Source organism: Falco rusticolus, chromosome 1 (assembly GCF_015220075.1).
Source record: "Falco rusticolus isolate bFalRus1 chromosome 1, bFalRus1.pri, whole genome shotgun sequence".
NCBI classification, from domain to species: domain Eukaryota; kingdom Metazoa; phylum Chordata; class Aves; order Falconiformes; family Falconidae; genus Falco; species Falco rusticolus.
In genome coordinates, this window is record NC_051187.1 from 107887561 (window position 1) to 107943623 (window position 56063).

General features: G+C 39.9%; 2 long non-coding RNA genes across 2 annotated transcripts; both read left to right on the plus strand.

Moving 5' to 3' along the window:
* Nucleotides 1–12075: 12075 nt before the first annotated feature.
* Nucleotides 12076–16029, plus strand: LOC119151251. Its single transcript, XR_005105351.1, has 2 exons — nt 12076–12238; nt 15801–16029. It is a non-coding gene; the product is annotated as an uncharacterized LOC119151251 (long non-coding RNA).
* A 6846-nt stretch (nt 16030–22875) lies between these two features.
* Nucleotides 22876–31851, plus strand: LOC119151248. The gene is made up of 3 exons (XR_005105348.1): nt 22876–23013; nt 29957–30185; nt 31712–31851. It is a non-coding gene; the product is annotated as an uncharacterized LOC119151248 (long non-coding RNA).
* Nucleotides 31852–56063: the final 24212 nt, after the last annotated feature.

The window sequence follows — 56063 nt, forward strand, 5'->3', positions numbered from 1 at the left end:
AAAAAAATATATCTCTAAATAAAGACTAAGTACCCAGAGAAGTGTTAGTCAAATTAATGTACCTGGTAAATCTTCCAGACAGGGCATTGTACAAGCTTTTGCTGTGGTGTTCTGCAGTTAGGCTGGTAAGGCAGTAGGTAAACGAATGTAAAACAAAGTAGGTTTTTGGTTGTTCTTTGTTTTTAGACTGCAAACATTTCTAATGAAGTATATGATTTTTTCCTTAAGCATAGTAAGAAAGTATCCATTTGATATGACGTTGCTTTTCTTAACTTTTGAGCTCAGGTTTATTTAGAAAAGAATTAATTTTTCAGGCCAGTGGACAAAACAAAGCATTGAAAAAACATAATAATATTATTGATTAAATTATTTTTTTTTTCATTTATCATTACTAAATGCAAATTTATTTGTACAAAGACTAAGTAAAAAGAAATTGGAATGTTTCATTTCATAAATGAATTATTGTATTTTAAAATTTTGTCCATTTTACCCTATTTCTTTGGTTTGAAGCAATTGGATGGATTTGACCCTCCTACTCCTTAAAAAAAAAAAAAAATAAAAAAAAGAGCATTTGGCTGTGTACTTTCTAGTATGGGAAAGAGCTGACATTTTGAAAATGCCATCCAAATCTTGTTTCGAATCTGGTTTGGCAAATTTCCATTATTACTTGAATGTTTATTTTTCTGGTTGTATCTGCAAGTCTTGGGTGAGCACATCTGGCATATATATAAGCCCTCTAAGGGGTAACGAGAAACCCTGGATTTTCTGTCACAACATGGCTGTTATAAATGCCAAAAATTTCAGAATGCCGTGCTGTGAAGCAGCTACCCATCGATGGGGGCAGGCTTCTTGCCTGCTGGTTATCTCACAGCCTTCTTGAGAAGAGCTCTCAGCTGAGGCATGGGAGATGAAGATTGTGATGCTATTGAGAACTGACTTCTAGAAAAAGAAAAAACCCCACACACCTGGGTGATGTATGTGGGAAGTCAGATTTTCAGCGTGTCCTTCAGGTCTCAGCTTTGCCTATATTGTTTTTATTTGGTAAGAAGGGTTCTTAAGCAGTTGTGGTGTCTGATATCACACTACTCCTTCACTCTATATTGCATGCAGGTGTAAGAATACAAGCCTAGATAACCACATTAAATAACCTATGAATCTTATATGCTTTTCTGTATCATCACTTTGTCTCCTGGCACCAGCACCCACACCTCAGACCATTTTTTGTGTTATCAGAAATGTTCTTTATACCAGAAAGGCTAAGTTGCTTTTCTCCTACTGTATGAGTTTACAGAGAAAGTGAATGGCATAGCAAAAATCTTTCTGTGAGAGCATTAAATAAGTATCTGCTGAAATAATTATTTGTTAAAGATAGAATGGGAGGTCGGCACACCTCTTTGACATCAGGGAAGGAGTTACAAGAAACTGAAGGATGTGCTTGTGCTATGCAGTACACGTAGAAAGGCTGACCCTTCTAGTGTAATTTTAAACCGTAGGAAAGATTAAAATTTATGGTTCAAGGGAAGATTGATGAAAGTGCTTACACAAGAAAAATTACGGATGAGAAAAAGAATGGGGATAGACTGGGAGAGCTAAATATACTTTGGCAATCAAAGTATACAAACATACAGTAAGGCAAGCAAGAGGAGAAAATTAATTACTGCTGACTTTTGGACTTTCAACTATTCCATAAGCGTGAGAAAAAGCAATACTTAAAGAAAAAGGCCTGATTCTGTCCATCAGCATTATAAGGTAATGTATAAAAATATATAATACAAAGAGAAAATGAAAGACTAGTGGTACAAATTATACTTTGCTGATGGATGTTCAAGGTTCAAGGAAGCAGGATAAGGAATGCCGCTGTTTGTGGTGATGCCAGCACTTTTTTTGAAATATACAGAAGCCAGCTTGAGCTGTCCCAGCTATATTTCAGCCAGGGCAACATTTACATTCTCTTCATATAGCTTTTACTTGCAGTTTCCTTTAAAGAATATTCCTTTCTTGTCTGAAAAACAGCCTTGAGGTGTTGCAAGAACGAAATGGGTGTCGTGGCCTCTCGACCCAGAGGGTCAGAGCATTTCAGACATGTCTGGGATGATCCGTATGCATTAAACACAAAATTTCAGCTGGAGCGAAGTCGGAGGTAAAGCCTTATGGCTATAAAAGTAGCTGAGATGGAGTTGAACAGCTTGGGGTTCGCTGCAAGGAGGGGAATGTTTGGGCCCTGTTCAAGTTCACTGCTCCTGGTGGCGAGGCCCTCAGGGTACCGCCGTGCCCGCTCTGTGCTGTGCTGCCAGGGCGGCAGCAGCGGGGCTGGTGAAAGCCCTGCCACATCCCCAGAGAGGGCTGCCAGCCTGTTCCTGCAAGCGGCCCTGCGCCAGGCCTGTGTGAGCTGTGTGGGTGCCACGGGCTGCCCCGCAGGCTGCAGGCACCCTGCCTGGGCCCAGCAGCACGTCAGTGCTCTTCCAGAGCAAATGAGCTGTGCTGAACAGCAAGGCTGATTAGCCTGGGTTAGGCATGGTCCTGATGGAACGGAGTTCTTGCTCTTTTGGTTTTGTTTTGGTGCTTCTTTAGAGTTTGGGCGCTTATTCGTGGCGCTGAATTGCACCATACGGGCAGGCCTGCAAAGCAGAACCGTTGGCGGGTACCAAGGAGGTCACCTGCGCTTGGTAAGCATCTCTTGTCATTCCTCAGTGGTTTTATCGGTTGTCTTTCTCAGCACATGAACTTTTCATTGTTACTTACTCAGATGAGCTTCTGTCTTTCATCTGACCTTGTCTGTTCTGGCTGAGGACATTGGGTTGGGAACGTTCGTTTAGCTGAACGAGCACTTGTTAGCTCTTGCAGCACATTTCGGTGCCAGAAACCTTTTGTAGAATTTGGAGAGTCATGAATTAAATTTTTTCCTGGGTAATGTAGCATATGTCCGCAGATAGACTTTTTTTAATATCTTCTGTTCTTTTTAGCCTAACTTGCCTTGAGAAATTAATAAATTTATATTGATGGCTAAGGACTTGACTATAGAGGTACTATCTCTGTTTAATCAGGATAGATTAATAGTACTCTGAAATAAGCTTTAAAAGCCTATGCTAGAGTAAACACTTCATTAGGTACAGTATTACTTTTATCTAAAGGGCATTAGCTCAAAGTCTCCACATTTCCCCAAGATATTTTATATATCTGACCCAAGACAGCCATCTTCTCTGACAGCCTGACTTCAGAGATTTTCCTTTGTTAAAAACTTCTCTGAGGTTTAACACATCATTAAAAGCAATGGTGCATATGTCAAGACTACCTCATCTTCCAAAATATGAAGAAACATTAAATAAAGAGAAACAGAGTCCTTGGACTTGAGAGTAGGACCTGGTCTTGAGCAGTTAGGAGGGAATGGCTGATCCTGGGGTCTCACCCTGACACAGGCCGAACCTGGGCTGTGCTTCCAGAATGTGGGAGCTTGGGAGTGCTTGTGGATCCCTTGGCTCCGACATAATGTTTACTTTACAGGATTATCCTTTACCTTTTGTTATGCCTAAGGAAGTCTATGCATTGAAGAGAAACAAACAAAAAAATCTGAGACTTGTCATAATTTCATGAGAGAGAGCAGCACTGAAATCAGGCTTAGAACATAAGACTGTGAAACATAAATGTTTTTTGAGGGCTTTTCAGTGAATCCATTTCACTGTGCATGCTTAAAGATAATTAATAATAAAATTCAGAAATACGACTTTTATAGTGTTAGAAGGAAATCCTAAAGATTTATTTGGTTACAAGACTATGTGAGTTCTCAGGTGATTATTTTTTAAACTTCACTGAAACAGTGGCTTAGTCTGGATATCACACAGATGTTCTCATTCTGTATTCTTAAAAAATTACATCGTGAATAGTGTTTTTGGCACTGCTGTAATGTCTTGTTTAAAACTATTTTCCTTTGATGCCTTGGAAATAACCAGCTTGGTAAAAAGACCTGAAGCATAAATTATTGGTCTTTGGACTATTTAAATCTAGGGATCTTTCTCAAATACATTATACGTTAATACCAGACTAAGTTTTAAATGTCTACCAATTTTGCATAGCTTATTTACACCTGTTTGCTTTTTGAGAGTTTTTCAAAGGCTTTCTGAAGCTTTTGGGGATCCTTATTACTTTTCACAGCAAATGATTGTAAATATTTGAGTAAATGTAGCAACACCCATGTGACATACGAGGGAAGTTGCAACTTCCAGTTATGCTCCATCTTATAGCTGTCTAGTTTTCTCAGTGGAAGTACTTCCCCCCACCTTTATTTTTTTTTTTTTAATCAAATGTCCCCTAAACCCATCTCTGTCACATTTATTCCACCCCCCACCCCCATCTTCCCCAGAAGCAAACCAGTTCTGTCTACATATTTCAGCTTCGGAAATTACAATTTTAAACAATATTGTGTTTCTTGTCAAAAAGTCCCCATCTTTTCTTAGTCCTCCAAAGAAAGTTTTATTTTTTTAAGAAAGCTCCACCACTGTAGTGCTAAAAAAGAAAATCCTTTTGAGTAGCTTCTCTCCCACAAGAATTGCAGAGGCAATCACATGAACATTGGAAAAAAAGATTGGCATCTCTCTCTCCTGATTTCCCCTCCTTCTCCGCAAATCCTGTGGCTTGCAGCATACCTGACATCCTGGTGACATTTGTACAGGCACACAGGGTCCGGCAGTGTAAGCACTGAGTTACCTTCCCTTCTCTTGCGTCAATATGATAATAAGAGATGCGAATGATAATACAGAAACTATTGGATGCCAGTACTGGAAAAGAAATGAAAGGATTTGCAACAAAGATGGACGGTGTCTAGCAGATAAAGCTGACACAAAGCCAGGATCAAGAGAAACCTTAAGCTTGAGTTTTGAAATTCTTGTTTCATCTGACTATTTTTAAGCCTTGTGTGGTCTAAAAACCAGCTTTAGTTGACTTTCCTGGAATAAAGCTTCTTGGTTTGATCCCTAGCTGGCCCAGAGTGCTGCTTGCTGGATATTAGGGAGGAAAGCAAAGGTAACATTTTTCTGTGAAGATCAAAGCCTGTTCAGTGTATAATCCAATGCTGACAAAAGCTGGTGGAATGCATTACTTTCTAGCCAGGACTACTTCTGTCCCTGCATCACAGAGAAAAATAATGGAACATTTTATGGTACTACCTCTTTTCCCTACATGAGAATTGTCTGAAACCTCCCCCATTGAGAAGCATCATGCTGTTTTCTGTTATAAGGACAGTGCATGAAGGTTTTAACAATGACACATTTAGCCCTCTAGGTCCTTTCTGGAATGAGTGCTCTAAAATTCATAAAGTGCTGGGGAAGACTTTGTCTTAGTGCTAATTTGAGCCATCAGTAGATGAAATATTCAAAACATGTGTAACACTTAAGACTATAAGTGTTGACTTGAATGATTAAAAAACCTAAAGCAACTGTAATTAAAGTTTAATAATTCATAGGCTGCACTATGAAATGGCAAGTTGTTTCATTTTGTAATTTTCCATTAAATTAACTGTGGTAAGAAATGGAAGTACCCCAAAATTTAAGTACGTATAATCTCAGCCAGCACTGATATATGCACTTGTAATTCGCCTCAAGTAATTAAGAATATTTATGCAAGAGTAGGACAGTGACGAATCAATTTAAGTAAAGCACTCTGTTGAATAACTTTGTGCTTAAGGTTAAAGCGGGAGTCTAAATGTTTGCTGTATCCATACCAAAGGACATAAGGAGATATTTGGTGATGATCTTCAGTGTAGAATCTAAGTAACCTTTGCTGGTTAGGAAGAAAAAGAGGGGTGATTTCTGCACACCCCCTCCCCTTCCCCAGCAGCTGGATTTTATTCAGTGCAAGTCACTTGGCAGTGTCGGCTGTTCCCTGCAGTTTCTGTGGAATTGTGATGCTCATCCTCTGTAGCCTGGTTAAAAAGTGGCAAGGCTACCCAAAGTTTAAATCAGGTCAGAATCTGCTCAGTGAGTTATACTGAAAGAGTAGAAGACAAAGGAGAAGAGAAAGGGTTGAGAAGAGGAAGAGACAAATATAAAGAGTGAAGAGAAGAGAGAAAGATGGGGGATGGGTTGAGTTTTGTAAATGGTTATTTGGGAAGTAGAAAGATTAATTCCTAAAAGATTCCAAGAGAAAATAGTATTTCTTTAAAACTGTTTTGGCATTGTTTTTTCAAGATAAAGCTAGCTACAGCTTGTGGTCAGTGCTGGAATGGACATAATCAATGAGAGATTTTTTTAGAGGTGGATAACAGTTATTACTGCTACAGTTGTTTATCCTGTTTTCTGGGGAATTAGAAATGAGCATGACTAAGAATTAAAACTTCTAATATATATAATTGCACATTTGTCACCACAAAGAGGAAATTTTATTCTGTGTTCAAAGGAATATTTTTATGCAGTAAGATACAGATAATGCAAAAAAAAAGAGATTAAAAGCCTTTAATCCTGGTGAAGGAAAAAGCAAGGTTATGTCTTACAAGGCGAAGGATGACGACAGAGTACATCTGCTGTATTTGCTGAGTGAATGGAGATGCTTCAGTCCCTTGTAGCACTGTGCTTTGTTTTCCCTTTGTTTTTGCATTAAATACTATAAAGGCAAATAATTCTTACAAGAAAAATGGGAGGAGCTGCATTTTAGTATCTTACACTGGGTGAATGCTCAGTAAACAGAGCTTTAATTACTGACTGAGACCTCAGTGTCAAGTGCAGTGAAAGTCAACATCTTAATGATGGGAAAAGCAGCTGATTATTCCCTTGTATTTCCCTTTTGGAATGCAGGGCTGGGTTGTCCTAGAGAGGCTGAAGGAAAAAGTAATTTGCAGAATGATTCATTGAAGAGTCATTTAGATGTTTCAAGTAAATGTCATATTCCGATCTGTTCAGAGGTTTGCAAAGTAAATAAACCCCCGACAAACAGGGGACTGTAAAGCCTTGGATGGTGCCGGTGGAGTCAATCAAATTCTTAAGACTAACCTCCCATTTTGAATTGGAAATATCGACTAGAAGATGGATCTTTTCAATAGCTCAGTTTCTTCAGTGGCAAATTATGGAGAGCAGCAGACGCGTATGTGTAAGAGCTGTGTGAGTGTGTGAAACAGTCTGTTTTCTCACACATAATTAGCACAGGTCCTAATTGCCACATGTTTCCCAAAGCAAACAGACAAGGTGGTTTAGTTCATTGTGTATCCATCTGTAAAATGTTGTTAGGCAGTCAATTTTGTCATTAGAACTCAACTTTCCATTTTATTACACATTTTTACAGTTTTTTGCCTTTCAAGTGCTGACGGAGGAGATATTGTACATTGTGGGTATCTCCAAATAACTCTAAATAACTCCAAATTCTGAATATTCTTATGGAGGTAGTTTTAAAGTATGCACCATTTACTTATTTACTGTGATTTTAAAAAATGCTATTTTTTTAAGTATTAATTGACTTTCAAAAATAAGCAAATCCTTATTGCTTCCTAAGTATCTATGTATGCAACATGTTTTCAAGCATGCCTACATAGAGATATGTAAAGAAATACATGTATTCATTTATATTTATGTATATGTTTATGTAATCTTATGTAATTTTATCTAGGATATTTACATATAATTAACTACATGGAGTGTTCAGTTTCTGCTTTCAAGCAGATAGAAAGAGGATCAATTTAGGTACAAGTGGCCCAGTGGGAACAAGGAGATGAGGTGCACTGACTCTCCCAGGCAATATCACAGAGAACAGAATTAACATAGGCAGCCAAACATGATTTTTTAATTGTTTCATTGATACAACAGGTAAAAAGTAATACATGGCTGTGGTTTTCTAATTTAGGTCTGGATTGTTACAAAGGTATGGCTTGTATAAAGAAGATAAATCAGGTGACCCTAGTCTCTTTTTTATTCTAGAAAATAATAGAAGAGCAATTCAGTAAAAAAAGTGACAGTTTAAAACAAATAACTACACAAGTTAATTACACTTTAGAACTCGTTGCTTCAACTAAGCTAGAAAGAAGTTAATATAAAGCAAATCTATGAATTTTGACTGCCTCAGCAGTCACATATGCTTAGGAGACAGGTATTTTACATGGGATGTCTCCATTTGATAACACTGTCTGGAGCAAGGAGCAGGATCTGGGTTTTTTGCTGAAGGAAACAGAAACCCGATAGTGAACATTTATTCCTATTCAAAGTGACTTGGTTGGCTTGTGCCCTGAAAAGTGATGATTTTTATCAGATAATAATTGGTTTTAACAGGTCATTCTTTTTTTTTTTAATATCTTGTCAGACAAAAACATCTGATATAGCCAAGTCTGACAGCAGACCTTAAAACAACATGTGGCCATGTGACATTTTATGCTTTGAAAATCTCATTTATGGGATACAAGGAAAAGATTTATTTTTCTCTTAAATGAAAGTGTGTAACAGACACTTAATTGCTTATAGCTCTTGACATATAAAAATTGGCCCAACCATCAGAAATGTAAGTCATGGACAGGTTTGGTGTTTCACTGTACTATTGTACCATAGGTTACAGCATTCAACTTTTATTTTCAGATGCTGTTATGAAACAGCTATATATTTTAAAAAATTGCTGACATTGAACATATTTTGATCTCGGTTCGCTAGCAAGAATGCAGGAGAGAGAATGACAGCTGTCAGATGTTATGTTCACATCAATGCAGAATGTCTTTTATACTCTTATACTTTATACTTTTATAGCTCCAGACGTCGAGCTGAAATTGTAGTGGTCTCCTCCCCTTCCCATTCCATCCTCCATTTTCCTCTCTTCCTCATCCCCCCAGACAGAAAAATGAGGCAGAAACCTTGGTTTGGGCCATTTCAGTCAGAATGGTTATATCATACCACCACACATCTTACCACCAGAATTAGACGTCAAACCTACAGCAAACGGAATGATTTTCTTTGTTAACTTTTTTTTTTTTCTTGGAATAGGCTCCCTGGTTGGTATTTATCCACACTTCTCTCTTCTGTTCATGTTTGAAGCAGCTCTAACTCTTACCCACACCATTTGCTGGTGCAGGCATGCATGTGTACCTCTGCGGTTCCTTTCCATAGCCTCATCAGCTACGGGAAAACTATGGGTCCCTTACCATTTAACCATTATTATGTTCTAAAAATCCCTATCCAGGTGCTTTAATGTGCTTGATGGAGTCCTTTTTTAGTAGAAACCAAAATATACCATCTGGTTGAGCTGTGGAGGAGGTTGTCCAGGATGCTTCAGCAGTTTGACATCTGCAGATGTTATTTTTTTCTAGTCATCTGCAGGGTATGGACTTTAACAGTGCTCACAATCTCAGCACTCACAGTCAGAAAGCTGGAGTTGGCCATCATCGTTTCAACTGTGATTAATGTATTGTTTTAGAATTAGAAGGTAAAATACAACTGAAAGTTTATTTAGACTACTTTAAATAGTTTTTAATGGAAAACATCCTGAAAGTAGCTTTCATTCAGAAGTGAACAAATTAAACAAAGGAGCTGTATTAGAGTGGCCAAGAGCTTAAACTGATGATACATTTGCTACATCTGAATGGTGCAAAGCTGCCTTAGAAGTAAACCTAAGAGAGCTTGACCTAAAAAGGCAGTTAATGCTGAAAAAAACTTTAATTTTTTTATAGGCACCCAGACCAAGTTCTTACATGTTTTTATCAACGAAAATGCAGTATTATTTCTGATATGCTGTTGAGCTTTCATTAAGTTTAAAATACTTGCACAGTATGCAACTTCTGCAGTCCTTCTTTCCAAAATAACAAGCACTACATACAAGATGAAATATTAAGTGATTTTTTTTTTCCTTTTGCACATTTTTAGCAATGCAAGTCACTCTTGAGGAAAAAACTTAACTATAATGGCACATCATCCAGAGACTGTGAATGAGCAGAATATAATGAATGGTTAAATGTGAGGGCTCACTGCTAGGAGAAAAATTCAGCAAACCAAATGTTAAAAATGCTCCTCTTACTTCTGCAGATTTCTAATTAATAAATGAAAGGTGTAAGTCAAATATTTCTCCAGCACAAAGAGCCCTTTGCAGTTCTTGGTAGGCAGAAGAAAAACAGAAGTCATGGTTTCAAATTTATTTGAAGTCTGCACACCTTCAGGCTGATAGTGTGTGATAACGGTGTTTGTACCCCCATCTATCTTGAAGTTGATGCCTCTGCTGACAACCTGAGAAACATGAAAGCCTGTATCACCAAAGGTGTTCCAAATCCATACAGACTTCTTGTAGCAGGGAGTCACGCACAGAAGAAACACTTGAGTACACCTGCGGTTTCAAAGGACAGCACGGCTTACAGTGCTGCTTAAGAAAACTGCCCAGTGATATCACTGCAGGGCTGCGTGTAGGGAGATGTTATGGGAAGGTTTTAAGGCCAAACAGTTCATGGACCTCACAGGTGAGGACACCCAGAATGGAGCTCCGGGAGTTGCACCCCTCCCCTCCCCTGTACATTGCTAACAACTAGTCTGCTTTATTCAGAATCAATATTTTTTATTAGAAATGGATATATAATGACTTCCAACGCTACTGTGTGATTTTTCTGCATTAGTTCAATTGCACAAAGATATGATAATATTCCGTCATTCGAATATATTCTCTTTACTATTGTACTAAGGGTGACCAAGGATTTTAATTACAATGACTCTGTTGCTTTTTGTTTTCTTTGAATTTCATTTATTATGGTTGGATATCTTCTACTCAGTGTCAGATATTTCTGTGTATAGACTCTGATAAGACATTTTAGATTGTTTTCTGAAGACAGTTTTTGGCATTTTTTACATTGCAACATCTAGTTTGACGCTTCAGACCTCATTCATAATCAGCAACACTGTCTCTGCAGTCGCCCGAATATTTTATACTTCAAAGTACCCAGATTTTTTTCTCTTGGCCATCTGTCTACAACTGCTTACTCAAATCAGTGTAACCAAGGTCATCTTACATTTCTTGTCTAAGACTGTCAAATTTATTTTCAGCCTTGTCAAGTTCAGCCTTTGCTTTTTCTCTTGTGCTAAGGGGACATTTAGTCTAAGTATGCTGCTGTTGGCATTTCTTTTTCTTTCCCCCTTTTGACATCTTGCTTTTTGTGCCATTTATTGCTCTGTGACCATTCTTGGTTTATTTTAAAACACAGACTATTTTCTTTTTCTTCACTGTGTCTCTTACAACCTCTAATACAACCTTATAACCCCTTACAGCAAAGCAGATAGTCATGGTATTTGGTTTGCTGTTCTTGTTTCATATGAACTTAACTCAGAAATCTGATCGGAGTGTCTTGAAAAGAAAATTACGTAATTCCAGCTCAGAAGGTGGCGAAAAGTTCTGTGAGATCTCTGCATGCTTGTTTAATGTCTGATTATTCTTATATTTTGAACAACAACAAAAAACCACTAAGAAGAAAATACTGTACTCTTAAGCATGTAAGCCAGGATACTTAAAAACTCTCTAAGAAGAAATTAACCAAACCAACGCTTTGTGCATCACTGTGTATACATGCGTAATTTATCTCGTTTATGATTAAAATTCTTGTACTATGCCATTTGTACTGGTTACCTGCAGGCAGGCTGATGTAAGCTTATCTATAGCATACTGGAAGTGGCTTAGCGCAGTATCTTCCTGTACTGTGGATCCAAAAAAAAGCTGGGCCCAGCTACCCTGTCCAACTGCAATGGCTAGCGCCCAGGCTTGTGTGGTGCTTACCTGCCACTCAGGTAGCCCTTAAGGACACAAGGTGGCTGCAGCTGTTCAAGCTCTGCGACCAGTGACTGATCGGAGAGTATTTTATTGACTCTTGCTTTGGGGAAGTTTTCAGGTGCATCTTCCAGGATGTTATTTTCATCCTGAAAGTTCCAAATGGTGCATTCAATACAAAAGTACTTAGCATTTGGTAGAATTTATTAACACCCTTGTGATAGATTTCAGTAACAGTTTTGTCCTTGTTGACACAGAGTTATGTGTGTTGCTACATCTTTCTTTCTCACTTTGTTTTCATAAAATAGTATTCTGAAACTTCATGTCTGACCTTGAAAGTATGGGTTTGCACTGAAGTATTTTTTTTCCTCCTCCAGGGAGCTTTTGTCTCTACATCAACAGACCATTCAAGAGGTGAAAACGTGGAGGTGTTGTTTTAGCTGCTCCCTCCCTGGGTTGCATTGCCAGCAAGGTCAGGTACCGCTCACTGCTGGTGCTGTTCCTATGCCAGACCATGAAATGGAGGAGGAACACCAAGGCAGCAGTGAGTTTTGGGTGTTTGAAGGCACAGTTCGTGTCCTGAATGCACTAAGGAGTTCTGCCCCTGTTTCATCCCTCAGGGAGCCTCACCCACCACCTCTGTGCCACTGTGCAGCCACTGTCCCATCCTGCCCTACTCCCTCGTGGAGTGATTTCCTACAACTTTGGGAGACTTCCCAGGGAGGGGATGAAAAACAGAGATGTACTGAGAGCGGTGCAAGGCAAGAGGGTTGCACTGTTCCCACAGGAAAGCAAAACCCATGATAATGAAAATCTGGCAAAAGAAAGACCCTCTAAGACTTCGTTTCATAAGTTTAGAAGGCAGGCATTCTTTATTGCAGCACTGGGCGCACTGACATTAGCATCTCACTCAAGCCTACCTATCTGACCAGTGTTCCTCGATTTATTACAACAAAGCATCATATTACCCTGAAATCTAATACATAGTATAACTACCCCCCCAAAATGATTTACATACGCATAAGGCCCTTGTGTATGTGCACTTTGCTGCTGGGGGTCTTTCTTGGGGTCTTTCAAGACCCCTGGTGGTTGACAAGTTGGTGAATTTCAGCTGAACTTGCCTGGGGAAGATGCGCATTCCTTGTTCTTATCTAACTCCATTTGTTCTCTGCACTATACGGTTTTGCCCACAGTGCTCCATTACCCCACTTCTCTGGTCTACTGTTCTATCCCAGGTGTCTCAGAAAGAAGCTGCATCTTAATGAGCTCATTCAATAGGTCGAGTTAATCATTGCTTTAGTTTCAGCTTCTGTTAGTGATTCTTTATATCTTTGTTATATCACCCATGAAACAGATTGATCAGTTGAACAGACTGCAGATCCCTGCAAAGCAAGTGAGCGAAGGCTGGCAGGGAAGGGGTGGCCTCAAAACGAGTCTGGATTTTGCTGCTGGTGCTATATGGATGCTGTTTCATGGTGGTGGTCAGCCCCATGAGGCAGGTAAGCTGTTCTGGGCTTCTCCAAGTGGGCTCAGGGCAACGCAAACCAAAGTCAGATGCCACCAAGAGCTAGAAAATGAAAGAATTCAGATGTTTTGCTCAGCTGTGCCTCTCTTACAGAAGCTTAAGCTTTCAAAGTAGGGAAAGGAAAGCTGTGTGTGCCACCCAGAGCACCCTCATGAGGGTCGGCTTGGTGCTTTTTCTGTTGCAACTGGCACCATGGCAGGCTGGTGGGGTGGTGCTCTCGGGGACAGGAGCCTCATCCCTAATTCCTCCTTTGCTTGAGAGAACTGGAGTCTACTGTCTTCTTTTGCTGAAATGGTGTTTGGAATGTTTGGGTTCAACAAGCTGGAGACAAGAAAGAATCCTGTGCACAGGGGTACCCTTTTGAGTCACCCAGACCCGGGGCGATGTGGGAACCCCAGGGGGTCTGGGTGTGACAGAAACCTGTGCCCATGGCAGGGGCTGCTTCAGTGTTTTGTATCAGTCAAGAGCTTTAATGTAACTGACCATCTGTCCAGGTGGCAAAGCCTGGAGTTTAGGATTGCCTTCTTCCAGGTGGGCACCCTAAAAACAAGAATACTGGGTCAGATTAACATATTCTTTTCCAAATAACCTGTTGGGTTCTTTTTCATGAGCTACAATGGCCTTAATTGGAGAGGAAAATGTCCTTTACTTGAATAATCTGTAGGGATTTGCTCATTTTCCTGGGGGCAGGCTGCTTGCTGGTTTTAGAGGATCAAGGTTCCTGCCCAAGGCCAGGTGGCCATCTGTGCCCACGTTGGTCTTTTCCTCTCCCTGGGCTGCAGGATCCCCAGCCACTGTTTCAGGGTGCTACAGGTGCCCCAAGTTGGCTGTCCAGTCATGATGTGATAGGGATTTTGTTTTCCGTCTCATGCTTTTGAATGAATTGGAGGCTGCTACAGTATGTTGCAAGTTGTGCAGTTCTCCTGCTGTCTTAATTGTCTCCTGGGAGACAGTCGCAGTCACTTGGGACTGGTGCTGTAGAGAAGGTTGGCTTTTTAACTCTATCCATGTTTATTTTTGTAACTAATACTGCTGTTACTTAGCTCTGAGGGTAAGTGGCACTCTTGTCCCTCTCTGCTTCAGAACAGGTTGGCCAAGTCCAAAATGCCTGTTGGGAACAACCACCAGATGTGCTCTCCCTTGAACTGTGTCCAAACATTGTCTGTGAGCATTGTCATGGGCCAGAATTATGCCAAAGAGTATGATAATGATTAAATAATACGGGTAATTGTGGCCCAATGTCTTGATGCTGTTTAATATACTAGTACGAAGGTACTAGTATCAGTGCAACTTAGGAGCTGAACTACTTTATTGGTATTTAATTGCTCCTGTATCATGAAGACCATCACAGCAACTGTGATGACTTTTGGGAAAAAAAAACCAAAACCAGCAGCACAGCATCTAGGTAATTTGAAATTAAAATATTTTCCAGTGATGTGCTTTGGGATGGAGAATAGACAAATCCCACCTTGGAAGAGCTGGAAGCACATCCATCATTGTAAGAGGAGTTCCTAAAACTGCCCTCGGGCAAGGGCAGTTTAAAATATGTTGCATCTATGTTAATGCGAGGCTGGACCTAATGGTTCTACATCTCTTCATTCACTTACTTTTAAATTAATTAAACTGTGGAAGTTTTAGGACACAAGTTCTTTTCCACCTAGTTCATCCCATAACTCAGTTGAATTTCTAAGTTCATTATAGTCATGTAAGTGTTCACTCACTGATCAACAGCTCATGATACTCTTTCATTATAAGATAAAACATTTTGGGGTTCACGATCTGTAGTTAAATTGCTGTAGACAGGATCAATGATACTGTAGCTTTTTAAAAGACAGGTTTATAAGAGCCAGAAGTCCATGAAGTAGCACATCAACAAAACTAAATGGAAACTGTAGAATTTTTTTTCAGAAATCCAGTGGTGACTGTCAACCTGCATGAAGCTTTTAAAGCTCTACTCTGTCCTCTTGGTAATTTCCTATTTTAACTGAAGAATGAGCACAGGCACTGCTAATTAATTCTGAAATCATCCTCTTGCTTGCTGAACTGAAACAGGATCCACAGGCAAGAAATTGGACCAGAAACACATTCTTGTTTTTGATGTGAACTCTATGATGCTATGTCTGAAGCACAGCTTAAAGTTTACTACCTGGTTAATTTAAAGTACCACTGAATTATTTAAATTAGTAAACAAACTCTCTAAGATATTCTTCTTGTGAATGTCACATCAGCTTGTTACTTTGATACACAGTTGTAAACAGCTCCCATCTGTCTATATATACACCCACAGATTCCTCTAGAAAGTAAAGTTACACAGTCCGGTGCTCGCTTATTTTTGTGGAGACTTACTGATTTTTTTGTATATTCACCAGAAAGCGCTGAGCCCACCTCTGGCATTTGAAGTACCCGATGAATGTAGTGCTAATGAGTGAGATGTTATTCACCTACTTAGGCTTCTGCCAGACACAGAGCCTCAGAGCTTCAAAATTTGTAGTAATTTCTGTCAGACAGAGCTGACAACAACCTTTTTTCTGTTGTTCTGCTATTTTTGCCATGCTTTAGACATCTTTGTGTTTCTTCATAGATCGTCCATGAGCAGAATATGCAACTGTCTCAAACCATGTTCCTGGAGCAAATGGATCAAGAACCAATTTATGGATGGTGATCTATTTCATGCCTTTTTCAAAAGGAATATTTTGGAGCCTGACAAAATTTTGTGTAGGCAATCCTGAAATGTATAGATATAGGTGAGATGACTTTTCACTTATCTTTCTGTATAATAAGAATCGAATACACAGTTCATCAGTCAGAGAGATCCTAAGGATTCATAGTTATCCTTAGAATTTGCTGGTTCTCCAAACAGTGATTTCTGCCACAATTCTGTTCTGGGAGTGTAATCTTTATTGTCACTATGTAATGAAATGTGCAAATAACCCAAATCTGCAATGGCACAGTAGAGCCATTTCTTGGAGACACTTGTGGCCAAGTCAGAAACCTTTCCTCTTTTCAAAATGACCAAAGAGATGTGATGTAATAAATGCACTTTCACTGAGGGAATGGGAGCTGTGCCCCTGCTGCAAATGAATGCACATCTGGGTTAGAGCATTTTTAGATCTGATTTTTCCATACTGTCATCAGATTCTTCCTCCCATCCCATTTCATTCTGCTGTTCTGAAAGATCTGCCAGTAGTTCTCCAGTCATTGCCTTAAAACTTCCTCTAGTGAGAGCCTACTGGAGGGATGGGCCTCCACAAGCTTCTTACAGAAGATGTTTTCAGCCTGTTCTCTCAGTTTTGATCTGCATCATCAGTCCTGCATCTGCAGCATCTCCCCAGGGACTCTGGCAGTCATTTTGCAGCTGTACAAAGTTGCCAATTGACCTTTCTAAACTAGGGCAACAGTAATCATTATTCCACGGGATATATAAATGCATGTACAGATCCATATGTTTACGGTGCTAGGTCACTCCCGTACTTGTACAAAGCTCAGAACTTTACTATTGTTTTGAACTGTTTATTTCCAGGAATGCAAGGCAAAATTGTACAAGCGCTGATCGTTACTGTACATGACGTGTTTTTATACCTGGGGAAATGTGTTTAGTAGATGGTTTTTAAACATCTTGCAGAGCCCTTCCATGTCCAAAACACAGTCCTGCTTCTCAGTTACCTCGCAGCTATATGGGCTGGCAACAAGAACTATTAAATTGGAACATCAGTGTCTTTTCTTCTTGCTGACAAAGGCTCATCGCACTGATGAAAACGAGCTAGGCTGGCTTACCCCTAGAAGGGAGAAAGGGCTAAATGAAACGTCTTCTGTTCCTGAGAGGGCAAAGTATTTCCCATGTTGCTGTATGGGGAAACCAGTCCACAGGCGTTCACTGGATAATCCTCAGCAGTAACTTTAATAATCAGTTAGAAATTATGTATTTCACATGGTCAGGAGAAAGAGGTGAAGGAGAAATAATTTAAGCATATTCCAAGACTGATTTTTCAATCCTTTAAATTATTTTTTCAGAAAATTCGGGACGTTTTTAAACTTTCTACATTTCAGGCGTGTTCTGCCAGTAGTTATTCATGAAAAAAAATTAACAAAATACATAGAGATGGTACTATTTGTCAGTGTCTTTACAGTATCAAGAAACTTGATCAGCTTCGTATTTTCAATGTTTTTTGTTTGGTTGTTTTTTTTAATTAGTGTCATAACAGAATTATCCTGGCTAATAACCAGAACTAAGTCCTGTATTATAACCTGTGTTATATATTTATTACAGATTTTTTTAATCTGGGTACAGAACAAGGCATGATGGAGACTGTTCATTAGACTGATTGGCAATGTTTCCTTGTATTTTGTTTGCATGGCAAGGTTTTGGTGGGGGATACTACAGGGGTGGCTTCTGTGAGAAGCTGCTAGAAGCTTCCCCCATGTCCAATGGAGCCAATGCCAGCTGGCTGCAAGACTGACCTGCCACTGGCCGAGGCTGAGCCCATCAGTGATGGTGTAGCACCTCTGGGATAATGTATTTAAGAAGGCGGAAAAACCCCTGCACAACAGCAATCCCAGCTGGAAAAAGGAGTGAGAATGTGTGAAAGCAACAACTCTGCAGACACCCAGGTCAATGAAGGAGCGGGAGGAGGTGCTCCAGGCACTAGAGCAGAGATTCCCCTGCAGCCCGTGGTGAAGACCATGGTGAGGCAGGCTGTCCCCCTCATCCCATGGAGATCCACGGTGGAGCAGATATCCACCTGCAGCCCATGGAGGTTCGTGGTAGAGCAGATCCCCACCTATGGTCCAGGGACAACCCCACGCTGCAGCATGCAGATGCCCGAAGGGGGCTGTGACCCCTGGGCAGCCCATGCTGGAGTAGGCTCCTGGCAGAACCTGTAGAGTCAGAGGAGCCCAGGCTGGGGCAGGCTTGCTGGCTGGGCTTCTGACCTCATGGGGAACCCACGCTGAAGCAGTCTGCTCCTGAAGGACTGCACCCTGTGGAAGGGACCTACACTGGAGCAGTGTGTGAAGAGCTGCAGCCTGTGGGAAGGAGTCGTGTTGGAGAAGTTCATGGAGAACTGTGTCCTATGGGAGGGACCCCATGCTGGAGCAGGTAACACTGTGAGGAGCCTCCCTCTGAGGAGGAAGGAGTGGCAGAGACAGCGTGTGATGAGCAGACCACAGCCCCCATTCCCCATCCTCCTGTGCTGTGGTGGGCACAGAAATCCGGAGTGAAGTTAAGCCCAGGAGCAAGGGAGGGGTGGGGGGAATGCATTATAAGGTTTAATTTTTATTTCTCATTATCCTACTCTGATTTGAATGGTAATAAATCAAGTTAATTTCCCCAAGTCAGGTCTGCTTTGCCCATGACAGTAATTGCTGAGTGATCTCCCTGTCCTTATCTTGACCCGCGAGCCTTTTGTTATATTTTCTCTCCCCTGTCTGTCTGAGGAGAGTGATAGAGTGGCTTTGGTGGGCACCTGGCATCCAGCCAGGGTCAACCTACCACATTGTTATATTCTGACAACCAAACATCTGTCAGAGAATCATGAGTGTCTTTGATGCTGGATCAAAGTAAATCTAGTGGTGGGGTGATGCTTCTGTTTCTCAGGCTTACTCCTGCTCAAGTTATCTGTGCTTTCGTTGTCCAAAGGCTGGATCATGAGCTAAGTGCAATAAATTAAAATTGCAGAGGTACATTTGTAAAGTGAATTAAGTCAGTCAGGATAATGAAATTACTGTTCTATGTAATATTCTACATCCACACCTTCAACTGAATGATACTGCTGATTTTTTTTACCCTAGATGGCAATCTCATGAGATGTGATCTCATACACTAGGGTGACCTAGTATAACATTCAGATGTGAGAAATGCATTCTTATTACTGTCAAAAACTTGAAAGAGACCATTTTGCTTCATGACCAAACTTCACCTTTTTTGTTTGAAATTTCTTTTGGCATAAGGGGATTGTTCAGAGCACTAATGACGGGAAGAAGTAATAGTGAAATTAACAGCTCTCACCAGTTGCTCTTCTGCTCTCCAAAATATGGATTACAGGGATTAACAGTCCTTCAAGGGACAGGATAAGTAAATGCTCAGTCTTATAAAGTGCTCCTAGCTCAGCTCTGTCACAATGTAACTTCCTTGAATGCTTTGTGCTGTGAACTGATCACTTGGTTTTCTAGTACTGAGACCGGCGCTTACTGAAACATGCAGCTAGTCAGCCCAAAAATGGCACTGGCAATTTGCAATGATAAATTTGTAGAATTAAATAGTTCATTGTCAAGGGATTACCAAAACGCCTGAACATAAGCCATCTATCATTTGAAAGGCTGAATAATAGTCAAACCCTAGAATTTTTCCAGGTAAATTAATAGTTTATATCCCACTGCTGTGCTCAGAGTTTTGACTTTATTAACAAGTTACACATACACACAGTGCTATTACCTGTTGCCTTAGTAACAATATATATTTCCCTGGTAACATAGGAAAAAAAAAAAAAAAAAAAGTGAGCATGCATGACTTTGAAGAATCTAAAACAAATATATAAATACGTGGAGGGAGTCAGGTCTGAAGGAAAGACATGCAGACATTTTTTGTGCATCAGAAAGAACTGAATTTTGGGTTTCCTATTGGGGAAATAAATGGGAAAATATTTCAGGAAAAATAGAACATTTTTGTCTCCATGTAAATGACTCCCTAAATTAATTTCATAATTGGAATTAAAAAATTTTTAAAGCAATTATCTTCCTTATTTATCACCTGTCCCTCTTCCTTCTATGATGAAAGTACATCCCCAAACAGTAAAATTTCCTGATTGCTTTCTAAAGAAACAGAATGGAAGAATTATTGGAACAAAATAGCCAAGCTATATTTTGAGCAGTTTTATCTGTGGTTTTTGGTTTCCTAACAGTCAAACTGCAGTGTCAGCATGGTGAGACAACCATGTCAGAGAGGATCAATCCGTGGAAGGCTGGCTATACAAAGCCTTAGATAACTTAAGTCAGTTTTAGGTACTGGTGATAACATAGTAACACAAAATAAATCATGGCCTACAGAATATGAACTTGCATTTCTACAGTACTGTGCACTTGAGCTTTGTGGTGTGATTTACGAACAATGTGTGACTTAGACATGGACAGGTTGCTGTCAGCTGTTTGTTATTTTAAAGGCTTGGGACTAGAGTCAGGAAATCATTTCTGTTTAGGACCGTGCAAATTAGATTTTACAAATTCAATATTACTCAAGCATATGCTTAAAGCTAAATGCATTCCTAAATGCTGATCAGAATAGAGATAAATTTAAAGAGTATGGGGATGTCACTTCATGAACCAGGGCCAAAGACAAGAGGACTTAAGTGCAAGTCCTCTGTTTTTCTGTACAACTCTTCTCATTGGTGTCATTAATGCTTTATACCACAAGCTCACATGTCATATCCATGTAAGACTGTCTAAATGGGGAAGATTAGAACACTTGAAATAGCATGCAAAAGCCTAAGGAATGGTAAAATAACTACTAGCCCACTGCTTATGCAAATTTTTATTTGCTCAGTATTTAGTGATTTAATTTCTGTACATGTAAACCACACTGGCTTTCTTTTATTCCTCATGAGATCACTGTTATGGAGCCATTCCTTATTAAACTCAAGCAAATTTCTGTCTGTGTAAAATTACACATTCAAGTAGGTGTGAATTCCAAATGAAATTACTTACTTTTACTGCAGTACCCTTTTGACACAATGTTCTCATTTAATTCTCTTCCCTCTCTATTTTAATTCTTGATGCTGAGTGGTGTTATACGTGTGGTAGAGACAATATGTGAAACTTGTTATTTGGGTAGCTGCGAAAAGTACCTATGTAGCAGCATCCAGTTTTTACTTTACAAGAAAAAGAGTGCGTATGACTACAAAGCCCTGGCCCCATCCGGAATCCCCTTGTCACAATGTGTATCCAGCTGAAAAGACTTTTCATACAAATTTAATTTCAGTATTAATATTCTCAATTCTTTACCTTTTTTTGTGTGTCTGTTTTTGGTGGGGCTTTTTGTTTGTTTTTGACTCTTTGTTTTATAAGCGTATTGGCTCCGAGATATTGTACAAACTCCTCAGCTTCTCACCTATATTAGATTTGTGGTTGCTATGGACTCCTGTGACTGTGGCCATAGTAGCCAGAGACATAAAAGACAGACAGTTTGTGGTATACAGACACATTCTCACTGCACTCCTAATTTTTATAAATTAATGCTGATAATCAAACTTCGGAGTCTTTGCTTAGCTTTCTCCCCTGACTTTAGCTGGCGTGCCGTGTTTGCTCAATGTGTACATTTCATTGCAGCTCTGTTGAGCAAGGAAATGCCGACCTTAGTAGGGGCAGACTCTGGAGCCTGGAACATGCCAGTGCCACAGCGAATTCAAGGAGAGCTGCTATTACATCCACTCCTGAGAAGAAGGAGAAATTAGTTTCTCAGCTTTGCAGAACACTGCCAAAGTTTGCATTTCTCAGCCATGTTTCCTTAAAAGCTCTTTATTATTTTAAAAAAATTACCATTGCCAGAAAGGCAACAAAAGAATATTAGAAGGAAAATAAGACCTATAGCCCATCCTGGCTTGTCAAAGCTAATGATGAGATGAAGCCATCTGTCTCTTAAAGGTATGTTAATGTTTAAACTGCTACTCAGAAACCTTTTTCTCACAGCGAAGAGCTTAGTCAGGAGGTTAGTACTGGATACCCTGTTTTCAGAAAAGTAAGCAAGCCGTACCATACAGCTGCATAAAACCAGGAGCATCAACCATTACAATGTTACTCTCATGTCCTACTGCATTGTGTGGTGATGGGCAAGGAACAGAGATAACAGAGTTAGAGCAGCATAAACTTTGGGTTTATTTCCTTTCCTCAGTACCCTTCAGGCTATGCCTTCTGCCACTTTTTGAAGCGAGCATGATTCCTGCCTATACATCTTCCTGATTCTCAAAATGGTGCATGCATAGGGAATAAAAGCAAAAAACTTTTAGGCTTTAGGTGCCAACAGCTATTTCACTGAAGCTCATCTTAAATGTCTAAAAACCTGGCCTTCTTTTCTGTGTTTGTCCTGCTAGGAGCATCCTACTACTTTTTGACACCCTCAGTGTCTCCTCTATACAATCACCTGTTTTTAAAAAAGGCAAGATTTGCATAGCTTTCTCAGTGTGTCTCACCCCAGCTCAGCGCTGCAGCCTAGCTGCTGGAGAGGAGCTTTCATAGCATCCCCACAGTCTGAAGGACGAAGAATTTCAGCCCTGCTAGTCTTAGCAGTGCAGCCTCAGGCCAAGGAGAATGTAGCTGCTTTTTGGCAGCTACATGTTTGTCCCTTAGATAAATCTAGCATTGGGATTTGGCTGACCTCAGGGACTTCCAGCACTACCCTTAAGCCAAGCTTTTATTTTAGCTACATGAGAGAATAGTCCCCATTAAATCACATAGGCCCCGCCTGTCAAATGTGCTGTACCGTGTGTATGCAGAGATGTTAAGACAATTAATCCATGTACAATATGTTGACTGGGATTTTTTCACAGAGAAGATGAAACTGGAAAGAGTTTTCAGCAGAGTTTCAGAATGAAAGATTGTATCACTACAGGTTAGTGCTTGTTTGAGTATTCTCTGTTCCATTCAGCGTCAAGGTTGTAACAGTTGTACATAGCTGAGTTTTACTGACTGTCATTGCAGTGTTCAACTAAAGGAAGGAAACAAAGCAAGACATTTTCACGAGATGATGACTAGCACCTCTGAGCAGCAGTCACAGCGTCAGTGAAAGATGAATAGTGGTGTCATGAATGGTAGGTTCATTAAATGATACACAGTTATGCAAGACTTGAAACAGGTATGTTCAGATCACCCTTTCTGTGTGACCTTGGGCAAGTTATTCACACTGTTGCATGGTAGACGGAGTCAGATTTACCTGCCTATGTCTTTCCATTTAATAAGCAGGGAGCTGCTTTCCAACCAAGTTGTCTGATTAGGGCAGGTAAAGCTTTACGTGGAGTGAATGCTTTTTTTCAGTCGGTCGGGCTGTTTTGAGGCTTATCTCTTGATGTACACAGTGTTTCATCCTGCAGTCCTGATGCTCTGAATGTCTTACCCTCATCTCATCTCTTTGGAGAGAGATCAGCCACATCTGAATTGTACCTAGATTTTCTTTCAGTAAAACAAAGAGTGATTGGCATCCCAGGGCCTCCTCTGGGAATATGAAAGTCATGGGCAGTGGAGGTTCTTACTCCTGGGTATATGATCTGACTAGAGTTATTTTTATACGTTTTCTTGACACAGTCTGCTTCTTTCTCGTTGCTTCCCAGCTGAAGTTTGAAAGGTAGCCCCCAGCCTCTGCCAGCCCTGCTACCCCAAGGGGCTGTTTGTTGCACAGTGGTGCCCTGGGGCTGTCACATCTTACTGCACAGGGTATTCCCAGGGCTCAGGCTAAAACAGGGTCTGGCAGTGGTCACTGACCACTGCGCAATGTTAAACCAAGCCCCGACCAGCTCAGGCCGAGACACAGTCGAGTGCTGGGTCTCTGCACTGCCAGGTTAGTACAAAGCCTGGTGCTTTCTCCTAGTAATGGCAAAAATCATGTTTACTGGTCTGTGTGGCCCCAATGCAGAGCTGGGACTCCTAAGATGTCAGTTATGATCAGAAATCTGAAAACGTGCTCAGCTGTTGTAGGTTACCCATAGCCTCTCTGCTGACCTTCCCTCTGGTAGATAGCTCTGTTGCAATAAGCAGCAAAGACATATGAAAACGAAATGGATGTGTCTTGAGATATTTGCTGTAAGTTTAAAAAGTAAACGTTACCCTACATTTTACAAATACAAAGACTTACATTTTTCACAATTGCATTTAGCTGATCTTTGTTAACAGTTCATAAGAGCACATCTACCAAAGTCTGCTGTAACTAACCACAATTTATTTACTAAATACGTCAGATCATTTCTGATATACTTACTATTAAACATCAAGTACTATTTCAGCAGAAACCAGACTTTTCTTGCCAAATAATGCTCTACCAAGGCACATGGGACAATTTGAGGTGTTATGTGTCCAGTAGATATCACTATAATAATGTGTGTCCACCTCCATAACTAATTAGATGACCCTGAACTACTAAGGTTTCTAGGGGTTGGGTTATATTGTGTTTCTTAGTGTATAATTTCTATAAATTCTTTTGCATTTTTAAGAGGTCTCGTGGATCTCAATGGATATCATATTTTGCCCTTAAAATGGCAAAATTAACCTACAATTTGACTGAAAGATGACTTGCTCTTTTTTTTTTTTTTAGCCTGACACTCAGTAAACCGAAGGGAGCTGTCCCTATCATTACTAAATTGACTCTTTTTCAAGGTATTTTACATCTCCAATTTTCATTTATTTATGAAGAGAAGCGAAGGGAAGTCTATTTAATGTTAGTGTTGTAAGACAGAGCGCCCATCTTGTGCCCAAGCAAGCCACTGCCTCACAGCCATGATGGCTGCAGCAGATCAGATCTGACGCTGCAAGAAATTCGAATCAGAATTTATGAATATACTGATCTGTGTATATCTCATTTAAAGCTGGGATCTTAGCCCGTGCGTTTTCTACTCTTGACCACAGAGATCCCAAATGATAAGGCACCATTTGCACTGATTTCCCGAGATTAATTTTCACACTGTCTCTTGAGTGTATGTGTGGCTTAGTCACACGCCAAAGCCCTACACCTACCACTGTAGCTGTTCACCCAGAACTGAAAATGAATGATTTTGTACTTAGAAGATACAAATGGTGTGATCACCTTCAAGACAAAGAAAAGCTTCCAGCTATGTTTTATATTATTACTATAAATGGAAAATAAAATTAAACCTAAAATAGACACTACAGCCCTTCAGTGCTGTACTCTACCACTGATATACTTAGCGTTAATAACATTTAATTAGCAAAACAGTATTGGGTTTGACATGTTACTTACAGTGTTAGGAGGAGCTCCCTGGGACATACCTAAGGAAACAGGGTATTGCCAATCTCTTCTAACTCAATTCAGTAAAAGAAAATTGTCTAGTGTTTCTGACACCAGAGATGCGTCAATACAGATGCCATTACAGAACAAATTGGCACTGATTATCACTACCTTTAATCTCTTCTATTAATGAAATCATTAGTTATTTTCATGTCAGCTGAGACAGGTTGTCATAGCAACCTTTATTATTTGACATTGATCAGGAGAGTTTTCATGTCCCAGAAATCAATGAGTAATGAGATGATCTAAAAATTCTGGGTAGTGGTAGTGCTAAGAGAATGAGATATGTCAAATTCTTAATGGGCGCTTGTAACGTCTGGAAAAAAAAAGAAAAGCAAATAGGAAAGGAAGTAAAATACCCAGAGAGGTTTTGAAGAAGATGCTGTTTTCCACTGTGCTTTATGTTCTTTGCTATAAATCTTCATGTATTTCAAATATTATTCTGTGAACTTTTAGTAAGCCAGAATACACCATGACTCGTGAATCCCTCAGTCTAAACAACTATGCAGTCCCTGTTGGAGCAAGTTAGTAAAAGAGCTGGTACCTGAGGAGTTGGAGCAGAGAATGAGTGAAAGAGCAGAAAACACAGCCATGTGTTTCCAAACTGTTTGCATATCTTTACTACTAGATGTCCCTATAAAAAATAGAATAAATGGTCTCCCAAGTAACTTATGTACAAAGGTCATAGCCTCTTAGCACAAGGTGACTGTGCATGATGACCATTACAGGTGTAGTGCTTTTGCAGTGGTTAGAATTTTTGTGTGCCGTTGAGATGTCTTTTCTTGGAAGATATGCTTGGAATGACAGAGAAAGGTACAAACTCTGTCTAGAAATATATAGCTTGAGACACAAAAAACCAGTTGCCTTACACAGGCTGAAATACACAAGGAAAAATGGTAATGCACAAGAAAAAGTGGAATTTGTATCAGTTGTTGATCTATAGCATGCTTTATTCAGTTGTTGTAGGTAGGTGGGAGTTATCTTTGACTGATCCATGTTTGAAACATAGGTAATTCCTTTTAAATGAGCGGGAACAGGCTTCCTGGGGACACATAAAGGAGAACAAGTATGAACTAGAGGTTTTCCTAAAAACTCCTGGGATGTCTATGGGAATAACGGAAGTGATGTGTTAGTATTGCAGTACCAATGAATGTGTCAAAGTGGAGGCCTACCATTGGATGCATCATGAAGGATTATGGTGGGTGTTTTGCATATTTTTTTTTTATAGTGAAGGAAAACAGCTTGGAAAGCATAAATAGCTTTTTTCCTGCATTTTTGGTGCTCTAATCCTGTGATAACAGATGCCAGTGTCAGGATTGAGAGTTTTAGTCCACAGGATTTAAAGTGTTATCAGTTTTATAAACTCTGCACTGGTTTTTAGCAACACCCCGATGTGCAATGTATGAGGGTTGCTGGAGGTGCTCACATGGTTGCCTTTCCTTGTTTACCCCAACTTTCAAGAAGTGGCCTATGAAATTTATAACCCTCATGATGGCAGCTTGCTCATATTCCACTGCCACCACCATCTGGTTTGTATCTAGGGAGGCTTCTTTATAGAGTTCCACTTCTCCTGGACACTTTAAGGAGAAATGTTATATAATCAAAAGACAGCTGGAAAAAGTCACTGACCCTTGAATTATTCTGAATTGTTCTGAACTTGGGAACCAGAACTCTTCCCCTGCTTTTGCATTGGTGAGTGTAATTTCCCAAGTTTTCCATCTTCTGTGTTGCTTACATACGAGAACTACTTTTTGCCTTCTCCAGGAAGGAGGTAAAAAATAAAAAAGGAATTAAAAAAAAAAAGTAAATTAGCCAGAAGTTTCCCTAAAACTTGTATATAAATTAAAATTTACAGGCATATCTACTGCATGGAATGCTCTGCATTTCCATTTTCTGGAAAAAAAAAAAAAAAGCCTTTTCTTTGCTGTGCTTCACCTGCTTTGGCAAAACCCCAACAAACAACCAAACCAAAAAAATTGGTGCTCTCTGCACTATAAGAGCCAAATTACCATTTCAGTCTCAGAATTATAAGACTTTTTCTACAAAGATGACATTTTTTTCTTTCTGGTTCTTTGTGGGGCAGAGCTGAAAACTGACCCGTGTAAATTTGAAGTGTGTTAATATTACTTGTATGTTACTCTTCCAAATAACAAGTAAAAAAGCTTTAGTCTTCAAAACACTTTGAATTACTTTAGGTAATTGGTTTTTGTTCTAAGCAAGCATCAGAGCATTAACAAATTAGTAGGCTTTTTCATGTATTTTCACATCAAACTCCCAATGCCATTAATTTTCACATTTCACTGTGTGATACCTTTGGGCAGTAAAATGGCACAAATTTACGATTACCTGCTTATGGGATGCTAATAACAAAGCTGTGCTCTTTCGTGGGTCCCTTCCTATTAAGTCAAATAATGCAATGTAACAAATTTTACCTTGTTTGATAGGTTACTCTTTCTTGTATGTATTTTCATACTGGAAGAAGTAAAAGTCTAAGGTGTGAACTTTGGAGGACCAAATGCAACTTGTATTTACATATTCTAAACATGAGTTATACCAGTTTGTTTCAAGGAGCTTCCTGACAGAAGATTAGGGATGTCTTGTTGCAGAGTTAAATACAACTTCAAGCTTTTCTTAGGACATATACCCAAGGTTACTGCTGTCTGAGACACAGATAAAGAAGTCATACCTGTACTGAGGAGCCAGAGAAAGCTGGATAGGTTTCCAGTGACATAATTTCCCACTGCGCCATTAGATACTGAAATTCATATTTCTGCACTATATAGGCAGAAACAGACTTCTGGCCTTGCGTAACCTAAGTGAAAGGGGATAGTATTGTGCTATGCCCAGCATTTCATCACATGCTTAATGGTGAACCTGAGATTAATCTCTTTGTTTCTCCTTGCTCTGTGGAGGAGTTTCTCCAAGGCACTAGCAGTAACTGGCAATTGAATGTGTTGCCTTAACTGTGCCCTGCCTGGTCCAAAGCAGTGAAGAAGACAGGTGGCACTGAGTCTGGCTGAGCCCCACAGCAGCCCTCACAGTGCTGTGCTTGTCCTGGGAGCTAGAAAGGTGGTGACAACACACCAGTGTTCTGACCGCTGCTGAGCAGCGCTTGCGCAGCATCACTGCTGTCTCTCCAACCTTCCCCCCACCTCACCTGTAGGCTGGGGGTGAGCAAGGTCTTGGGAGGGGACACAGCCAAGGCAGCTGACCCAAACTGACTGATGGGATGTTCCATACCGTATGATGTCTGCTCAGATTTAAAAGCTAAGAGAAAGGAGGAGGAAGGGGTGGGCATTCGTTATTTACGTTTGTCTTCCAGAGCAACCACTATGCGTACTGAAGCCCTGCTTCCTGGGAAGTGGCCAAACATCACCTTCTGATGGGAAGTAGAGAATAACATCTTCTGTTTTGCTTTGCTTCTGTGCGTGCACCTTTTGATATGGCTTCATTAAACTGCCTTTATTTTGACCTACAAGGGGGTTTTTTCCATTTTACTTTCTCCTGCCCTGTTCTGCCAGGGAGGGCAGTGATAGAGCACCTGGGTGGGCACCTGGCATGCAGCCAAGGTCAGCCCACCACACAGGCTCCTGTGTAATGCCTGTGCCTTGCCTCGCTCCTCACTCAGGCTGGCCATGCTCTCTCAAAAGCTGGCTTGGGCCTCTTATTCCCCTACAGGGAAGTTCCTGATCTTGCCTGGAAGCAGGTGGAATAAAACACTTTAAATGCATGTCACAGATGAGGCTGGAAAAAAGGGTAGAAGAGTCAGTGCTGCTGTAATTATTCCAGTAATAGTGCCAGCAGTGGAGGAAGGCACAGGTGCTGAAAATGCAATTATGGCAGTGACTGCGGTGGTAATAAAAACAGTGCAACAGCAGGCACCCACTTGTCTTTTTCCTTCCTTTAACCAGAGCCATCAAAGGAAAGAAATGGCAATATTTTTAATGAGAAGAAAAGTATTCTGATTTTAATCACACATCCCCTTGCCTCTTTCCGCTTCCTTAAAACGTACCACTGGGCAGAAAGTGATGTTAGAAACAGAGAGGCTCAGTCCTTTTAGGTAATGCTGCCCATATAGCAAATTCCACGGAAATCAATAGCAAGGGGGAATACAGAACACTTTATTTAGTTAGCTCAATTGTATCTTCTGTTTTTAAGAAATTTACTATGCTCAGTCAATTCGCTGTCTTGATTCAAGTGAGACAGACACATGGAGGGAGGCAGTCTTCGGCCATTAATACGTTTCGTTTGTGTTTATAGGTAACTCACTGGGATTTTTCTTTTAACCACTTTTTCTAGCTGCTCTGTTTACTGTTTTAGATTGAAATGTGGGATCCTGAAATGTGGGATCCTGAAATTCCTTGGAGGGCAAACAAACCTTGGGAAGAGAAATACTTCAAGTCCAAAAGCTCAAAGGAGGAGTAGGAAATTATGTGAATACTTCCTATGTTCATCTTCAGGAATTACTCAGAATGAGAACTGATGTCAAAACATGCCATAGTCAGCCTCAGCAGTTTACCACAGACCTGCTTCTGCCTTAAGTTGAACGTTAAGAGGAAGAACACTCATTTCACTGGGCACTTTTTATAGTAGAAACTCTTTAGTAAGGGGTTGGTGCTTTGAAACAGCTACTATTATACTTGAGAAGGAGGTTAAACCAGAGTTTGATTTTTTTCCAGGAAGTGTGTTTTAAGAACTGGCAGATCGCTTTCCCCATTATTTTTTTAGATTTTTTTTAGGCTGAAAAACTGCTTTCTATGTTCATGAAAGAGGAAATAGTCTGATTGATTTTCATTAACTATGGAAGAACTCACAGCTTCCTTAAGGAGACAAGAGAGAAGTTACAGCTGAGCACCTGTTATAAATAGAAGCTGAAAAGCAAGACCTTGTCAAGCTGTGGAGAAGAAGAAACGCAGCAACCTGTCTGGGGCAGCACATGGTCATTGTAAAGGCAGCTGGTAGAAAAATGTAAGTGAGATTGATTATTTTTAAGTAGTTTGATGTGAAGGTTTATGAGAGATATTTGTGACTGCTTGATTAAATATCTTAGCACCTTGTGGCAAAGAGTTTGCTTGGCTTGTTGGCTTGGATGGCTGAGGCTGTAGCTGTGGTAATGATGGGCCTCTGGATCTCAGTCCCTTTCTGTGTATTTTGCTAACTCTCACCTCTCCAGCAGATCTCTAACATAACTTTGTGGCTAAAATGTAGACTGTTCAAGGATCCTGTGATGCTGGACTTTGTCCCTCTTGGGATGTTTGCTGGTCTTCATGAGCATGACCAGCTTTTGTGAAGCGGATGGTCCTAACTGAAATTTAATTGCAAATACAGTCTGAGTTGCTTTTAGTATTTTCTTTCTCTGTCAAAGACAACTTACAGGTAAACAGCAATTCAGAATACTAAGGGATATGGTTTCCAATTGTTATGAATTGTATGAATATTTATTTCCATTTTGGAACATAAATCTTGAATAATTTTTAGGATTTCTGTGCAAGTGGAATAATTTTTATGATTCTGTTGTTTAATGTTAAATTCAACAAGGACACCTACGTCATAGTTGTTAAGGGATATCTGAGAAATAATCTACAGTATAGGTAAGAATAGGTTAACCTGATTCTAATTCCTTCAGCTTTTTAAATTAATGAAATAGTTTAAATCTTGCATTTTCCTCCCAGAGATTTTTGTCTAGGTTGCCTGTGATTTTAGTATAATAAGGACATCTAATTTAAAAATCACTTGGTAAGAAGAGTGAGAAGAAAATATGTCATTCTTATTCTGTTTAAAATTCTCTTCATTTTTCATAGTACAAAAGACAAATTGGCAGAAATAGGAGGAAAAGCAATTAATTATACACAGCAAATTTTAAAGAAAAAATAATACAAATAAGGTGGAAAATGATAAATCTCTTATTAAAGACTCCCTCCATCAGAGTTGTATGTGACAGAAACACAAACCTGTTCCAGTAACAGAGAATAATTAACTAAGGATTATCCTTATTGGCATAACTCAGTGACTGGGTAGATCAATGTAACTGTGATTAATTTTCTAACATCAGTTAGAGATGGTGAATGTTTAAGTGTTACAAATCATCAGCACTAATCATATGATATGTTGAAATTGATTACAAAACCAGCAGCTTTGACAAATTGTCATCTTTTGTGTTAAACAGTAACATTTCCCCAGCATTGCGGTACTTTTAACTAGTGCCATACATTTTTAAATGTATAAACAAATGCCCAGAAAAATTTATTTTAAGATCAGTGGTTTTATTTATAGCATGGATTCTGCTGAAGGCTCTCTGCTGCACCCCTTCTTTTGAACATTACAGCTAGCCCTGGGCCAGAATAGATTGAAGTTAACACAGGCACTTTCAAAGCTAAACCTCAGACACCAGAGACACCTGGTATTCGATCTGTCAGTCTCTCCTCTGCCTGTTCCTCTTTTTCAGAACCTTGTTATGCAGTACTGATGCACAAATTCATTCTTCTTCTTTTCAGATATCTCCACGTGAAATCTGTAGTACGAAATTCCAGAGATCTACATCTGGATCCAAAGTCCCATACTTCCAAAAAAGGTGCCAGAATTCTGGAAATTCCTGAGGGGGCTAAGGTGACTTAAGCACAGTTAGGGCTCAAAAAGTACATGTGAAGAGGTGATGAGGTGTGAGAGAGGGAGAAAGACAATTAGCTATGGGTAGTACTGAAAGCTGGAGCTTGGCTGTGAGGATTTAGGGGCTAGATAATCATCCTGCCTCCCTGGAGGAGGTGGGCAGTGTGCCAGAGTTTTGCAGAACTAGCTGGAGAAGTCCGTGTAGGCAGAAAGTAGTCCCAGTAGATTAGTTCAGGCACTCCTTTATTTCAGAGTGTGCAGAAGAATCATCATCTTATGTGGGATTAAATGGTTAAGTTGTTCATGTCACATAAATGAGTGGTAAGTGACTGATGGATTTATTTTGAGAATGTTGATTAAAAAGGATGTTTTTGTGATGAAAAACCAAGCATGTACCTTGAACTGAATATCTGGTTGTTCTAAAGGAAAATGAAAAACACTTGCTGTAATTAACAGAGGGTAGATGCTTGTTGATGTCCTTTTTCGTAATGTGGGCAGGTTTGATCCATCAGCAGAATCCCTCTGAACTGACACTCTTAAAGAGGGTTTTGCTGCAAAGAGATGGGGTTCTGATATTTGTTGTCTGTCTGTCCATCTGCTCATTCAGCCACGTTTGAGACTTCACAGAGAACATTACATGGTAAAGGAAAAATACAGCTGTCAACATTCACTCTTACTCCTTGACCTGGTTTTATGTTGGTCAAGTGAGGGTTAGGGCTAACACTGCATCCAGAGCAGGCCAGGAGTTCAACTTCATAGTAAATCTTGTGGAAATAGCTGATCACAGTAGCTTTTTATGAATAACCTTGTGTTACGTGCTAGACAGGGTGACTGTCACATACGTTTGTGAGAAACATACCTCTTTCTCTCTTAAATGAACAAAATCTGTGCAGAGGGGCCGTTATCTGAGTTCCTGTAGAGAAAGCAGAGAGGAGACCGTGTTTTTAAATTCCTTATCAGTAGAAAAAAATCTTAATCTAGTAAAGTACCAAATCTTCTTGTGAGGGGCTCAGTCAAGATCTTCAGGCACAGATTTTAGCTAAGGGTTGGAACTGAATGTAAATTTACGTGGCTGTGCATGGGAATGAGAGGAAATACTTTCCAAATGCACTTTTTAGCTTGATTTAATTAATTATTTCTCCTTGTCGCAGGGGCGCTGCTCTGAAAGCAGGCTGTGAGTGCCATAGGGAAGGAAGAAAAAGGGGTGAAGCCTGTAGCTTTCACTCTGTTCATCCGAGCCTGCCCTGTGTAACCACTGCTGCTATATACCAAATAAACAGTATTTTATATGAAAGTGAGGAATAATGACAAGGAGCTTTATCAGTCAGCTATGTCTTGAGTCACAGGGCTTCCCAGGGTTTTCCTAGGGTAACATAACTTCTGCAAAGTGAAAGACCACAGGGCTAAATACAGAACGTGTTTATTAGCCTTGCTGTGTTTGCAGCTTTTCTGGGGCTTTCCTTGCATGCTGTGTGCTAGACAAGCTTTGGGACATATTCTGCAGGGGAATATATTTTCCCTTTGATTTCTTGCACAGGGAACTACTGTAACCACTTGGATGCTGTAGCAGTACTGAAATGGATCTGCTGCCAATCCCTGCTGTGCAAATGAAGTACATTTTCTCTCTCAAAGCCTGCCTGCATGCCCACTGAAGGTGCTCAGGCTGTACGTTGAAGGGGTAATTTTAGCTTGAGGATACAGACCAAAAGGGCAAAGGAAGAGTTGATGATGTATTTATTTCCCTACTTTCATTTCCACCCCCCACCAAATTAACACTTCTTTCACAGTCTTCATTGTGCCCTAATGGTCTTTCTGCATCTCAGCTAAATAGATGTGTGGATCCTAAAGAAACTTATAAGGATTTCCAGATGGCAGAAGAGAGTAAAAACGAAAGGTACAGATAAAGTATAACTTATGCAGAAATATCTAAACAGTATCTACAGAGAACTAAATTAAGACTGAACTAAATTTTACTGTACAAAAAGCAGTAAGATAGAGTTCTGAGCATGTCATGCTGTGGATCAAAAATCTGCTGGTGTTATGGTTATAAACCTCCCCACACACACACTTTAGGAGAAATATGCATAAAACCCCACTATCTTAAAGGGCTTGTGTCTTGAGTAGTATTTTTGCTTATGACTTGTCTTGAGTAAAGTTGTGTTGCAGGTGCTGCCCTGAATATTTTTACTGTCCATGTCCCCAGCAAGAGAAGGGTATTACTTTGCATCAGTTGCTGACCCCTGATGACACTGGTAACTACCACCCGCAGTCTGCCCGAACCAGGAAGCTCCCTGTAACATTTTAGGTACTGAAATGGTTGTTTGTTTTTAGAACACAATTCCTGACTCCAAAGGAGTGGTTGTTTTTCTTCTTTTAAATAGAGTTCTTGTTATTAATCCAATCCATCTCCTCCTACCTCTTTTTTTCCTTACTCCCCTAAACCTCCTTTCTTGCTGGCTGCAGAACTGCAGAAAGCTGAGTTCTGCCTGTGCTTTCTTGGTGTGGTGACACTGGTTTCCTTAAAGAGGGATCTGGTCACAGAGCCTAGATTTTCTAGCACTCAGTCCTGTTGTGTCTTGAAAACCTCCAGTGATGGGGACTCCACCATGCCCCTGGCAAGGTTGTTCCAGTGATCGGTTGTTCTCACTGTGAAAAATGTATTTCTTATATCACGATGAAACCTCTCCTGATGCAACTTGCACCCATTGCCCCTTGTCCTCTCCTGTGGCTCTGCCCTCTTTGTAGCCAACCTTTAAGTACTGGAATATTGTGATGAGACCTTCTCTTAGTCTTCTCTTCTCCAGGGAGAAAAGACCTAACTCCTTCAGTCTTTCCTCACAGGACAGGTTTCTCCAGCACTTTCATTATCTTCATGGCCCTTCTGTAGACTGTCTCTAGTCTCTCTGTCTTTTTTTAAATTGTGGGGACTAGAACCGGACACAGTACTCCAGGTGTGGCCTGACAAACATTGAGTAGAGTGGGGTGGGTGATCACATCTCTGTCTCTGCTAGTAATACCCCTGCAGATGCAGCCCAGGATCCGATTTGCCTTCGGTGCTGCAGCTGACTGCTGCCTGATGTTCAGCTTGTTGCTCACCAGGACCCCCAGATACCTTTCAGCAAGGCTGCTCCCACAAATCTGAGCCTGGACTGGGCTCTTTGGATATTTTGTTCCAGGTGCAGGACCTTGTACTTTTCTTTGTTAAACTTCATACTGTTCTTGCTAGCCCACTCTTCCAGCCTGTCCAGGTGTGTGTAAGAGATGCACATCGTACATGCATTGCACAAATACACAAGTGTTTCTTTGCGCATGCTGGATAAAATCTGTTCTGCTTATCTGGGAGAAGATAAACTTCCTTCACCACTTGAAAATTCATAGGAACAGAGTTTTGTGCTTTGTAAGTTTTATCCACCCATGGCAAACTATTAATTACTGGATTGTTGTAGAGGTAATTTATATAACTTTTCTGGTCACTAGGTGGAGATAGGCAACCACAATGAGGACAGCTTTCCCTGCATTTTGTACTATGAAAGGAAAGAGATTATTCTGTGCTGATTTGGACAGCAGGGAGTGTATTTTATCATTAGAAATACTATTTTGGTACCAGGTTGCTTGAGGATAGGATGACACTTGCATTTGCCAATCCATAGCTTTGTATCAAAGCAAACTTTTTCACTGGAATCTGTTTTTAATCAAAAATATAGTTTGGGCATAAATTAATCTGATGTACATTTTATTGTCAGTAATACACTGCTGAATTTAGACAAGGAGGAACATTATTTAGATCATGCATAATATGTGTGCGTGTGTGTGTGCAGAAATTACTTTACTAGATGACCTAATTAAAAAAGAGGAACTTGAAAACATTCATTTGATGTCTACTATACCATGGAACCAAATACAGAATGTACTATGTACCCCCTCGTACTGGCAATTATGAAATGCAAAACTGTATGCTTCACACTGTGTTTGTATATTCCCTGTGTATTGCATCTATGTCGGTACACAAGAAATAAAAATGCAAACAGCCTTTCAGCACCAGCTTTTGGAAATTGCTCACTTAAAGCCACTTACAGTTACGGGCTCTCTTCAGTAAGATCCCTCTTCATCTTTAAGCTGAAGTTGCTGCTTCCTGTTGCTTAGTTTATAAAAGAGGATTCATTTCTAGGAACAATTTGTAAACACTCGGAGACAGAACAATCCTGTACCTTCAGGTACTGAAGGCAGCTACAAAGCTGTGCTTTAGGCTGAGACTCCTCCATGCGGACGTGCATAGCTGCGACAATGAAAGCAGGCTGGGTGCTGAAGCTGGTCAGTTGTTACCTGCCAGGCAGAGGGGAGTACAGTGCTGCATCCTGAGCTTCCTGGGAGGTACCAGGTTTTATTTTTCTAATTTTATTGATGAAACTAGTTTCTAGGCCTCTCTTTAGCAGAAATGATGAGTTAATAAACATCCTGACCTTCCAGAAGCAGTGATGAATGCATCCAGGCAGTCTAGGTATGTACAATTACCATATGCTGACTATAAATGGAGTTAAACAGGGCTGTGCATTGGCTGCAAGATTATTGAGAGCAAGGTTTGAACTACTGATCAGCAGTGCTTTTAAATACAATACTGGCATCTTTGTGTTGTGTCATACAGACCATTTGCCCCCACCTGGGGAGGTCTCCCCCCCTAAAGAGTTAAATCTGGCTGGTACTGCTAGAAGCTGGTGGGAAGAGCTGAAAGGAAATTTGTTGGCGAATGGGAGAGAAGACAGTGGCATATAAGAAGAACTGCTGTGCTAGGTGAAACTACACAGCAGCTTAGCTAGGTAGTTTGTCTGTGCCCTGTGTGTGCGTATGTGTGTGTAATAACATACTTTGGACAAGGTTACAACTATAGGACTGAGATACACCTATAATTCCTCTGGAATGTGATCCAATCTGACAATCTGTGAGGGTCCCGACTGAAAGTTTGTATCCACAAGTGTGTTTATCCTCCATTGATTCAAGCACTGGAGGTTTTTTTGGTTTGTTTTTTTTTTTTAAATTATTATTATTTGGTTCTCTTTTTTTTTTAATCCTTTTAGCCTTCACAGCATCCTGTGGCAATGAAGTTCATGGTTCGTTTATTGCTGTATGGAGAAATACTGGTTTTTTTCTGATTATCCTTCAGTTCTCATGTTGTGAGAAGTAAATTTTTTTTCCCTATTCACCTCCTCCACCTCATCCATTATTTCTTATGCCTCGGTCATATTGTTCTTATGGCATGTGCATCGCTATGGGGACTGAGGACTAGAGATGACTGGAATGTGGGAAATGTGGAGAGATGGAGAAAGCATCATCATCAGGGTTCACTCACAAAGTTTGGAAAAGGGATTTAATTAAAATCACTCTCATTGGCCACCTGAGAGGTGTTGGCCATTGTAGGTGCTCGTGCTCTGTATTCTGAAGGACATTAAGTTGCTTTCTGATTTCTTATGGGGTATAAAGTACTCTGCTGTCAGGCTGAATCAGTTTCTGTAGATATTAATGAAACAGTGCTGCTCAAATTGTTAACAAACTTTTTTACCAAGATCAAGACCTTTAGTAGTGGGTCTGTAGGTTGCTGGTGCAGAGCAACCTGTGCGCAGTGCTCAGAGATTTTCTGAACTGTCACAGAGAAGATTTGCCTGCTTTTCCTCCTACATGTGAGGCTCCTCTCAAACTCTAATATGGTTTCACAGAGATACAGATGTTTCTTACCAAATTTTCCATCTGCAATGTCAGCAACATGAACCCAAGTGGCAGTGAAGGAGACTTAAGGGCCTCCTTCTGCTCCCTTGTTGCCAGGATATCTGAAGAATTTATCTCAACAGGTAGCACTAGCCACTTAGGGTCCTTTAAGAAGCACTAAAGGTTGCACATTTCCTCTCTTTGTGTTTCTCCTTGAATTTTTTAGCCATTTTGGTTTTCCTGGACTTTTGTTTGCTGGCCCAGCAGAACCATTTGGACTGGGCGTTGCATTGCTTTCCTCTCTATGTAAGATGCTTGGTTCTTTTTAGTTTGGTCTAGACCTGTGCTTCCATTCTGACACACACACAAGTGTATGCTTTAGACCCAAGCTACGCATTTTCATTTGGCTAAGGAGGAATGTGGAGTCTCAGGTATCCTGGTTCAAAGTGAGTTTCTTGAATAGCCTTTACTCAAGTGGTGTTTATAAAAAGTAGCCTGCTCCTTCCTTTTCTTCTCCAGCTTTTGTTAGGCCTGTCTCTGACTCCTGTTTTACCATTTTTGTTCTGTCTGCACTCCTGACTTTGCCTTCCCTCATCTTTGTGTAAGTGGGGTAGGATATTTCCATCCACACAGAACTGGGCTACAGCAAAACTGCATTCATTCTGCTAGGATGCCATTGCTTAGTAGGAGCTGTGAGAGGAATGACAAACATACTTGGTGTAAAAGACAGTCCCAAGAATTTGGCTTTCAGATGTTTTATCAATTATAGTGCACATACAAGACTTCATTCACAATGCTGAAACAGTACACATGCTGGAGCAATACATACTTGTCTAGCTTTTGGGAATTGGAGTCTAACCAGAGACAACTCAAAACTAAGATTTTTTTTTAAGATTAAAAAAAAAGTTTTTCTTGCAAGTAAGTTGGAAGGACAGGACACTTCCAATAGGACTTAATTTGCTCTAAAGAACGTAGTGCTACAAACTATCAACAGCTACACTGATGATGACTCTATTGAAATGTAAATTAGCTCATTATTAATCGCTATGAGCTTTGAATTTAAGTGTTTAATGACAAAAATGGCCCATATATGAGAGTACAAGAAGAATGGATTCCATAATTACTTTCACTAAGCCAGTCGCTCTCTGCAGAGCTAGCTGAGGGCCTCACTGGCAGGTGTTCTCAGGGAAAGGTCCTGCAAAAAGCTGTGAGAACCTGTAAAGTATCTAGTGCATTATGTATGCTTGAAAACTCTCTCCCAGGAAGTATTTTTGTTGCTACTGATGGTTTCTAGACTAATTCAAGAAAGGTCTCCAAAGAGGAAAGCCTTTGCAGGCCTTGCTTGGTGGGGTTTAACATCAGCAGAAGCCAGCTAGTGCATCTTCATTGATTTTGATGAGCTTGTGCAGAATTTGTAGCAAGGCTGGCCTTTCCCATGTAAAACCAGCATGGGATTAGAGAAACAGTGTCAATAACATATCTATGTGCTGTTATGACCTCTTTTAAATTCTGCCCTCATAATCCACGTATGCTCCATTTGTGTGGTGCAGATCCAAATGTCCTTTTTAGTTTCAGTATTAAAATAGTAGAGGCATTTTATTTCTTTAAGTAACACAGAAGTCACGCTTACAACATTGGTGCTACTACCCTGCTGTTGTTAGTGCCAAAGTCTGCCAAATGCTTCTGTGAGTATGTGAGCATGTGCCTGTGAATTGGGAGCTGTTATGTCGCGTGGCATAACACGGACTGTGTCGATGTATGGTTTTCAACTTTAGTTTGTCCTCTTAAATACCACCCTTTCCTTCTCTATTATTAAATAAATTAACAAGCGGAGTGGATCAAAAACCTTTTGACCTGCTCTTCTTGCAAGAACAGTCTTTAGACCTGCCCTGTGGGCAATTTCTAAACTTTTTCCCTGTTCACCAGTTTTGTGCTGAGGCCGGCGTGTGTGACAGCCATGGCTTCAGATTCAGTGTAGCCCACACGAGAGGCAGGTGGGGAGCAGTTATCCTCCAGTGCTGCTGAACTTCTCATGATCTGCTGAAATCTATGGCAGCAAGTTTTATAGTCACTTTTCTTTTCAGGATGTCTTGTTCCTTATTGTTCAGGTTTTCTTCAAATCTGGAATTGTCAGACAACTCTTTAAGATACTGTTAGAATGTCTTGAAACTAAGAATTGACTTTTTCCAGCTAAAAAAATGTGCTGTGATCTTTAGCACCTTCTGCATCTGGTGCTGGGGTTTGATTAGCTGCTGTCATGTCTCCTTCCTCATATTCTTGAAGCCTGTGACAAAATATTTGCAAGCCTTCTGCTATTCCACCATTCAAATATTTAAGAAAATACTGCGTAGAGTCAAACCAGGATAGCCTTTAAGGCTCCTTTTGAAGAGCTTAATCCACTCGAACAGTAAATAGTGTTTAACTGGTCCTAAAAAATTCTTTTGTTTAGTTGTGCGGTTACCCTATGATGCTTTTTGTTCCCTGTATTTTCTAAGTTATTTAAGAAACTGTAATCTGGAATTATGCAAAAGCATAGCTAGTACCAGAATGTATCCCATGCACTCCTTCATTTTTACCTGACAGGCTACACACGCTTCTCTGAAGAGTCAGCTTTTTAATCAAAGCTTTAGGTTAAGGACTGAAAAATTAACAAATAGATTCATTAAAAGATTTCACACGTAATTTTTTTTAATGAAAATTGTTTTTTCTCTGTTTTATTACAAATGAAGCAGATCTTTAACAAGAAACTTTTCCCCCTTTCTGTTGTCTTCAATTGCTATTGTTTTCCCCTTCTTTTTCTCCCTTCCTGCACTCTAGTTCATTACATGAGGTGTGTCTGGTATGAAGGGACACCAGGGAGAAAGCTAGAGAGAGAAAGGACATTTTAAAAATGGAAAAAAATAATCTTGCTTTCTGTCAAAATAGTATGTGAAGAAAAAAAACCCAACACATTGAAATACTTGCATTTCCTTGAATATGTTTTAAATTAAACATTTATCTTTTTAGTAACTCTTTTTTGCCTTACTGGGTCGTTACTGCTTTACTAAGCATTTCTTTCTTGCCAGGACCCAGCACTTTCAATCCAAATTAGCTCAATCCCAACCTCTTCTGCTTCTGCTGCTGCTTTTCTTCATACCTCAGTAGTTATTCTCAGTCATCCCTGGCTGACAGTTTGCTTACATATTAGCATTTCAGTTTCACCTGTGCTTGTTAAAGCATCAAAAGGCTCTTTGCCCTGTTCAGATCACTTGGCAACTTCTGTGTATAGACCTGCGCCTATTTTGTATGTCAGATTTAGAATATTCAAGACTATTTTGTTACTCGTTCTTCTGGTTTTCTGTTTCTTAAATGTTATAGAAATTCTCTTAGGTAGGGATGTTGACATTTTTGAGCTGATGCATTAAATGTCAGCATCTGCAATTATTTAATTGTTTGGGGGTTTTTTCCTAATTGCCTGATGCTTTTACCAAATGGCTCCATATTCTGCCCTCATAGTAGCAGCTGTGCTGTTGACCTTATTCTTGTTTGGATAGATTTTAGTTTTGCTTTTGGTGTTTTCTGTAAAATTCCACTTTTGTGGAGTCTGCTGTTTATCTTCTGATATTTATGTGTATTTCTGCTCCTTTGAGGGCATATGTTCTTCCTTTAGGGCCCAATTAACATTTTTCCTTGAACTATACATTTGCCTATGAATACTGCCGTATCTAGATTTTTGTATACCATTTCATTTTCCTGTTTTTATTAATGTATCCAAAAGCATTAGTGACCTGTTTGGTTTCTGAAAGAGAAGTCTTAGACTCTAAATGAAAAATGCAGACTTTGTTAGTGATAGTACACTCTGTGTACCTCGAGCTGTGTCTCTCTAGTGTCTGCATTAGAGCTCAGATCTCTTGAACTCCAATTCCTGGATTTTCTGCTGAAACGCTAGATGAGCTAAGATAGATGTTTTATTCTTCCTGTGCCTCAGTTCCTCTATGTGCAAAATCTGGGAAAAACAGCTGCTGTTTTGCATTTGTATCCAAGACATGCAGAAAATATTCTGAACTAAATATTCTAAACTAGTATAATTTTTTTTTGACTGTAGGAACCACTTCTATTGCTCATCTTTTTTGTGACTTCTTACCTTGCACAATAAACATTTCCTCTCTGGAATGCATGGTTCCTAGTGCCCCTTTCACTGATTTTTAGCAGTTTCTTCCCTGTCATTGCTGTTGTGGGTTTTGAAATGCCTTGTATATATTAAGCGTACAGCCTTCAAAACCAGTAGATTTTTCTCACTTATTTTCCATTTTATTGCTTCTGTGCATCTACTGTACCCTCAGAAATGCTGACAATCAAAAATGCTGTTGCATTTTTTCTGGTTCTCAGTAGCATTCCTTGTAATGTAAAGCTGACTGGAGAGGAGAAAGGAGATGCATGAGACAGGGTAAGAAGAAATTATATTTTCTTCTTAAAAGCATGAGTTTCACAACTGCCATATTTGTTTCTTCCATTCTCCATGTAGCCAGGGACTCTTTCATTATAATCAAGTCTGGGTCTTTTTTCATGGCCCTTTGAAACAGGTGAAGTTTGGTGTCATCTGTGTGCTTAAGAGCTGTGTTCAACATGGAGAAGGCAGAAGACTGGAAAACCCCACTGGACAAGTGACATTTTTGCTCACCAAATGGAGGTTCTTGTCTATCAGCAGTTTAATTCAGAATTATAACGCATCATGAGGGCACGTATCAATAGGACCTAGGAAATTCTGCAGTTATGAGATATATTTTTTGTCATCAACATGTGAACCGCAGAACATACAGCTTGTTAAACCTTTAATGACATTTTACAGATAAAGGGGGGACCAGGCCTCAAGGAGAAAATAAATAAAATTAGAAAGACAATACAATTTAAAATATTAATAAGCAATAAAGGGGAGAGGTAAACAGAGTGTGTAGTAGATAAGCTGGCTGTGTTTACATCCAGTGCACGTGACCTACCTCAGATCTCCACCATTTTTGTCCTTGGCAACCAACTGTCAAATAATCCACTGCTTCCACTGAAAAATGTCTGATTTCATGTTTATTGGCATACAGAGGAAAGATCTCCACACTTATTTGTAAATATTTAATCTCCTTTTTTATTTATAAATCTTTGAAGTGCATGCAGTAAGAAAAATACATTTATTTCTATATGGGAAGGAAAATGGAATATTTAAACAGAATGGTACCTGCATTTGAAAAGAAAAATCTGAAGCATCTATCTGTTTAAGCATATACTTAATAAATAAATGTACAGAGCATATTATCAGTGCATATTGAGGTGAGTGGGGAGTTCCTGAGAAAGTAATTACTTTGTCATATCCTATGGAGTATTACCCAATTTACCAGCATTAATAATTCTCCTTATGAGTCATTTTATACTTATGACCTCTCGGCTATTCATATTATATAAAAACTTTGCATAAAAAGGAAAAAGAGAAAAGAGCACTCTGCTGGTTCAATAAAATAAATGCCAGTTAGAAAACTTGTATCAACACCATAGTCAATAATATAACCAATGTAAGCTTATTTCTTTCTTTGATCTTGAAAAAAAGAATTAATGAAATAGTGATAAAACCTCAAAGTGAATAATGTCATTCTCTGTCACATCAAACAATTTTTCAATGGAAAAATGTATTCCAATTAATTTTAGCTTGTAGTTTTGAGGTTACTTTTTTCATCTGTTGTGTCTGAGTCTGTGCGCATTCACACATGCCTTTGTAGGTACAGAGGTGATGGGCAGTGGGTTTTTTGGCCCCAGGGATTAAGCCTTTCTATAGTCTTGCTGTTGTCGGTGTTTGGGAGGGGGAAAAAAAAAGCATAGCAGAGGGAATTTCAGACAGAGTCAGCCTGTTGTCTTCTGCGATTCTTGTGCTTTGCAGAACTGGTCATTGAGCTTTAGCATCAAACATAAATTTCTGAAGCTTCTTCCTTATCGCAAATGATTCACACAGTGACATAATGGAATACAAATTAGATTTCCCTTTGAATAAGTGATACAAGTCTGGCTTGGGACAATGTTTTTTAACTTCATTTTCAGAGGAAGCCTCTTGAATGCAAGTTGATAACCTTTATGAGTTTACAAGTGCATCAGCTGTGTCTAATTTGTAGTTACAGTATTTTAAGACTTTTCCCATAATGTGGGTATGTGTGCATGGATTTACAAAAGCATTTTGGGAGGGTTTTGTTAGTCAGCTATGCAATAACTAAGGCTTCAGAAGATCATCTATAAGCCAAACCACCGTATTTTTGAAAACTTTTATGGTTTACTTTCTTTTCCCATTTCTAACCAGATATAGTGATGGGTTATTATGGTTTTTGGCTTTTTGGCATATTTCTGTTGACTTGAAGTACAAGTATAAAAAACAATCACTGCCCCAAAGTCAATAAAACAAGAAAGAGAAGGATTTTATAGTGCAAATTGATGCATTTAGTAATTAATAGCAATAATTTTTGGGGTAGTTTTGAGACTAAATATTGAAAGTGTCAGTGGGAGCTTTGACTATATTAAACAATCCCAGCATGAATGTAAGTCATGAGTATAATGAAGGTCTGTGAAGGCAAGCATGAGCCTAAATATATCAGATAAGATATTTCTAGTAGGATGAAGTACTGGCCTCTTTTTATTCCTAGAGGTCTTCTAGTACTGGGGCTGCAGGGACTGCAACTACTATTGCATTTTCTCCCTATTGCCTACCAGCCAATAGTAAATGCAGTGCTCCACTGATGCTTTCCCCTGATTTTTTACTACCACATCAGCTCAACACTGTATTTGTCATGAACATTCCTCATTTGGCAAGCATGTAGTGATGACCAGATAGACTGAGCCATGAACCCTTTTATATACATTTAACAATTCCTTATGCACTGTAGTTTGTATTGTGTCATATGGCAAACACTCTGAAAATCTCTTTTTGAAAATCATTTTTGCTTGGTCAGTTCTTTATTTGTACACTAAGTATACATGCTGGCTGCAGTCATTAACAGCACTGTGTTCAGTCCATGGTATGAACCCTTTAAGACACTAACTGACACTTCTTAATCTGAACATTCTCAGCACTGAGTACTCAGGAGTCCTCCCCAACCCTTTTTTAGTCCTTTTATGGACTAGACACCCAACTCATTAATCTGTTATTTAGCTACTTATTAGTCACACTCTCAAATACCCCACACCACCATACCACTGACGGACAACTGAAATACTTAGGCTTCCAATTTTTCATGCTTGTATGGTAATACTTTAACCTGTAATGGAAATTATCAGTGTCGGTGTGTATGATAGCAGTAAAACTACATTGGACTGCTATTTGTGGTTCTGGTCACCCATGTACATGACCTTTATTTGGAAAAATGTGGAGAAAAGAGAGTTTCTAAGACCATAAAGAACACGGTAACCCCCTATAAAAACAGACCAAAAAAAGTCTTCATCTTTTTGTTACGAATTGAGAATGGGTTAATAATTGTTATATCTGTCTTGCTTACACAGTGTACAAACACAATGTGTGCATTTTTAAAAGCTCCATAGCTGGATATCAATAGGGGCAAAAAATGAAATACTCTGGAAGCGTTTGATTATGACCTGATTCCATTGTGGAAAATTAATTTCTTGGTTAAGTAATGTTTGCTAACATGACCCATAATACTCATTAAACAAAAAAGTTTGAAATTTCTTACCTTTGCAAAGCTGTACCAAGGTAAGAAAAATCAACATTTATTTCAATTAACATAAACTTGGCTATATTTAAAATAGATTTTATTTTTTAAAAGGGGGAAAATACTAAGTATTTCCAGCTGGTATTTTCCCACAGTTATTAACAATTAAGCAAACCAAAATTAAATACGACTTATTTTATACACATAATCCACATCCAATGGAAGCTCCAGTGATGTACTGAGAATAAAAAATTATTATTGTCCCACACTGGCATTTGAGTCAAGTTCTGAATTCTTCTTGAACTTTTGAAGCAGCTTTGTATTTTTATGTTTCACTGAAAGAGCAACAAGGCTGCTAATGGATATGTATGAAATGTGGGACCCAGGACCTGGGTGCGTGCCTTGGCCACATCCTGATCCTACATTGGGCTGAGGGCATATTACACACCAGTCATCTTCCATGTCCTGTTTTTTGTGGACAGGAAAACTGGGTCTAAATGTACTCTGAGAAGGGCTGCAGGGAGTATTTCATTGCTTACTGCAGTGCAGGCTCCAAGCCAATGCCTGTGCATCTTATGTCCAGCAATGGAATTGTGGCTGCAAGAATTTCATGTGCAGGTGCCTCTGACCTGGCAGGAAGATAGGATCTACAGGAAAAGCTTTCAGACAAATTTCAGCTTGAAAGCTGAGGTGCTCTACACTCATATTTGTGTTCAAACAGTGGAAGGAATGTATCTCAGGCTGATTTACAGGACGTGGTTCAGGCAGACGTGCCAGATGGTTGGAATCTGAGGGCTGATGGTCTGCTATCGATAAGGCCTGAGTTCTGCTTAATCTTCCACTTTCTACAGCCAAGATGAAGTTGGTTGGATGACTAATCTCAGGTTATGTTAAAATGTTTGGATGTTGGCTGTGGCAGTTCAGGAGTGGATAGCTTGCTCTCTCAGCCATCTCTGCTTTGGGAATAGCAACCTTTAGAAAAGGACCATAAATTGAAGACAGCACCTGCTTCAGCTGTTCTGTCTAAATGGATCTTCATCCTCGAGTCAATGCTGACAGACAGGTTTCCTAGGCAGCCTGATGTGGAAAATTTGGAGGATGCTGAGGTCTTTCCTTTTGAATGCGCAAATTCCAGATTGATCTCTCCCCCTTACTTTCTTTTCATGCAGTTTTCAGCTAAAAACTACTAAAATCCAAGCCATCAAATATTTTAGCAAATTCTAATTTTTTTAATGGTTTTAACTGGACATGTGTGTAGTTTTGTCTTTAATCCTTGTCCCACAACATTCACAGCTTGCTTGTTTAATTTCTATAATGTGCATATCTAGTCACATATGACAAGGAGATTAATCCAATATCTGAATTTTTAGTTTGCCTGGTTTTCTAACTTAAGTTTAGCCATCTTGTTTGTCTTTTTGCCTGGTGAACAGGCTTATGCAAACTGTAATTCTCTAAATTCTTCTGAATGTCCTTAAAATATTTGCAGTGAAAAACAGTCATGGAGCTTCTCCGTGCTGAAATTATAACCTTAAACCTACCTGGAATTTTCGGCCTTGTTTAGGGCTGCAGGAGCTCATGGGCACTCTCCACAGGTGGTGGATTCCCGAGGCAAGAGAGATCAGAGTGCATTGAACCTGTTCTGCAGATAGAAACACCCCTTTTCTCTTTTTTTGTAGCTGGACCTGAGGCAATTCAGGCAGAGATCTGTAGGACTCAAGTGGTGATACCAAACTAGATTCTAGAATCTTCATTCTGAAGTCTTTTCTCCTCTGCAGACTTTCTGAAAGTTTTGGGTTTTTTTACATTTTCACTTAGTCCTCTTCCACCAGATAATCTTTCTGTTTTCTTCCTTTTGTCCTTGGCTCCTTTCCCTTCACCTTAACAAATCTTCTCTCATTAGCTAACAAATTCCTGACACAGATCCATAAATTTAAATACCAAACTTTTAGGTGAAGAGCTTTGGTCTCCCTGGAACTAACCTGAAGTTTAGCAGCTGTTATGCTTTTCAGTCTGTTCCTGCATTATGTAGAATTGTAGAATGGCTTGGGTTGGAAGGGACCTTGAAGATCCTCTAATTCCACCCCACTGGCCATGGACAGGGGCATCTTCCACTAGACCAGGTAGTTCCAGGGATGGGGCATCCCTAACTTCTCTGGGCAGCCTGTGCCAGTGTCTTATCACTGGGATTTTAAATCTTTTTTTCCCTAATATCTAATCTAAATCTGCCCTCTTTTAGTTTAAAGCCATTACCTTGTCCTATTGCTACATGTCCTTTTAAAAAGTCTCTCTCCAGCTTTCTTGTAGGCCCCCTTTATGTACTGGAAGGCCCTATAAGGTCTCCCTGGAGCCTTCTCTTCTCCAGGCTGAACAACCCCAACTCTCTCAGCCTGTCTTCACAGGAGAGGTGCTCCAGCTCTCTGGTCATCTTCGTGGCCCTCCTCCGGGCTCATTCCAACAGGTCCATGCCTTTCTTATGTTGGGGCCTCCAGTGCTAAACACAGTACTCCAAGTGAGATCTCATGAGGGTGGAGTAGAGGGGAAGAATCACCTCCCTCGACCTTCTGGCCAGGCTTCTTTTGATGCAGTGCAGGTTATGGTTGGCTTTCTGGGCTGCAAGCGCACATTGCTGGGTCATGTTGAGCACCAACACCCCCAAGTCTCTAACTCCGCTTGTTTGTTCCCCATGCTATGTGTGTTTGCATAGAGGCATTTAAGGTGGGCCCCAATGAAGCTGACTTACTGGCTGGAGTGGCTGGAACCCTTTGTGCTGCTCTTCAGGTGCTCTCCTGCTGACCTGCAATCCCTCTCCAGGGTCTGAGCATCTCTTGCTAGCGCTGGCATCAAACTGGTAGGAGTGGGATGGATCGAGGTTTCCTTCCCCAGGACTTTAGCTTAAAGCCTTCTTCACCAGCTTGGCAAGCCTATGACCAAAAATCCTCTTCTCCTTCTCTGACAGATGGACATCTCCTGCAGGATGATGGACATCTCTGACATCCTTGTACCTCAGTTTCCCAGATTACTGAACTCTGATATCACCATCAGAGGCTGTAATATTTTCTGGGCCTCTGCTCTTCAGACAACTGATTAACTGAAGCAAGCAGTTTCTGCGTTACCCTGGGCACGAGAATCAGTGGTTATCTCCTGATAATTGTTTGAGTGGTGGAAGCCCATTCTGAACCTCATGTAATCCTCATAACATCTGGGCACAATGTAACTCTTAATTTCTTCTCCCTCATGTACTGTAGTTTATTAGAATGTGTGCCCTAGATTGGAGCCATGGCTTTTACATTTTTAATATAAATTCACCCAGTTATAGTCATCAGCATGTCCAGATGACAACTTTGAAATGTCAGTGGAACTCTTGAGTTCCTTGTATGGACTCTTTTTTTTAACTCCTTTTTTTTAAAATATTTTTTTGTTGTTTTTAACTTAAATGCACCATAGTGAATACTGACCCTTTTTTAAAAAGTCTGGCATAATTACATAATGCAGTTTATTACACAGGTAGCTCTATCTCTGTCTTTTTCCAGTCTTTGACTTTGCAACCTTAGAATTTTTAATATTTACGTGTAATGCAAATACAGGTTTTATATGATGATTTTATTAATGAGATGCTAAGATTGTACTCATAAGGACTACGATCAAGAAAACCAAGACCTGACTTGGCATATGAACTGCATTTCAATCCTATTATACATATGCCTTAAGGTTCAATCTTCTATTGCTCAGTCTAATACTGTTAAGGGCACATAATATGAACAATGCAGCCAAATATCTTTTAGAACACTGTTCAATTTACTAACAATTTATTTCTGATATCAGTGCAGCATGTCAAGAATAATCCTCAGGATGTCAAATACAAAATGAAGAATGGGTCTGATTTCTCATTTGTGCTGTAAGTGAAAGTCTAGGTGCAGATTAGAAATGAACCAAACTATAGTATGTTATCTAGGATCTTACATTGTGATTTGGAGCTATCTGTGTGCTGCTGCTTATTTTCTCGTTTACCATACAAGTTGTGCTACCCACTGCAAGTGTAAAATAATTCTGCTTTCTTCCAAATCTTCCATGAAGTGGATGTCCTAAGTTGAAGAAGCAAAGATATCTTTTATGCTTTGTCCCTTTTTACAAAAATATCTGTATTTAGATGATCTGTATTTGCTTTTTCTATTATATCCAAATAGTGTGTATTTTTTCAGTGGAAAAATTAATAGGGGAAAGATATTTTGACCTCTCTCAAATCTGGTCATTGAACAAAGGAACTTAAAGAGGTTTCTGTGCTTTTAGTGATAATTCCATTTATACAAAGATCACATCTATCATCTCTTTGATTCTGTTTAAACATTATGTGTGATGGGAGCTTGCATGTGGAATTTAGCTGTTTGGTACTTTTAGTGATGCCTATTCATTCTAATACAAGGTCTCTTTTGCTTGAAAAATGCTTGATTCAGAAAAAAACTTTTGAGGACCTTGGTGTCTACTGCTGTTTTTTAGTCTGACTGCAAAAATTGCCATGTGGTTCCATTGTGCCTGTGCAGGTGAGTGAGTATATCTAGCTTGCATTTATGGATGTTTATATTTTAGATCTTTCACTTTTTAAAATGTGAAATCACTTGCTCACAGATAGAGAAACCATTAAAACTTGTCTTTCTTACAGTTGTCTTTGTCCTTGTCCTAAGGAAACAAAACCTTTGTTTCCTTTGGACCTCGTCTTTTATGATGCATCATGTGGGGTGGTCAAAAAGGTGAGCATGGTGAACCATGGGAGAGAAGAGCAAGGGACCTGAATTAGTGTTTGATAAACACTATTCAGTTTTGTTATTCACTATTCAGAAATTCAGTATTCAGTTATGGCTATGCTGTGGTTCACATGCTGCTGATCAAATGGCATTTGATTTTAGATGAAGTCTTAATATTTTTCTTTCTTAACCACAATTGACTAGTGGGATTCAGTCTGGCAAAGTCCCTGGTGTTTGTTTTATTGTTTACTTGCAGGCTGATATCTTAATATAGATTTTGTAGGGGAAAAAAATCCCATCTTGCCACAGTTGTGTTTAACTTCATCAAAGAATTATAAAGCTAATGGATCAACAGTTCTATCAGACTTTTTTTATAAAGCCAAGGTTGTGGAGAATTCCTATACAATGGAAAGTTCATATTTCTTTTTTAATTAATCCAAAGGGAGTGTATTGGGATGATATTGGAATACATCAATGCAGTGTTGGATGACTTGGTATTCACTACATATTAACACTGCAAAAAAGGAAAATGTAACTTCAAGGCTGGTCTAAGAAAATAAGGTCAAATGAATAGCTAGAAGGTTAAGCTTATTTACCGAGTAGGATAAAAGATACTTTTTAATTTTCAAAGGGGATATACCCAGGGTAAAGATGGAACAGTTTTCAAGCAACAGAAAATATCTGTTGTATAAATAGGAGTTGGATTTCACAGAAATTACTTACAGCAGGTCTTTAAAATGCTTACTTCTTTTTTTTTTTTCTTTGACAAGTATGATGATTAGACTACACTCATTTTTAGCAAATGTACTGAAAGCCATATTTATGTCATTCCTGCTAAGTCTTTCAGCCTGGTATTACTTGATGGATAAGTATGTCTGATGCTTGGAGCCTGCCTCTTGGCACAGGCATGCAGGTGTAAGCTAGGATAGATGAATACAACCTTCAGGTAATAGATAAGCAAATCTCTTTCAGTCCTAGTTTCACTGATGAATACAGTACTCAGTGGGACTGAGGAACATTTGCAATATCTGATATTTTAGCTTCTTGTCAGAAGAATGAAACCTGAAACATATTGTTAGCTACCAGAAAGACTGGCACACTAAAGAGGAGCCACCCGGACTGAGCCACTGGGGAATCTGAGGATGAGTGTGCAAATGAATTCACGCTGTTGTCCCACATAACTGGGGTTGAGTGTCAGTTGTTTGGTGTCTGGCACATTGTAGCAAGGTCTCTCCCCTAAGAGAAAATCAATGTCTTTCAGAGAACGTGCATAGGAACAGGAGGCATGCTTTTCTTTAAAGGCACATCTCCTCCAGCTTTGTTAGGGCCACTGCCTCTAAATGTGTGAGGTCCAGGCTCAGTGTTCTCCACCTGAGGAGGCTCAAACGGCTGTCTCTCTGTAGAACGTCCAATGCTATTTGGAACTGGAGCAACAGGAGTAACTTACTGCCAACCCTGCTGAAGCAGACACACACTACAAAGATTTCACTGGGCTCAGAAGAGAGTCAGAGTAAGCCTAGTTTAAAGCAGCAGGGAAGCCTGAAATCTCACACCTGCTTCACAGAGCATCACTGTATTTTACACAATGGTATTTCGTTGTGAGGTCACAGTTATTAGACACTGAAGATAAAGCTCTAGATACCGCAGGCAGGGCTGACACTGCCCCTTTCCTTTTTCCCCATGCCCTACTTCGTAAATAGGAACATCTGAAGCTTCCCATTTTATGGCCCTATTTAACATGTTTGCAATTCTCTCAGACTTCAGCTGCGTGGGTTGAATTTCTTCACCCAGGTAGCTTTTTGTACTGGGACAGGCATTTACCTCTTCCTGTGCAAACGTTTCAAAAGCTGGCTTTCAAACTATTGTGGCTTGCACATGGTCTGCAGCGAGTTTAGTAACTGATAGCTCTGAACAGCTGTTCCTGGGTGTCTGTGCTGCTTCCTCGCCATTCTGAGTGCCTCTCAAACATCTGATGTGGGTCAGCTTCAAAGAGTGACTGACGTCCTTCAGCTCAAAGCCTGCACTGCAGTGGGACCACACAACAGGACAGAAAACTGGGATCCAGAGAGAACACAGAGAGAAACTACCTGACTGTAGTTCAGGGGAGAAAAAAGCTACACAGATGTGAAGATCCATGAAAGAGACATGGGCAAGAAATTTGTCAGCAGAAAACATGGTAAAAAAAAAATCCATTTGACTTGTGATGGCCCCCCAGAGGATTCGTTCCATAACTTTCCCAGGGACTGAAGTATGACTGATGGGCCTGTGGTTTCCTGGATCCTCCTTTAAGCTCTTCTTGTAGATGGGGGTGACATTAGCCTTCTGCCAGTCTTCTGGGATGCCCCCCAATCTCCATGACTTCTCAAAGTCAAAATATTATATTAGCTGAAGTAATACTGACAATGGTTTATTGCCAAAGCTGACAATTTTCATGTGAAAATTTGTTTTCACAACCTTCCAAAGTTTTTTTTTTTAAAAAAAAAAAAGTCAGTGTTTCCTTGTTTCTCTTTCCTTTCTGTTCACTCCTGTAACCTTCCAGTGATTCCTTTAAAGGGGCTACAAATTGCTGAAACTCCATTTCCTCCATGGCAGAAAGCACATTGCCGGCATTCAGCATTTTCCTCTTCCCCTTTATGGCAATGTTATTTGCACACAATGTTGCATAAAGCACAAACACACTTGCCGCTCAAGGTATGGTGCTCCAAGCTTCTTTGGAAATGTCATTCAATTATTTTTAATGTGAATATCACAACAAATTTAAAAAAATGTGAACACAACCGTACTTGAAAGTACTATAAGTAATTAGTAGGGTGAATGATATACTAGACAAATTTCTAAGAAAAAAATGACATTTCTGTAAATAAAGTGCTCTGGACACTGTATTTCAATCTCTAACTGCAACATGTCTATGTTCCACCATGGTTTTGACATAGTAGTTGTAGATCAACAAACTCAGTGTTGACTCATTATGTTTGTATTATATTATTGCTCAGTAGTCAAAACACTTTATGAAGTACACTTTTATATGCTTTTATATTTTTCAAATGTCTTTGTCTCAGACCTTTAATTATGTAAGTAATGTTTGAAGTTGCTGCTAGTCTCTGGGCCCTGAGTCAACAACTTGCCTCTAGTTAAGGACAAAAAAAAAAAAAAAAAAAAGTTCTGGTTCTAATTTCTCTTTCCTAACCCTAGAGATAAATCTTTTTCTTGCTGAACTTCATAACAAATCCCATGTTACCACAAAAAAGAGATGGAAACTTGATTCTCTTATATATAAATTTGACATATACGTATATCTTTTTTTATTCAGCCTCACTCCCTATCACAATTCAGGCAAGAGTAATGCCAGTGCTTTAGATCCCTACTTTAATATGCAATATAGGATTATATTGGGCAGAGTTCAAGACACACTGGCTATTCTTGAAATACCTCAGTGGGCAAATACTCAGTGTTCTGAGTTTGTAGCATTTATTTTGCATTGGTTCTCTATCTGCCTAACTGCACATTCCAAGAAGCTGATTTTTGCAAGCAAGATTTAATGATTTTTTTAAATTAATATTTCAAAAACTTCTACTGCTACCCCATAACATGACATTCATCTTAGGTAGCTTTAAAAATGAAAAGCTGTTTTCTCACCTTAACTTACTGGACAGCTGATAGCACCTGGACAAGATGAGAGGAATTTTATTTTGGAGATGCCTGTCTTCCCTTATGGCTGCAGAAGGAGTCCTAGCACCTACATTAGCTTTATGTAAACCAAAAATTTTTGATACCTAAGTTTGGTGAACAAACCCACTTTTCTTTGATTACACGTAAATTACTTACTGCTTTTGTAGCTTTAAGAAAAACAGACTTTTTTTCCTGAGCTGATCCAGTTAATTTGAGCCCTTTCAAGTTAATTCAAATGTCCCTTAAGTTCTGAAATTTGGGCCAGTCATTACTTCTAATGTGTCTTCTACTTTCCTTTCTTTATTTTGTTTAGTTTAATTTTTGTCTTTGTAAAAAAAATGCTGGCAACTTTTTGCTAAACCAGTAACTAATATTAATTTTAGAAGAAACTATATCCAGATAGTAAGTTCTTAATTTTTCTTCTTGGAGGGTCACACAAAAAACCCCAAACCTTTGTTCCTAATTCACCATTTGGTATTTCTGTACTTTGCAGCTCTTCAAATAAGCTGGCAGTTAAACTCTTGCTAAAAGTCCTACTTTGTGTCTTTGTACTTCATTTTGTCTAACATTTCAATAGATTTTTGTAGGAATTTAAGGGTGGACACATCTATAGTGGCTGTACTTTTTTAGTGACAAATGATGTTTTCATTCAGCTCCATTGCTAAGAGATAATTCTAGGACGTATATGTAATAATTTGAGGAGTTTGCAGCTGTTGAGGCAATCTAGTTATTTCTGTGCTGTGATATAATTTTATTTTTCTTTTATTAGGCTTCCATTGTCTGATGATAAGTAGAAGTAAATCCTTATGAACAATGGAAGTATTTTAGAATAAAAGACTCTTGTAATCAGTATCCTCCTCTACAATACATAAAACTATTCAGTTTCTACTTGGAGACTTTGGATTTTAACTGAAGCAGAAATCCATATGCACCAAGCTGTGCATGGTAAATTACTGTATCTCAGAAAAGATGCATCTTGGAAGAACTATAAAATAAAAACATTAAGATTTTTTGCTTATGAACAGCAGTCTTCTTGCTGGTTCACAGAGTCATGTCAGGCCCAGTTTGGTATTTTTCTAAGATCTCAATAGCTACTTAAAATTATTGAAAGGACATGTAATTATCCTTGTTGGTTTGGTATTGTTTAAGCTTTTAATTAATTTAAATGGCTTCATTACTGTATTCACTGTTATTCATCTTTTTCCCTGCTATCTTTAGATGAAAGCAGACAATGAAGAATTAGGAAGCTTATATATAAAGAAATTAAAATTTGATGATCAAAATTCCTCTGCATCATATAAGTAAATCAAGGCAGTTTAATATTTCCTCTGAAAAGAAAATACCTAGATGCAAAATGATCATATTAGATTAATTGGTAAAGTAGATAGCTATTATAGCTGGTTTTTAATTAATTAATCCTGGATATATTGAATGGAAAATACTGAATTACTCTGATTCCAGAAGACTGGAGGTTAGCCAGTGTGACATCCACCCACAAGAAGGGCCAGAAGGAGGATCCAGGGACCTACAGGCCTGCCAGCCTGACCTCAATCCTGGGGAAGGTTACAGAGCAGATAGGCTTAAGCGCCATCACACAACATGTGCAGGACAACCGGGGGACCAGCCAGCAGGGGTTCATGAAAGGAGGTCCTGCTTCATGGACCTGATCTCCTTTTGTGACGAGGTAACCCACTTAGTGGAAGAGGGAAAAGCTGTGGATGTCTACCTGAACTTTAGTAAAGCCTTTGACACCATCTCCCACAGCATTCCCTTGGAGAAGCTGGCTGCTCATGGCCTGTACATGTGCGCTCCGGGCTGGGTAAAAGGCTGGCTGGCTGGCCGAGCCCAAAGGGGGGTGGGGAATGGAGCCACATCCAGCTGGCGGCCGGGCACACGGGGTGTTCCCCAGGGCTCAGCGCTGGGGCCGGTCCTGGTTCGTGTGATCTGGGTCTGTGATCTGGGCGAGGGGATCGAGTGCACCCCCAGCGAGTCTGCAGCCAACACCCGGCTGGGCAGGGGTGCTGATCTGCTGGAGGGCAGGAGGCTCTGCAGAGGGGTCTGGGCAGGCTGGATCCACGGGCCCAGGCCACTTGTATGAGGTTCCACAAGGCCGAGTGCCGGGTCCTGCCCTGGGGTCACACCGGCCCCACGCAGCGCTCCAGGCTGGGGCAGAGCGGCTGGGAAGTGCCTGGGGGGAAAGGGCCTGGGGGTGCTGGTGGGCAGCCGGCTGGGCACGAGCCAGCACCGTGCCCAGGTGGCCAGGAGGGCCAGCAGCATCCCGGCTTGTGTCAGCAACAGCATGGCCAGCGGGACCAGGGCAGTGACCGTCCCCCTGCACTGGGCACTGGTGAGGTCACACCTGGAATCCTGTGTTCAGGTTTGGGCCCCTCGCTGCAGGAGGGACACTGAGGGGCTGGAGCGTGTCCAAAGACGGGCAGCGGGGCTGGGGAAGGGGCTGGGGCACA